We start from the raw sequence: 70870 nt of genomic DNA, 5'->3' as shown, positions 1-70870 counted from the left end.
CAAGGAGAACCAAGCCATATAGGGTTAGCGTCTGAGAAGAGGTCTGAGACCCTGCCTGAGACTGAAGAGAGAGACAAAGGACCCAATGGATTCGACTTCCTCGATCTCTAGCAGCTGGTGAGAACTGGGGCTGAAGACTTCCCATAACATCTTGGCCACAGTGCAGGCAAGTGTGATGCTACCGCATGGCTCATGTTAGCCAAAAGGCACCTAAGGAATGTTTTTAAAAGCCTTGTGTGATGGGTGTTGGCTCTTCAATCAACTGCTCGAACAGGACTTGTGAGGAAGGATGGTGGCTTTGATGGTTAATATTGATTGTCAGCTTCATAGGATCTAGAATCCCAAGGGAGGCCAGCTTCCAGGCACACCTGTAAAGGATTATCTAGACTGGGTCTCTGAGCAGGCCTATGAGATATTATCTCGGTTGGGTTACTTGAGGAGGGAAGACCTACCACAAGTGTGGTCAGCACCATTTCCTAGGCTGGAGTCCTGAACTAAATAAAAAGGAGAAATGAGCTGAACACGAGCATTCATCTCTGCCTCCCAACTGTGGATGTTAGTTTTCTAGCCATGACATCTAGCCATCTCAAGCTCCTGCCACCATGAACCCCCTGCCATGATAACTTTTAACTCTACTATTGCCTTGCCTATGACTCTACCACCTTGGCCTTGCCTTGCTCTTGACTCAGAAGGCCACACTATATAGCCTTTCTTGCCAGCAGCAACCATATACAAAGACGAGGCATGGGAGTACCAGGTTTGCTGAGTCTAGGTACCTATCAGGGATGTTCCAGGCTAGACAACTGTGTCAGCCCCAAGGAAGACTGTATTCTAGGCACTGCTCCGGTAAGAGTTGCCTTCTCACATGACACCCCCTTTCTTCCCCATCTCCAGTGGTTGTCGTGTTACAAGCCACCCCCACAACTCACTGGTAGACCCACCTGGTTGGTGAGTTAGCTCCTCTCCAAGAGGCAGCCTGTGGGGTCCAGATGGCATGGAAAGCCATGGCAACTGGTTTCCCCAACTGCTTATCCAGGAGACCAAAGAAGAAGCTGCAATTCCTCTAGGCCTGGCTGTAGCAGTCACACATTACCCTGTTCACTGCATCTCTTGTCCCCATGCCTCAGCCCTGATTCAGCATGGGAAAGAGCTATACAAGGAGAGAATGCCATCAGCAAGGATCAACCCCATCAACCCCAGGGCTCCTCCTTCTCTTTCCAAAGCACTGATGTGGGGACCTGGGATTTAGTTCAGTCATGCTTGCCCAGCATGCATGAAGCCCTGAGTTCAGTCTCCAGCGCCAAAGAAAAGCAGACAGATGTGATGGTACATTCCTGTAATTCCAGTACGGGCAGAAAAATCAGAAGTTCAAGGTCGGCCAGGAATGGTGTCATAGGCCTTTAGTCCTAGCACGTGAGAGAAAGAGACAGGTGGATCTCTTGGAGTCCCGGGGCCAGCCTGACTTACTATTTAGCAAGTTCCAGGCCAGACAGAGCTGCACATCTGACAGATGTGAGACCCCATCGACAAACAAACAAACAAAAAGTTCAAGGTCATCCTCAGCTACATAGCAAGTTCAAGGCCAGCCTGGAGTATCTGAGAGCCTGTACAAAAACAAAACAAAAACAAACAAAACCCTAGTATGATACTTATCACATATTCTCTCCCTCCTTCTTGTTTGCTTGCTTGCTTGCTTGTTTGTTTGTTTGTTTGTTTGTTTGTTTGTTTGTTTGTTTTTTGAGACAGGATCTCACATGGGACCCAAATCAAATAGTAATGTAGACAATAAACTTGGAAATCAGTTGGTGCTCTGCCTAAGGGTCTCCATGACCTTATGTTTTTCTGTGTTTTTGTGTTTTGCTGTCTGTAAATCCACATTTCCTTTTTTTTTCCCCCTCACCCCAGACAGGAAGCTAAACCTTTATGGTATTTTTCTTTTCTATATGTAGACCAGGCTGGCCTTGAACTCACAGAGATCCACCTGGCTCTGCCTCCTGAGTGCTGGGATTAAAGGCACAACTATCCCTGACTCACTGTTTCTTAGTGTTAAATTTTATTATTGTGCATGCGTGTGTGTGTGTGTGTGTGTGTGTGTGTGTGTGTGTGTGTGTGTGTGCTGCACATGTGTTCACAGTGCATATATGGAAGTCAGAGAACAAGTTTGTGGGTTGTTTTCCCCTTCCACCTTTACGTGGGTTCTGAGGAGAGGGGTGGACATGTAAATAGAGTCACACCAGACTTGGTGTGACTTGGGTTCCGGGGACCCAAGGCTTGCACACCAAGCACCTTTAGTATCAAACCATTTCACCAGCCCTAACTTCTTATACCAGCAGCTGATTGTAGTTTGTATCTTTCCCAGCTGGGAAAGTGCACGATGTCTTTAGCCAAAAAAAAAAAAAAGTCCTCTTGTGCTTTTTCTGTCTTCTGCACCTAGCAGGATGCCTGGGAACGAATCGGAGTTTGCAAAATACTGTTATACTGACAGCACAGGACTCTGCTGCAGGCCCTGGTCACCAACACCCAGAATGCCACAGATGGGGAGGGGGGCGGGAGACAGTGAAAAGCTGGGTTACCTCTCAGGACTAGGGCAAGTGACTGAGAAAGGCAGTTGACAGATAGGGGGACACACCAGCCTACCACAGCCCAAATGTCTTTCCCAGGTCAAGAAGGCAGAGCCCAGGCCTAAGACACCAAGCACAGCCCCAGCTTGTCTGTGGTACTGAAGTCTGGTGCTGTCTCCACAGACACTGCAGGCCCCTGGAGCCAGGTCTCGGGTTACAGGGCTTCTTTCTCTGCTCAGCCTTCGATGGGAGGAGCTGCTTCAGTGCACAGCGGTTACAGCCACCCCTTTAGTGTGGGAAATAGTTGCCAGAGAGCGTCACCTTCCAGGAGGAGCAAGGTCTACATTTCATTTGTTCCAAGACTCTTTTAGCTTCACAGGGTTCCTTAATCCTCCCTCCCTCCCTCCCTTCCGTCAGCTCAAAAGTCTGCAAACCTTCCACACACATCCAGTGTCCCTTTCAAGTTTAGCAATTGACCTAACAATAGTGCCTCCTTGCAATGTCCTTGCAAGTGCCGCAGTGTCTACCTCCTGGTTTATCCAGTGTCAACACTGTGAGGTAGGACAGGAAAGGCTGGGTTTAGATAGCTACCGGGTACTTAGCGATAGAAAGGCAACAGCAGCCAGCCGGCACTGTGCTTAACACTGTGTAAGTAAACCACAGGAGGGAGCGAGCACTGGTTTCCCGGTGAGTGAATGGAGGCTCGGGGGGATGAAAATGTGCTCGGGCCGGGGAGATGTTCAGGTCAAAGTGCTCGCCACACAGGCCTGATGATAACACAAGAGAACCAACCCCCTCAAGTCCTCCAGCCTCCACAGGCTCGCTGTGTGGCTCACACACATGCCCATACAACACACGTGCACACGATAAGAAGAACTTAAAAAGACTTTTCAGGAAGTATTTAGAGACTTTCCAAGTCACACGTGTTGTAGAACATGCCTGTCATCCTAGGAGCTGGAGAAAGTGGGAGGATCCGTACATCAAAGCCAGCCTGGACAGCACAGTGAGACCCTGCCCCAAAAACTTCAAAAGAAAAGGAACATCTAACCCCCAAACTGGGAAGGGATAAGAATAAGGATTTAAACTCTCGGTGTCTACCTGGCCCAGTGATGCAAGCCTGGGAGTCCCAGCTCCTCAGAAGGGTTGCAAGTTCGAAGATAGCCTGAGACATTTAGTGAGAGCCTGTCTCTAAACAAAAGTGAAAATAGGGCTAATGTGTGTGTGTGGGGGGGGAGCTTGACTAGCCTACAAGAGACCCTGGGTTCAGTTCTCAAAACTACGCAAATTCATAAACAGAGCCAGCAAAATGGTTCAGTGGGTAAAGGTGCCTGCTGCCCAGCCTGACGACCCAAGTTCTATCCCCAGGACCCACCTGGTAGGAAAAGAGAACCTAAGACTTTCCCAAGTTGTCCTCTGACCTCCACACACAGACAATACACACAGAGGGAGACAAAAGTAAATAAGAGAGTTCAAAGAATAAAATAAAAATGGAACCATTCCCTTAACGCTATCCAGCTGCTTCTGCCTGTTTCCCTAACATCTACGAGATGTCAGCGGTTGAGCTAAATGCTGGAGGTGGAAGACACCACATCACTAGAGAATCTGCTCTAAGGAATTAGATTAACCCATTTTCATATAGAGGATATTTTTAGGGTTAATTTTATTCATTTTCATGTGTGGGGGTGCTTTGCTGCATGTATTTATGTACACCAGCTGCATTCCTGGTGCCCTCAGAGGTCAGAAGAGGGCATTAGATGCCCCAAAAATGGAGTTGCACATGGCCGTGAGCCACCATCGGGTGTTAGGAACTGAATCTAGGTCCTCCACAAGAACAAGGGCTCTTTACCCATCGAGCCACCTCCTCAGCCCCACAGTGCGGTTGGTAATAATAAAAACAGATGGGTCCTGGAGAAATGGCTGAGAGGTTGAGAGTGCTGGCTGCTCCTGCAGAGGCCCTGCGTCTGATTCCCAGTGCCCATGCTGAATGACTCACAACTGCCTGTAACTCTAGTTCCAGGGGATCTGATGTCCACACACACCTGTACGTATATGGTGCACTTATAGACAAGCAGACACACACATGTGCACAAATAAAATTAAAGTGTGTGTGTGTGTGTGTGTGTGTGTGTGTGTGTGTGTGTGTGTGTGTAGGAGTGCACCAGCGAATGATGATTAATTCTGTCAATAAAGGAGGAAGGATTAGAGACAGCTTCACAGAGAAACACTCCAACGACTGGAGCTTTATCTGTGACTCGACTCCTTTTCTATTTTGAGTGTGTAATCTTTAGTGTCTCTTGGATGAGTCACCCACCGTCTGGTCGAGCTCCAGCAAAGGGGCCCTTTCTCTGAACCTGTGCTTTCACAGATTCGTACATCACAGACACAAAATAAATAAAGGTGTTAGAGATCAGGAGAGCACTCCCGCCTCTCAGGATGAGAACACGGCACTAGGGGTGTGCATCTGTTAAACACCCACCCTTGTGAGTAACCGCAGTCAGGCCCCAGGGAAACACTTCTCCACATCTCTTGTCCTGTGTCTATGGATCAAAAAGAAATGCGTCCGAAAGCCCCAGAGGTTTGTGGTTTGTGATGTTGCTGTGTTACAGATGGACTCCCCTTTACAAGCCGGATAACATTGGAAGAGATGGTTTAACAGTTAAGAGCTTGTACTGCACTTCCAGAGGACTGGGGTTCGATGGCCAGCATGCATAGTGGGTGACTGACAGCCATCTGTGACTCCAGCTCCAGAAGTGCAGCCTCTTCTTCTGGTCTCCAGGAGTAGCAGCACTCACCTCCCACATACCCCACATACACAGTTCAAAATTCCAACTGAATCTTTAGAAGGAGATTTGAGCAAAGAGAGGCTATACTTAAATCAGAATAAAAGCTAATTAATCAGCTTATTTAGTCTTCCCTACCTATGAAGTAGAGTGCCATTCCCTACTAAGAACGACTCTGTTTCTTGTTTCTCTCTGTCTTCTGAAAAGTAATTCTGGAGGTACTCAAAATTGAGGTAGTAGTCACAATAGTTACACATGGTGGCTGGGAAATGGCCTGCAATATAAAATAAGTGCACGCCTTTAATCCCAGCACTTGGGAGGCAAAGGTAAGTGAACCTCTGTGAGTTTGAGGCCAGCCTGGTCTACAAAGCTAGTTCCAGGACAACCATGGCTAGCTATACAGAGAAACCCTGTCTCGGACAAAAAAAAAAAAAAAGTCATAATATTTACAGGTTTTGTATTCATAGGTCTATTCATGACATATGGGGTAAATTGTACTAATTATTGTTTATATTTTTACTAGCTTTATTCATTTTATTTTATGTGTGTTTTGCTTGCATGTAAGTATGTGCACCATGTATGTGCATGCCTGGTGCTCTCAGAGGTCAGAAGAGAGCATTGGATCCCCTGAAATTGGAGTTATGGATGGTTGTAAGCTTCCTTATGGGTGGTGAGAACAGAAATCAAATCCTCTGTAAGAGCAACAAGTGCTCTTAACCTCTGAGCTATCTCTCTAGTCCAAATACTAATTCTTTATATTGGCATAGCAGACCTCAAAGCTAGTTTTTAATCTCATAATACTATTTTAAATATTTAATTACATTTTCAAAACATTAGTTTTTAATCTAAGCTAATTTTCAAAGTTTGATATATTATAATTTATATTAGATCTTTAAGTTTCAATAGATTGCTTTACATATTTATTCATATAAATATTACCATATGAAAACATGAAAGCAATGAGCTGAAGGGTAAAGATTACCAAAGGACATTACATTTATGTATGGAATGTTATTATGAGAATATTATTTTATCCAATTAATATATACTAAAAACTCAAAATTTATATGTCTTTAATATAATTCACATTTTACCTTTTAATTTCATCAGATTGTTCTGCACATTTTAGTCAAATATTGTATCATGAAAACATTAGCTGATGTAATAACTGAAATGTTTGTGGTTAGCCAAAATTCAGATGTGGACTCTCTAGGGCTGTGGGATCTGAATATGGGCTTTCCAGAAGTAACTAAATGAGGAAAGCAGAGTCCTTGTGAGTGGGGCTGGTACCCCACAAGAAAGCAGCAGCGTTAGCTAGCTCTTTTAGCACTTCTCTTTTTTTAATGCTTTTTTTTTTTCTTAGATAGGGTCTCTTGCACTACCACTCAGGCTAACCTAGAATGAACCATGCAACCCAGACTAGCCTCAAATTCTCTGCAGTCCTCTTGTCTTGGCCTCCAGAGTTCTGGGATTAAAGGCAGAACCTGTCATGCCCCACTCCTTCTGCCTTCAGAAGCTACAACCAAAAGTCAGTAGTCTGCAACCTGCATGCATGGAGGCACCCTGCATGAGCCCTTGCATGGAGGCACCCTGTATGAACCCTTGCATGGAGGTCTCGGACTTCAGCTTCCAGACTTGTGAGAAGAAACTTCGGATGTCTTTAAGCCGTGAGTCTACAGGACTTTGTTGTAGCCGTCCAACCTAAGATTAGGCATTCACTCTCACTCTGGTCCCCTCCACTCCCCTCTCTAGGATTCTTCCTGGGCCAGCAAACAGTAGGATGCTGGGGTATGGAGCCTCATCTCCAGCACCTCATTCAGCAGGAAGTCATGAAGGGCTCCCTGGCTGGGGCAGGAGGGGAGAGGCTGCTATTCTAGATTCTGTGTGTACACTGCTCAGGCCCTCACTGTGTTTTATTTTGACCTTGGCCTTTGGACGATTCACCTAGCTTCCTGGTCTGGCCTGACTGATAGCATCAGTCACAGTCCTCCTGGGTCAGGTCACTGTCAGCCTTCTTAGGTCATCACTGCTAACTTCCCACCAAATACCTTCACGATAGCCATTGGCCTGGCTGCTTCAGTTCCCTAGTATGAATATTCTTCAAAAACCAAGCCTTGCCTGGAGCAGTAGCTCAGTGGTAAAGAGTGTTAACGGCAAGCAGAAGACCAGAGTTCAATCCCCAACGCCCACTAACATTAACCTTATCCCCTAACTCCACCCCTCAAAATACAGACTGACCTTCCTCACTCAGTTCATGTTTTTATATATATAATACTTTTATTATGAGTATGATGGCTAAAAGTGATCATCAACTCCACAGTATCTAGACTATTCTAGGAGACAGACCTCTGAGCATGTCTATGAGGGAGTTTCTAGACTGGGTTAAATGATATGGGAAGACCCATCCAAACTGTGGGTGGCAAAACCCCATTGGGCTGGGACCCCCAAGGGCATAAAAGAGAAATCATTCTCTCTCTCCTTCCTCACCACACACTACCCACTGCTTCTGGTTTAGCCGCCTTGCTCTCACACTGCCATGCCTTCCCAGCCATGGAGTTAGAACACCCCGGCCTGTAAAACAAAGCAAACCCTTCTTTTCTGAAGTGACTTTCCCCAGTCCCTTGTCACAGCAGTGAGAAACATCCACAAGCTAGGTGGTGGCGGCAGTGCACGCCTTCAATACAGAGGTTCTCAACCTATGGGTCGTGACCCCCTCGACCGCATATTGGATGTTTACATTGTGATTCATAACAATAGCAAAATTACAGCTATGAAGTAGCAACGAAAATAGTTTTTTGGTTGTGGGGTTACCACATGAGGAACTGTACTAAAGGGTCACAGCATTAGGAAGGTTGAGAACCAAGGCTTTAATCCCAGCACTTCGGAGGCAGAGGCAGGGAGATCTCTGTGAGTTTGAGGCCAGCCTGGGCTACAGAGTGAATTCCAGGACAGCCCAGGGCTACACAGAGAAACCCTGTCTCTAAAAACCAAGAAAAAAGAAAGAGAGAGAGAGAGAGAGGAAGGAAGGAAGGAAGGAAGGAAGGAAGGAAGGAAGGAAGGAAGGAAGGAAGGAAGGAAGGAAGGAAGAAGGGAGGGAGGGAGGGAGGGAGGGAGGGAGGGAGGGAGGGAGGGAGAGAGAGAGAGAGAGAGAGAGAGAGAGAGAGAGAGATTGAGAGAGAGAAAGAGAGAGAGAAAAAGCAAAGCTAACTAATGCAATAAGCTCGCCCTTCATTGCAGGGTAACATGTAAATCATTAAACTAGAAAGGAGGGGCAGACAAGATGGCTCGACCGATAAAGGCCTTTGCTAACAAACCTGAACACCTGAGTTCAATCCTGAAAGCCATGTGATAGGAGAGAGCCAAGTCCTGCAAGTTTTCCTCTGATACACACACACATACACACACACACACGTACACACACACTGTGGCATACACATGATACATATATGTACACAAAGTAAATAGATAAAATGTGATTGAAAGAATTTTCAACATAGAAAGGAGGTTATCTAGTTTGATACACTCTTTTGGCAACTAGGGAAACTGAGGCAAATGGAAAAAAAAAAGCAAATGACTGACCTCCATCAGCCAGCAAGAAAAGTGAGCCAAGCTGCAGGCCCCAGGCTCCAAGCTCAGCGTCCACTCATTGGCTCCACATCACCCGCTGGGATAACTACAGGACATTCTCTGCAGCATCCCACCCCAGTAAGTGTCTCCTAGCATCCCAAAGAACATTTGTCATGAATTATGGGGTCATACACCGAGTGCTAGTATAACAGGGAAAAGCAGGAGAGAATGTTTCCTATGTAAAGTTGAGCCACAGGGCTGACGCTGCCAACTCTGCACGCCTTTCTGGAGACTAAACATTTTCATGGTTCCTTTGGCCCAAGAGCTATTTTCTTGTTGAAAAAGTGGGGGGAATTCCCCCATACAGATGGTAAGAAAAATAACTTCAGCTGGGCTAGTCCAAAGACAAAGGCTTTTTCTGAAACAGAAGATGGACAGAAGGGTGGGAGGGGAGGAGACGGGAGAACAGCCGTTAATTTTAAATAAACACAGAATGTCTCTTCTGGGTTTCACTCTATTTGCTCATGCCTAAGAGCGCCTACCTGAATGGGGGTAGGGCTGGGTGATCTGGGGCCCTGGAGTCGATGGGTGGCCTTGAGCCTACAGGAACAGCTCCAGCTCCCTGAGTCCCCTCCCTGTTCTTCTAGGCTGCTGGGAGTCGTGTATCACAGGGGACATTTGTCTTCTAGTGTCAGCCTTGTCTGGGAGAGATGCTTCTCCTAGCGATGAAGTCCACTGGCAGTCTGACCCTGTTTCTTATCTTCACAATGCACCTTCCTCTTAATGAATTGATGCTTCCTGGCACTGGTATTTCTTCTGTTACAACTGTTTCTTGATTTCAAAATAATTTGTTAGCTAGGCATGGTAGTACGTGTTTTTAATCCCACAACTTGAAAGGCAGAGGTAGAAATCCCTATGCGTTAGAGGCCAGCCAGGGCTTCAGAGACTGTGTTTCAAATAATAATAATAATGTGTTGATTTCATCCATTCATAATATATAAATTTTTATCTGAATTTTCACTTAGTTCTGGAGCTAAAAGAAATTCCAGGTTAGAATGGGATGGTACAAGCCTGATGACCAGAGAAAGGGAGATAACTGACTCCTGAAAATTAGCCTCTGACCTCCACATGCACTTAAGTACACACACACACACACACACACACACACACACACACACACACACACACAAATAAATGTAATTAAAATTTTTTAGACTACCTTAGTAATAATCTTCATAATATTCACCCAGGAGGCAAACTTAAAAAGAAAAAACAATGTAACTTGAAAATATCCATACGCTTTTCTCCTTTGAGGAGAAGGGAACCAGCTGCATGTCCAGGGCATCCCCACTGAGACCCTGTGTTGTCTTTAACAAATGCCTGACACTGCACCATCCTGAGAGACTCTGTTAGCCAGCAGCTTATGGTTCTAGAACTTGATTCACTCAGATGGATTAAGTCACAAATAGGTTGTTTCACTTGGCAAAAAAAAAGTTAGGAATTGGGCTGTGGATATAGCTCAGCTGGTAGAGTGCTCACCTACGATGTGTGAGGCTTTGAGTTCAATCCCTGGCCCTGGAATGGTGACACATGCCTGTCTTTCATCTCAGCACTGGGGAGGCAGAAACAGAAGGATCAGAAGTTCAAGGTCATTCTCTACTACATAATGAATTGTGGCTATCCTGGGCTACATGAGAGCTTGTGTCAATAAATAAATAAATAATAAGGAATTTCTCTGGAAGGCCTTGGGGTTTCATAACAAGACTGGCCTGTAAACCATATGAGAGGGTTGGCTCAGCCTCCCAAGCATCCCTTCCAGATAGCCGATGCTCGGCCAATGAATGTGGGCAACAGCCTGTGAACTGAGGCCCCGGCATGATCACGTGATAGATCATAATGCACAAAGTGAAGATGTCAGAGGTGGGCTGTGTGACCTTGAGCCAGACTTTGCTGAAGGCATGTGTGTGTCCATGCTGTGTTGGGAATATTCTGAGTTGAGCTGGGCTGGGAGAGGAAGCAAACACCTTAAATCCCCAGCCCTCCGGAGCTAGAAGCAGGGGCATCTCTGTAAGTTCAAGGCCAGCTTGGTCTACATGATGAGTTCCAGATCAGCCAGAGCTACATAGCGAGAGCTGTCTTCAAAATAAGTAAGTAAGTAAATAAATAAATAAATGAATGAATGAATAAATAAATAAGTGACAGAAAAAATAAAGGAGTGCTCTAAGTAGGTGTTGACTTTCTATAAGGCAGTAACCCTACAGCTTAAACAACATCAAATCCTTCCTGAAAGCATATTTGTTCACACAATCATATACCCACTAGATATTTATTAAGCCGCTATGTGTGAATCACCATTCTAGCACTGAACTAAGTCTTAACATGGGGGCTTTTGGGATAATCAAACAATCATAAAAGAGCTAGGATAAGACCCTCACTTCCCACACATATCCTTGCCTTCTGCAAAAACTAGATACTCTCACAGAAAGTATTATAGAAAGTGAAACACCATGACAGGAGACAAGCTCCTCCCTAATGGTGCAGACTACCTGTAGGTTTGTATTAACTACTTTGTGTGTGTGTGTGTGTGTGTGTGTGTGTGTGTGTGTGTGTGTGTGTTTATGGGTGTTTTGCCTGCGAGTATATATGTGTATCATCTGCATGAAGTGTTCACAAAGGTTGGATCCCCTGCAACTATAGTTACCCATGGCTGTGAACTACCATGTGGGTGTTAGGAATTGAACTCAGGACCTCTGAAAGAGCAACCACTGCTCTTTACTACTGAGCCATCTCTCCAGCCCCTGTATTATTTGATTTTTAAAATAAGTCAAAGACCTCAATTACCCAGACATTCATTCCAAAAGTAAATTCTTCAAGAAAAAGTTAGTCAGCTACAGACCATGCAAGCTGGCCCTGATCTCTCCCCGATAATCTCCACCATCTCCTCTGAGGGTCACCACCCATTGCTCAGGTACTAGGCATAAAACGTAATGTTCGAACCTCAAGCCTCCTCCCACCGATACTGACAGGCGCCCAACTAGGTCATTATGTCTGAGTCCCAAGCCATCAGACTAGCTGATGCCATGACATCTCTCACCTGAGAAGTGAGTTTACATCAGTGGGATTTCACCTCCGGCTCCCCACTTCCTGCTGGACTGCAGGCTCCTGCTGTGGACATCCCCCATCCTCAAAGGTGATGAAGAGCCTATGTCTCCTGCTACAGGGGCCCTTCAGAGATGCTGCCACGCTGTCTGTCACTGGTGCTAGGGTCTGAACTCTCCTCCAGAGCCTCTGCCATACTGTTGTCCCCTCTGTTTCTCTGTCCATGGTGTCAATAACTTTTAATAAACTCTCCAGTCCCAATAATCCTCTGGAACCACTGGAGCTATCCAAAACCTGACCCTCGCATAGCATTTCCATAGCACTGGTGTGAATCTTTCCATTTCGCCTGAGCTATAAGAATAGGTAGTATTGTAAAAATTTCTGAATTAAATCAAGTCAGACTGCAATCCCTCATTCACCTAGCTCAGCAAGAAGTCCATGGTGTCCGTGCGTGTGTGCACGCGTGCATGCGTGCCTGTCTGTCTGTCTGTCCCCAGCTGTCAAAGCCTTTGTGATCCATGACAGAATGATGACAAGACCTGCGGCCATCCTTGTGTTCTGATGCCCCACCTTGTGGAGTGCACTCACAAATGGGCTGCTCTACAAACACAACTACAAGCTCAGCCCAGGCTGGAGCCCGCTCCACAGTGGGGTCCTGGAGTCTGGCCCTTCAACAGCCATTCCACCCAAGTGTCCCCCCACCCCCTGCCACTTCAGGAAGGAAGGTCTCCCACCCCATCCTCTTTCCAACCCTACACTGCCATCCCTTGACCTCTTCTGCAGGACAGTCAGACCTCTTCATAGCTGAGATTCACCTTCCAGGAAAGCTCGGGAGCTTGTCCCCCTGCGTCTGGAGTCACACGCTCAAAGCCTTTACCGTCAGCCCTTGCGTCCCATGAGCCAGGGGAAGGTGTGCAGGGCTAGCTGCCACATCCAGCTGCCCTGGTCCCTGTGTCCTTGGCCCTGTCTGCTCCTTGTGCACCGCTGCTTTGCTGCTGAGGCTGCAGCAACAGCCGGAAAAACAAGCCCTCCATTTTTTTTTTTTCAATAAAAAGATCCTTTAGGTTACCATAGCATAGTTCATGATCTAGATTCTAAAGTCGCTATTTCTTATAGAGCGGAAAGATGGACTAGAACTCACTCGTATCCAGGACTCCTGGAGCCAGACACACCGGAAACTTCATGCTGTCCAATGAAGCTTGATATTTTTACCTCAGCTCCTGCTGAGGGGCAAATGTACCTCACTAGAATTTCTATTTTTTTTTTTTTTTTTTTTAGTTTTTTCGAGACAGGGTTTCTCTGTGTAGCTTTGCGCCTTTCCTGGAGCTCACTTGGTAGCCCAGGCTGGCCTCGAACTCACAGAGATCCGCCTGGCTCTGCCTCCCGAGTGCTGGGATTAAAGGCGTGTGCCACCACCGCCCGGCTTAGAATTTCTTTATGTTGTTTGTTAAAACAGTGCATTATGTGTATGTTAGGCATCGAGAGATACTGAAAGAGGGGTGGAGGTGAGGGTGCCGGAGAGAAAGCTCAGTCAAGTGCTTGCCACACAAGCCTGAGGATCTGAGTTCGATCCCTAGGACCCCTGTAAGCAAAAGCTGGCACGTGACACAAATTTGCAATGTCAGTGCTGGGCAGCTGTGGATAGGGAGGTCCTAGGACTTGCTAGACAGACAGCCTAGCTGCATCGATGAGCTGCAAATAAAACAGAGAGACTCTGCCTCAAAACAAAGGGGAGAGTGACTGAGGAAGACACCTGAAGTTGGTTTCTGGCCTCTACATGCACACAGAAAGGAAGACAAGGGAGGGGGCTCCTGCTTGTACACACAAAGACTCCCAAAATAGTTAAATCACTGTTAAACTAACTAATTGTAAAGATTACAAAAAGCAGATGATATGGTCCCTATTGCTAAAGACATCTTTCATTTTCTGGGTGAGATAGCATGCACTCCTGAGGCAACTTAAGTTTAATGATAGATAGTAAGGGGCAGGGCTTGCTTGGTAGAGTGCTTGCCAAAATTGCCAAACTGCACAGAGCCCATAAAACCAGTGTGGTGGCACAGGGCTGTTATCTCAGCACTCAGAAGGTGAAGACGGGAGAATCAGAAGTTCAAGATCATCCTAAGCTACATAGTTGGTGGTCAGCCTGGGCTACATGAGACGCTATCTAAAAAAAAAAAGTTGACTCTGGAAAATTGGCACATCACTCCAGATTCTTAAAGCAGTCTTGAGTGGTAGATCTTATGATCTCCCATTTGCTAGATGAGGACACCGAGGCCCCAGAAAAGAGATGGTAGACTCTGACAAGCCTTGCCTCTGGAAGCGAGAAAATAACTTTGAGTCAAAGATATTCTTGCTCAACTGTCACCCTCTGGCTGCCTCATTTCCTCCCCTCCCTGACCTGCAAAGACCATAGTACATGTGGATGGACAGACAGACAGACAGACGGACAGACAGACAGACACACACACACACACACACACACACACACACACACACACACAAATCTGACCCTACATTAGTGGAACATCTGACTCTTTAATGGTCTGTAAAGGTTTTATTGTTCCTTCTTTTAGAAGCTGGCTAGATCTTCCCAGCTCTCATAAAGGATATGGCTCCAGCCGCTGCCTCCACCTGTCATGACCGTAGGCACTCAGTGAGCTAAGGAAGCCCACAGGATGGTTCTCCTCCAGCCACAGGCCTCTCTATGGTGGCTTGTTGAGCTATCACTCCACCTGCCCCAACTGTGCAGGATGAAGTTGCCCACGGAGCTGTCCAGTGTCTTTTCAGACTCATCTTCTGTTCGGTCTGTGAGTCTCCTCAGTGTATCAAATGACCTTTGACCAGTCCCCAGCACACGCTGTCTCCCGGTTTGGGGGTCATATTGTTCTTCCATCTGGAGTGTCCTCCTTATTTGTCTAATTTCTCCTCCAAGCCTTTCTCGGTTTTTCTCCTGAGAGTATGACCCCCACTTTCTCTGAAACGCCACAGCATCTCACCTGTCCACGCAATGGCGTTACCATTCTGTGCTTCTATGTGCTATTTGCAACTGGGCCTTGGAAGTTAGGGGTCAGGAGCTTGAGTCCATGTCTCATCTCCGGAAAAATTGGGAAAGTGAGTCTTGAGAAAACCATCTGTGAAACAGTTTCGTGAGGGTGAAATGGGACGATAGAGAGGCAAGTGCAAGCATTACTTATGTTACACTGGCCCTCTTTCTGCCTCAGTTTGAAGACCGTATATGGTGTTCCTAATAGTGAGTTCTTCCTTTTGGAGTAGCCGTGAAGATTAAGCAAGTTCCTGTGCACAAATCACTAAGCACGCTCCCTCACCCACCTCTGCCCCCCCCCAGAGTCTGGGGCTGGGGGTGGGGCTCGGTGGTAAAGTGCTTCCCTAGCGTGTACCAAGCTCTGGGTTTCATCCCTAGCACCACATAAACCTGTCACACTGGGACATGCCTATAATCCTAGCATTGGCGAGGTGGAGGCAGGAGGATCAGAGGTATAAGGTCTTTGGCTTCATAGCAAGTTTGAGGCCACCCTGGGCTACTTGAGACTCTCAGAAACAAAGACAAAAATAAACAGAGCCTGGACTGGATGAGTATTCTATTCTTTACACAACATTGCACGGGCTTCAGGATGAGGCTGCAAACCGTCCTCCTCAGGGGTGGCTTCTGGAACCTGGGCAGAAATTCCATTGCTCTGCAATAATCATCATCATCGTCATCATAAACAGTTGGAGTCTCTGCGTCCAGGAAATTAGTTTTCAGGGCCCAGGTCTGTGCTGGGACTGAACAGTGGGAGACTGCAGACCACGTGCACGAAAAAAAAAAAAAAATCACAGCTAATCCCCAGAAGGAAAAGAAAAGGCCACTGGCTGCTGTTGCCACAGAGCCGGAGGTGGCCACAAAGCAGCATGGGGTGCAGCAGCCATGGACCTCCAGGACCTGTGTTACCTGGCCGTTCTGGGTCAAGTGGACGGTTTCGATCACTACATGGGCTGAGATGTCCACTTGGGAATTTGCATTTGTAATGACAAAGACACCATAAACCACCCAAGGAAGGAACCTACACAGACCCAAATCCCTCGTGCAAATCTCCAAGCCCCACCTTTCCCCTTCCTAAGCAGCATTCTTCCATTTCAGGGTTAGGTCTCCAGGCCTTTCCCATCACCTATGTATAAACCCTAAGGTCATGGACAATGACCATGTGTGAAGCAAGCAGATCTGTGAACTCTTTCCTGGAGTTCTGGAACTAGACACAGGAAACACTGGCCTCTGTTGTGATCAGGAAGTCCCACTTTCAGAGACAGGATGGAATTCCTAGACAGAAAAATGAAGAGTCTGGAAACTTCTGCCTTGTTTCAGAGAGACTCAGCTCGGGGGGATATGGGAGAAAAAAACCACATACAGAAAACATCCCACCAAAGACACCGACTTTCTTTTGCCTCATTGTTTTGGTAACTTACAGGGTGCTTTGTACCATGAGTGAGTTTGTTGACACTTAAACTAGTCATCCAGGACAGATAGAGACCTAATCACAAGATAAATTTTAGAGAGAAATGCATAACCGCTTAGTTGTTCAAAACCAAGTGTGAGACTTCCTACCGTTCAAAAACACGAGAAAGCTATTGGGAGTAATGATTACTTCTAGCAGAGATAGAATAAGGAGAGCTTCTGGAATGTTCTGATTCTTGATCCGGGTGTTGGTTTTACTAGTCTGTTGAATCTAGTAGAGAATCAATGATCTACATGTATTTGACACACATTTCTTATGTATGCTATATGTTTCCAAAGGATTCAAAAGTATGAGGCTGGAGAGTGTTTTCTGCTCCTGCAGAGGACCTGAGTTCTGACCTCAGCATCCATGTCAGGTGACTCAAAACTGCCTATAACCCTAGCTCCAATTGATCAGACACCCTCCTCTGCCTTGGAACTCATCATGTAGACAAGGCTGGCCTCTAACTCATAGAGATCCACATGCCTCTGCCTCCCTACTTCTGGGGTTAGAGGTGTATGGGACCATGCTTGGTTAAAAAACAATATTTTTAAGGTTCAAAGGTGAAACAGTAAATCGGTGTTCCTAGAAACCACCTGACTCTGTCCTAGAAAGAATTAAACATTCTATTTCCCTAACTTCTGCATACAGGTGAGATCTGACTAAAATAAATGACCAAAACTGGCCTGGGGATATAATTCATTGCTAGAATGCTTCTCTGGGATCCGCAAGATCCTGAGTTCTGTCCCCAGAACAATCAATAAATCAACAAAGAAAAGTGGGAGTCTGAAGACACAGCACAACAGCATACTGACGGGGATGTTATTATCATCTCTATTTCAGATGAGGAAGCAGAGACCCAGAGCCTTGGCTAATGTCACACAACTAATAACTATCAAACCTAACACTTCACAAAGGTACAAAGGTAGGTGCCCTTGAGTCCTCTGTGTGAAGGGTAAAGCAGGAACTTTTGGTTTTGTTAACCAGTGGTTTTTACTACAGAAACATTGTGTCAAAGCAAGGGAGCACGTTTACTTAAAAGAGTGAATATTCAGCTTGCTGATGATCACTTTCCCACCTAGGAACAATGGAAGGGAAACAACAGAAGTGGGTTCTATACCACACTTACTATAGTACACAACTGTATACAAAATGTATTCTTTTTTATAATTTATTTATCTTTATTTTATGTGCACTGGAGTTTTGCCTGCATGTATGTCTGTGTGAGGGTGCCGGATCCCTGGAACTGCAGTTAACAGACAGTTGTGAGTTGCCATGTGGGTACTGAGAATTGAACCTGGGTCCTCTGGAAGAACAGCCAGTGCTCTTAACCACTTGAGCCATCTCCCCAGCCCCACAAAATATATTCTTATCTGTAGTTTCAGGAGATGCTGAGGTTGGGGAGCATGTGAAGTCCTTCATCAGACTTTTGCCTAGGTGACTCCAAATGTCATCTATGCCCAAGAATGTCATCTGTGCCCCAAGTTAACCCCTGAACTGTCCTCAATGGGTCAACAAGTTAACCTGGAAGGGCTTATGTGTAAGTTGGCCCAGCACTAGGTCAGGTGTGCCCAGGGACAGGGCTCTTAATGTCTCTTCTGCTTGTCTCCAGTCCTTGCAAGGTGGTAAGATCCAGCAGCTTAGCAAGCAATGATCATATCATCAAGAAAACCCACCTTGAGCTCCCTGGTGGAGGAAGCCAGGAACCGAGAGTAGCCAGGACTACATAGTGAGACCCCCCCACTTCTCTCTCCACCTCACCCCTTCCCCATGAGAAGTGAATTCAGTCACCAGATTGTTCTGTGAACTTCCAAACATGTTTTTATTCTGTGTGAAGCACATTGCATGTCCATCATGTACACTATTTTAAACTAAATTTTACCAGTGTGTGTATGATTTGTTGATTACAGTTTTCATGCACCAAAATGAAACTGACAACTTGAAAGGGGATAAGCCCATTTCAATGTTTAACTTCTAGTTCACTTGTTTTAAGGGGGAAAAAAAAGAAAAGAAAATCTGGGCATGGTGAAGCACACCTTTAATTCTAACACCCTGGAGGCAGAGGCAGGAGGATCTCTGAGTTCAAGGACAGCCTGCTCTACAGTACAAGTGCCAAGATAGCCAGGCCTAGGCAGAGAAACCTTGTCTTGTCGGGGAAAAGCAAGCTATTGACTTCATACTCGTGGCATTTTACATAATAGCATTTGGAAGCATTGAAGATAGCCAGAGAAGAGATTGTGTATGCAGTTCAGTTGGTGGGGTGCTTGCCTAGCATGTCTCGTGCATGGCTTCAATCTCTTGCATCAAATTAAACTGGCTGTGATGGTATATGCCTTTCAATCCCAGAATTTGGGAGGTGGGGGGAGGGGAGTATCCCTGGCCACATAGTGAGTCGAGGCAAGTCTGGTCTCCACAGGCCCACACTGGGTCAGCCTGAGAATTTATCACCCCTCGTTGTACTGACTGTGACATTGAGGAATGCTGTGGATGGTATGGGCTGATGATGTCAACCTCCAAGATTAGAGCTAAGTGACCCACGACCCATCTGTCCTCCACAAATGTGTTGGGCTTCGTGAAAACACGTTTCCAATTCCAGCTTGTACCATCTTTAGAAGGCAGTGAATTAAATGTCATGGGAAGGAGGCTGATGCCCTTGGCCATTGCCTGGGCTTCGTCTCATTTTCAGGGCTATCAAAAAAATATTTTGCTCTAGGGAAATATGCAGATACTCTATTGTTGGTGTGAACGGTAGAGGAGAAAATTGAAGTTAGGAGCAAATGGTGGCACCTCTAGCCACTATTCTCAACCAGGAGCTGTGACGGCCCTGTGGTTCAGGAAGAAATGAATACGAAATGGCTCCCATTGGAAAACCGTCTCCTGGGTGGTATTTTAGGACATTAGCTCAGGCTGCCTTGTCCTCAGTCATCTCCCTGGCATTTAAGCAGCCCCTTGGGTTACAGGGCATGGCAGGTGCTGGGAAGTGAAGAAGGCCATGCTAAAAATACTGGCCTCTTCTGGAACTCGGCCTACCAACAACCCTGAGAATGGAGTTCTCTCCTTCGGCAGCGGGGCCTCAGGAAAGGAATGGACGGTTTCCTCTGCCTCAAGCCCTAAGGAAGGTCCCTGGCTGGAGTTGCCAAGGTAGAACAGCTCTCAGGAGAAAACTCTGAAGGAGGCATTTCTCTGGAGGAATAGCAAGTTCCACAAAAGCAAAAAAACAAAACAAACAAACAAACAAACAAACAAACAAACAAAAAACCCCACAGGCTCTCTTAAGGAAAATGCAGGAGCCCACTGGAAAGTCTTAGGAAAATGTCTTACCTATCACCAGAATGAAATCTTTGCAAAAGCAAAAAGCAAGTGCACTACTCACTCTCAGTTACCCAGTTCTACCCACATGTTTCCAACCAAACCACCTCTGCTGAAAAAATAAGCTGTTGGCCCTGGGTCTGACAGAGACCCAGAAGCAGGATGCCAGACATCTGAATTTGAACTTGATACTGGGTCTGGGTCAAGACTGGTAGTTCCTGAGTTCTTGGCTTCTCATTCAGGGAATTAAAATACAAACCCATACATATTTGCAAAAGTAGCAAGGAAAGTTTATTTAAAAGAAAGCAATAGAATAGGATCCGAGCTCCCCCCCCCCCCCCCCCCCCCCCGCCTCCGCGACATCTTAGGGAGGCTGCAGTGGTCGTCGCCACTCTCCAAGCTTCATCATGCCGCCGGAGGATGACAAGAAGAAGAAGAAACATGCCAGAAAGTCGGCCAAAAAAAGACAATGACCCAGTAAATAAGTCTGGTGGCAAGGCCACAAAGCAGAAGTGGTCCAAAGGCAGAGTTCGGGACAAGCTCGACAATCTGGTCCTGTTTCACAAACTCTGTAAGGAGGTTCCCAACTACAAGCTCATCACTCCAGCTGTGGTCTCTGAGAGACTGAAGATTCACCGTTCTCTGGCCAGGGCAGCCCTTCAGGAGCCACTCAGCAAAGGACTTATCAAGCTGGTTTCAAAGCTCAGAAACACAAAGGATGGAGATGCCCCGGCTGCTGGCGAAGATGCAGGAGCAGGTTCAATCAGCTGTACATGTGGAAAAATAAAACTTTATTAAATCAAAAAAAAGAATAGATTTGAATACACGTCAGAAAAACAGTGGGCCCCATAAGCCAACAGAGTAGAGAGTGGGTTACTACATGGGATCTCGTTGTATGAGGTTCAAAGAAAGGAAGAGCTGGTTACTAAGGGACATAGTTTGGGTGGTTTTCTATTTTGATGGATAGGTTAGGGCATATGATCATTTTTCTACTGCACATGTCCCTTCCCATACGTATTTGATTTTAGCCGTGTGCACACTCTTTTATACACAGGCATAAGATGGCAAATAGTGGGGCTGGACAATTGGCTCAGCCATTGAGAACACTTGCTGCTCTTGCAGAGGACCCAGGTTTGATTCCCAGTACCCACACAGTGGCTCACAGCTACCTGTAACTCCAGTCCTAGGGAATCTAATGCCCTCTTTTGACCTTCGTGGATATCAGGCACACATGGAGCTCACAGACATACAGGCAAAAAGCTCATAGACATAAAATGTTAAAATTTTAAAAATCAAAAAAAAAATCTAAGATGGTAAATAGAAGATTCTCCCTAGAAATTCACCTGGAGAACACAGTCTGCCTCACTGCACATGCATCCCAAGCCAGTTCAGGTTGGATTAACCTTTCCGTTCTCGGTAGCTGGATATGTGAAACAGGTTTGAACAGAAACTGTTAAGTTTGATTGTTGTTCAGGGAGGAGAAAACTATTTCATTTTTCAGGAAAGGACAGTTTCCTCTGCCTCAGCCCTGAGGAAGGTCTGATTGTAGGGGTCAGTTCAAGCAGGTGGGTTGCCCAGTGCATTGTTCAAAGAGGGATGTGTGTGCACAGTCCATGTAAATGGAGGAGCTGGGCTGCCAAGCGCAATATCAGATCGGGAATGTATGAATAACCTGCCAAGCGCAATATCAGAGCGGGAATGTATGAGTCTCAGGTTTCTCCAGCTGTGCCCTGAGCTTGTCTGCCTCAAACTTACTCAACATGGAGGCCCTTCTTGAGCCTCAGTGAAGGGTAGTTATTACACACACAGTCCTTTAACAAGTGCCTGGTCTGCCCTCCTTCACCTATATGAGTTGTAGCTGGATGACTAGTACAGTGCATAGGCCAGCCACCCTGAGATGTGTGTGTGTGTGTGTGTGTGTGTGTGTGTGTGTGTTCACATACAGGTGTGGAGGCTCTGTCAATCTTGAGGATTATTCCTCAGGAAGTTTTATTAAGCCAGGGTTGGGGAGGGCCACACATCTTTATTCTCAGCACTTGGGAGGCAAAGGTAGGTGGATCTCTGTGAGTCTGAGGCCAGCCTGGGCTACAAAGTGAAACCCTGTCTCAATAAACAAAAGCAAACAAACAAAAATGGGTAGGGATAATCTCCTACTGGTCCCAGAACTCTATTCTGGGCGGGCTGGCCAGCAAAATGCAGGAATCTACCTGTCTGCATCTCCCTGGCACTGGGATTACAAGCATAAGGTACCACACCAGCTTTTTAAAACACAGGTTCTAAGAATTGAACCCAGGTTCTCATTCTTGCAAGGCAAGCACTTTACCGACTGAACCATCTCCCCCATAACCTTCTCCCCCTGTTTGAGACAGAGTTTCACGTATACCAAGCTGGCCTTGAATCTACTGTGTAGCCAAGGATCATCTGGAACGTCTAATTTTTCTGCTTCCTCCTGAGCACTACTGGGATTACAAGCCTCTGGACACACCCTGTTTACACTGTGCTGGGAACTCAACCTAGGGCTTCCTGAATCTAGGTGAACACTTTACCGACTGAGCCACATTTCCTGCCCACCAAGGTCATTCTGCCCTGGATTTTATAACTCTGCGGAGTAAGTGAGCTCTGCAGAGGTCTCGTCCACATGTGTTACTGTGAAGTACCTCAGTGGAAATTTGAGAACCAAGTATAAAAATATATAAATGAACAGGTGGCTTTCAATATGAAAAGAATGCAGAGTTCACCGGGAAGTAGTGATTGAAACCATCTCCAAGCTCAGATGTGAGCCCTGCAGCTGGCTGGAGTCTCTGGTCTACAAGGTCTAGAGGTACTTTCTGCGTGGGTCTCTCTGAAGAAGCCCTGAATGCTGTCTCCCACTGTGAGTTTTTCAATTCCCTCCCCTGTGCCCTCCGCCCACCCCCCCCACCCCCCCACCCCACCCCCCGAACACACACACTACCTGGATGGGTTGGCAGCTCAGGCTTGACCAGACTAAGAATTTGGGGAAAAGGAAGCCCTAATGCTTAATCTTCAAGGACAATTTGACTGGACTCAGAATCCATTAGGACATGGTGAAGCTCACTTCCGGGTGTTTCTGGGAAGGCCTCTCCAGGGAGGACTAACTGACAGCAGAAGGCAATCCTGGGTGTGAGCAGTGGCTTCCCATGAGCTCAGGCTGAGGCAGTACAAAAGCCAGCAGAGAAAAAGCCAGCATTTTCTGTCTCTTTGCTTCCTAGCCTGCCATGATCGGACTACTCAATTCCACCACACCTTCCTAGCCGTGATGAGCCCTCTGAAACTGTGAGCCCAAGCAAATCTTTCATCCCAAGTTGCTTCAGTTAGATATTTGGTCACAGTGGAAAGAAGAAAAACAAAGAAACAAAAAAACCAAAAAGCCCTCTGTTGGCTCCTTCTCTCCTGATCTTTACCTCATAGTGTTTTAAAGCATGAAATGAAACATGAAAATTAAAATAGGCTTGGGAATGAACAGAGTGGAGCTTTCCTGTTGGGAGGGAGCGGAACCATTTATGTCCTTTTCCTGAACTGTCACCTCCCAGGGAGGTGGACTCAGACATCCCACCGCTCTTGGTTTTCTGATCTACAGTGTGGTCATTACACCACTCACCCTAAAGTTGTCAGAAGAGGTTGTAAGGAGGGAAGGAACTTGAGAGTGCTTTTTAAAAGGGGAGGGCTGGAGAGATGACTCAGCAGTCCAGAGCACTTGCTGCTCTTCCAGAGGACCTGGGTGAAGTTCCAGCACCCACAGTGGTATCTCTCAATGCCTGCAACTCCAGCTTCAGGAGACCTTCTGGCTTCTGCAGAAACTCACAGCACACACATGCATACATAAGTAAAATAAAGTAAATCTTTGAAAAAAAAAAAAAGAGATCGTTCTTGAGATGGCTAAATTCCATCACTAATTGGGCTTGATTAACCCGATTAGACTCATACATCGATACTTCTGTTGAGAGGCAGAAAACATAAACCAGGAAAATCCTTGTGCTTTTTTTTCTCTTTTTTTTTCTTTAATGTATTGGGAAAATGATTTTGCCCATGCCATCTTTCCAGAGGGTTAGCACACTCTGGGGTCTCAGCAGAATCAAGGCCAGCTGTGGTCACTACCCATGAAGACAGGCACCCAAGATGGCCCAAAGACTCCAAAGTGTTCTCAGGGCTCCACCCCAACCCCTGCTCCGGGCAGAAGCTGTTTTCCATGGGCCCTCAATGACCCTTGGGAAACAACACTCTCCAGTGTTGATGAGAACGTGCTGAATCTTGTTCCGAAGGACAATGAGCCACGAATATATCACGCTGCATTCCAAAACCTAGTGGAAGGAGCATTGTTTCTGGATTTAATTATAGATGCTTCACTTTCTCTTCAGTGCGTGAGTCAGTGCGGCTGGCTCTGGGGGAGTCACAATGCACAGGTAGCTCTTGCTGTTAAACAAGGTGTGACTATCGGGTAATGAGAGTTTTTGTTTTGCTTTGTTGTTTTTTGAAACAAGCCGTCCCTCATGTCCACATTCACGTGAGCATTCCCGTTGAGGGTGTCAGTCAGAGAGCTCTGCTCCTGGTGACTTTCTTTTGTAATTAAATATTGGGGAATGTAGTATGGTAGGTCCAGAGGCCTTCCCGGAGGGGAAGGGGCAGTGTATTTAATAGTGAAACTCTCTTAGGAAAACTGAACTATCCAGGTGTGAGGGTACACGCCTGTAGTCTCTACCCTTGGGGAGGCTGAGGCAGAGGGATGGCCTGTATGGGCTACATATCAAGTTCAGAGACAGCTTAGACAGTTTAGCAAGACCCTGGCCCAGAAAGAAAGATGGGATAGAGGAAGGAAGGAAAGGGAGACAGACTGGAGAGAATGAGGGGTGGGGGAGGAGAAAGGGGAGGGGAGGGGAGAAGGGAAAGAGAGGGAAAGCTGGCCTACCTGTGCTATCCTCTGAGCGATAAGAGATCTCAAGCAGTCGGCTGGGGCAATGGTAACATAACTGGATATGTTTATAATTTGATATAAATATCAAAGAGAGCGTTTTACCCAACATTACACAGATACTTTTCCTAAAGGAAAATATCCATGTCTTTCCTCTGTAGCATGGACCTTGGATGTCCCCTAAAATCACGTGTTGAAGGCTTGGTGGTCATTTGGAAATGGAGGAAGCGTTAGTTGGTGAGGCCTAGTAGAAGGAAGTTAGAGTATTGGGGAATACCCTGGGAGGGGATGGGGTCATGGCTCCTTCCCATCTCTTCACTTCCTGCCTGCATGGAGGTGAACATCCTTCTTCTATCTCACTTTCCCATTGGGGCTTGCTAACTGGTCCCAGGCCCAAGGCAACAGGCCAACTAACCATGAACTAAACCCTCCAAACTCTGAGCCAAAATGAATCTTTGCTCCTTATGTGAGTCGACTGTCTCCGGTATTTTGTGACCTGGTGGCTCATACCTGTAATCTCAGCACTTAGGATGCTGAGGTAGGAGGATTGCCCTGACTTTGAGTCCAGCCTGGACTACAGAATGAGACTTTATCTCAAAAATAAAGGAAGTGGGGGCATAGCCCAATGGTAGCGTACTCACCTAGCATGTACAAGGTCCTAAGTTCGATTCTCACAAATGATTTTGTTTTTAAGGTGCCCAATGCTCGTGAGACATGTGTCAGACCTTACTAGATCTCTTGTATTCCTTCTTCTGAAAACGGATGTCCCATGACACAGGGCAGCCACAGGATATCCAGGAAGAGTCTGGGTAGTGAGGGCCCAGTCAGTGTTCATGGTATAGCAGAGACCAGGAGCCTTGAACCAGACCATTGATTCTTTGCAATGAACACCTGCATGTAAAAATGTATGGGATAAAGGGTTTACTTCATGATTCACTGTGTCACACTGCAGCTTCCATGACGAGATTATTTTTTCCTTTTTTTCTTTTTTCCCCCTTTTTTCTTTTAAATTTTATTTTGTTTAGTTGGGTGGGGTGGGTGTTGGAATTCCTAGCCACTCCCCCAGCTACATGACCGGACATGCACTGTCCAGTAGCCAGGCAAGATGTTTAGTCATTCCAGGGCTTTACGTCCTATGTCATCCCTGTGCTGCGTGATCACATGATTTGCACGCAGCGTGCTCATGTAATCTATGTGCATGTGTGTCGTAGCTATGTAAGCCCATTTGAGCATGTGTGGAGGTGGGGGTGGGGAGGGTAGGGGGTGGGTATCCATAAAAAGCAGTCACAGACTCCTGCCCCCTCTTCTTCCTCTTTCTCTCTGCAGTCTTCCATAGGCCTAAGCACATTACCCTCTGTTCCTTCTCTTAATAAACACTTAGAGTGGGTTTTGTCGTACCTCTTGGCTTTTCTCATATGGTAAACAGGCAAACAGTGCTGCTAAATGAATAACACAGTACTGCATAATAATAACTAAAAGTGGGGGTGGGGGAAATGGATGGGATCGGGAGGCATGATGTGAAAGACAAAGAATAAATAAAAAGAAAGTTAAAAAAAAAAGAAGTCCCTATCTTGGGTGGAAATGAGATCCTTTGATGTTGTTTTGATGCCTTACCATCTCTGGTGGTTAATGATGATTGTCAACTTGCTGGGGTTTAGAATTGTCATGGGGGGGGGGGAATCTCTGGGCCTGCAAGTGAGACATTATCTTGATAAAGTTAGTTGAGGTGGTAAGACTCATCCTAGGGGACACCATTCCAAGAACGGGGGTCCTAGACTGAGTAACAGGAGAAGGCCAGCTGAGCACAGACGTTCCTGTGCCTTGCTTCCTGGTCGTGAACACAATGCGACCAGCCACCTCAAATTCCACATGCCGTGACTTCCCCTCCACGGTGAACTGTGTCGCCTCACACTGTAAGCCAAAATAAACCTTCCCTTCCTTAAGTGTGCTTCTCGTCAGGTATTTGGTCACAACAGTGAAAAATGTCACTAATATGTCTCCCCAGATACTAGCTCCCCATTACTGCCATTAAAAAGCCATTCAACAAATACTTGTGGAGAAATGACTGAGTGCCGGCTCATGATTAAGGGTCGACATCCAGTGCTCACACAGAAACTCTGAGCCAAGTGAGCCAAGGATGTTGTTCATGTCCCCACTCCACCATTACTTGGTGACTTGCTTTTTTGTTTTTTAATTAAAAAAAAAAAGTCAGGTTTTTTTTGTTTGTTTGTTTGTTTTGCTGTCAAGAAACACTGGCCTTGTCCTATGCCCTTGGGAAATGAGAAATATAAGCCGTTACTCTCTCTCTCTCTGAGTTATATTTCTGTTCATCTCGACATGGCTGCTGCATTCTCCTACCTCTATGATCAGAGTTCTCTGCTTCCCCCTATCAGAAACAGCCTTTAGTGTGTATTAGTCAGGTAAAACTAGCTCTGTTTCAGTAACAAATAAGCCCCAGATTTCAGTGACCTAAAATTGCAAAATAGAAATGTAGCATGAATCTTAAAAGTTCTTATTAATAAAATCAAACCTGAGGCCAGTTATTGGGGTCCATGCTGGAAGATCAGAGAGACAGAACAAGCCACAGTTATCTCACCTCACCGGATCCTCAGTTGGTCTTGTCTCCTCAGACTGGAGGCCTCTGAGTCCTCATCCAGAATGGGTCTCAGCTGAACTGCTGCTCAAAAGCCTGAATGCTTAGCTTAACCAGGCCAAATGCTTAACCAGGCCAAATGCTTCTAGTTTCTGGTCCTCACGCCATATACCTTTCTGCTTTCTACCACCATTCCCTGGGATTAAAGGCTTGCTTTCTGGGATTAAAGGCGTGATGAGTCATCATGCCTGTCTGTATCCTTGAACACATGGATTTCTGCCTCTGGAATCCATGGATTAAAGCCCATGGATTAAAGGCGTGTGCTACCACTGCCTATCCTTTATGTTTAATATTGTGGCTGCTCTGTCTCTGACCCCAGATAAGTTTATTAGCATGCACAATATTTGGGGGAATACAATACCACATAGAAATGCAAAGATTTCTTCTAAATTGGTCTCATTACATGTCCACCAAGAGTTAGTCATGGGGGAGGAGGTCACATGAGAACCCAGAATGGCAGAGAAATGACAATCTTAAAAAATAAATACTGTGAGGCATAGACCAGCTCTTAAAGTATCCATCACAGGTCTCTTATACTCACATTTCCTTGACCAAAGCATTCTCACTTTGGTGAGGATATATAACTCTGCCAAGGCACTGGCTGGACAGAGAGAGCCCAAGCACCATTAAATAACCATAACCACTTCTGCACATGGCCTCTTCAGCTCAAACTCCAAGGCCTTTTCATTTCAGCAGTTATGACTCCTATTTTCTGTGTTCCTTAGTGTGAGCTATGGTGCGAGAGAGTCTGAGTAGCCCAGTTCACCTTGCCTGACAGGCCATATTAGCTCCTTGGTTCATCTTTCTACCTGTCCCTGTTCATGGTCAAACGCTAGGGAACAAAGATATACCATATAGCAAGTGGCTATCCAGCTCTCTCTTTATGGTCCACTTCGAGAATCAGAAGACCTGCCCAGCACAGAATTTGTTGTTGAAATCATGGTATTTGGCTTGTCATATCCCTTGATGGAAGGAAGGCCGTGGGTAGAACAATCCATGAAGTTGGGTGGGACCTGTCCAGCTGTCAGGCTATTAATCAGAGAACAGAAGTCCACAGGAATGAAATGGCAATGGCTGAATTCAGGGACCCACCATGTCAACCCACCAGTGGAGATAATACTGGAACTGGAAAGCTAGCTTAGTGAGCACTTGAGTTCACTCCCCAGAATCTATGCTGAAAATCCAGGTATGGTGGTGTACATTTGCCATCCAGGCGCTAGAGCAGAGGACCCCTGGGGATCTCCACCCAGCAAGCCTAGCCTACAAGGCAAGTTCCAGGCCATTGAGAGGCCTTGTCTCAAAACCAAAGTAGATGGCATCCTGAGGAGCAACATCAAGGTTGACCACACACACACACACACACACACACACACACACACACATACACACACACGTTAGCTCACTGTAACTCCATTTCCACACTTGAGCTCCATTGGCTCCAGCCTTTGAGTAAAGCTGTAGGTGAGACACAAGCCAGGGCTAAGGAGAGGTAGGAAGAAATCTATAACTTCTACCCACACAAGAGTCATGTATTATGTAACCCCAGGACGCAGGAGGCAGAGGAAAGAGAACGGGAGTTCAAGGACCACCTAGAATCCCAAGTCCTCTGCCATGTGGCCTCACCTTGCCTTTCCAGTCTGATGTCCCAGAAAACCTGCCACCCATCCACCGTCAATGGCTTCTCACTCCCTGTTGTTACCCTTCTCTAAAAGACCCTTTCTGAGGTCTTACACCCCTGTTCATTCTCAACATCCGGATGAGAAAGATGAATGTCACCCAATTTTGAGTCCGGAGTCCAGTTGTGTATGTAGCAGGTAGCCAACTGTGCCGTGTTTGATGAACTGTAGCATTAGTTCATTTTAAAAGGCTGTAGTGACCCTTCAGGTCTTCAGCTCCGCCCAGCACGCTGAGGAAGTCAGTGTCTCCTCCAGCACCCCATTCAGAGAACAGAGAATGGAGGAAGGCTTACCCTGGCTAAGGCTACATTAAAAAGAAGTGGCCACATTCATTTTGGATCTCAACTTCTAACCCCCCCCCCCCCCCGAGTCCCTATTCTCCCCCCTTTGTTAAGTCCAGGCTGGAGTCAGCTTCCTACAGCCCACACATCTGAACACTGCCCACAGCCTGTGTCCAGGGTGTCAGCGCTCCGAGTCACTCAGCATGTGGCAAGCAAGGGCTCCGGTGAATTTTCTGTACCACAAAAGCCCTGTGCACCCGGCTCCCATGTTCTGGTCATTGCAAGAGGTTCTGCTTTCCCTCCTGGGCAGTCAGAAACCTGATAAAATCCTAAAGAGGAATTTGATCATTCTCTTGAAGGACTTAACAAGTCGTTTGGCCTGCCTAATCTGCTCGGACACCGTCTGGGGAATATTTGATATCCATGTAGTACAGGCTGTAAATTATTCTGTAGGGACTGGTCACAAGACCCTCACAACCCTGTCTCAGCTGGTCATCAGTAAGGTTTGGGGACAGCCTTCCTCTCTTGAAGCCTCATTGAAACTGAAAAGATCAGGCTTCTCCTCCTTGGGGTATGTTTAAAGAGATAGAGGGGGAAATCCTGCCTTCACAAACTTCTCCCACAATGCAGAGCTGGTCCCTTCCCTCTGCGGAGTTCAGGCGATGTAAAGAGTCTTTTTGTTAGACTAATTTGTACCATGTTCTCAGCACCCTGGCACCCAAGTGCTTAACACACACACACACACAGAGAGAGAGAGAGAGAGAGAGAGAGAGAGAGAGAGAGAGAGAGAGAGATGGATTCTCTGTATGGATCAGTGCAAGGAAAAGATGAAAAGCAAAATCTGAAGGGTCTCTGGGACTCCTCTACCCTCTGATCTTAGATATGAGGAAACCGGACCAGCAAGACAGCTCAGCAGGTAAAGGAGTCAAATCCAAAAACCTGTGTTGGATCCCAAGCCCCACAGGGTGGAAAGAGAACTGACTCCTAAAAGTTGTCCTCTGACTGCCACAGCCCACCATGAGAGAGTGCTCCTCTGTGAGCCCCCCTCCCCATAAGTAAATGAGTATAATAAAGTATTCAAATAAATAAATAGAGGGAGCTACAGAATTGAGGCTGTTACTAATCATGGCTACACAGCTGATCGTGACTAAAAACCAGACGCCAAGCTGCACCTCCCCCAGTTCCCACAGGGGAAAAAAAAAAACAAAAACTCTACACACTAACACACTCCCTCTCTACCCTTTCCAAAGCACCACATACGCACATAACTCCGCCAACTGGGCCCTAAGTCCCTAAAGTATTTTATTACCCACCCTCATCTTGGTGAAAAGACTCAAGAGACCTATTCGTTGTCATTGTGTCCACCAGCAAGGGCAGAGAGTCAGGAATGACCCCCACACCTTCCTCCAGCTCTATTTCTCTGCTCTGGTTGAAACTTCCAGACCATAAGAGCCAGGGTCTACCCCTGGTAGGCCAAGAGCTGCCAGGAGAGCGCCGCTGGGTACTGAGAGCTCCCAGGCCCAGATTCGAGGTGCAGTGGCTGTGACAGGTGGCCCCCAGGTCTTAGGCTGAGCACCCCAGAATCTGGACGCCAAGTGAGACCCGGTGCGCACACACCACCTGCCCTGCTCCCAGGATCCCGAGTGGCTCCAAGCGGGCTCTTCTGGGGATCCTCATGACTAGGCGATGGCTCTGGGAGGTGGCTAGAGACTCTCGCTCAGCGCCGGGCTCCGCTCCAGCGAGGTCCGGGCGCTCTTTCCCAGGCGCACAGGTTTAGAAATAGGACGGCCTCGCCCGGCCGCCGCCTCGGAGGCTCGGGTCCCCATATATAGTCATATCCACCGTCAACTGGGAGGCCGGCAGGCGGCAGCGAATGGGCGTGCGGCCCCCGCGGGAGGAGCGAGGAGGGGGCACGGGGCGGAGGCAGGAGACTGGGAAAGGGGGCAGGAGGAACAAGCTTTTCCAAAAAAGTATTGGCTGTCCTGAGGAATGCGGTCGCCCCCCTGGGAAAGTACATATCAGAGAGCAGCAGGCAGCTCCGCGCTCGCACTCCGTCTCGGCCACCCCACAGCGCTCGTGTCTTCGCTCCTTACACTGCCTAAGGGCCCCTCGCCACCGCCACCATGGACGCCATCAAGAAGAAGATGCAGATGCTGAAGCTCGACAAAGAGAACGCCTTGGATCGAGCTGAGCAGGCGGAGGCTGACAAGAAGGCGGCGGAAGACCGGAGCAAGCAGGTCTGCGCCTACCCCCCCTCTCACTCCCCCCCCATCACCCCGACTCAGAGTCGGCGGGTCGCCCCCGATACCCGAGCTGGCACCCTTTCCCCATCCCATCCCAAGCCCACGGTGTCCAGGAGCGCGCGTCTAAAAAAATAATAAAAGAAGAAGAAGCGCGAGTTAGGCTACTTTTAACTTTTCTGTCTCCTCCAAGGACGCTTGTGGCCCTTCTCTGGATCCCACGGTCCGCGAGGTCCACGAACTCCCTAGAGAGGTTCTTGACTCTCGGGACTGGGAATCAATTTTGAAAGAGGAAGGGAGAAAGGAGACCAATTCTCGGTGTAGCCGGAGGGAAGGGCGGGGGAGCGGGGCAAGGCAAAAGTCCTAGAGTGTCCGGAGTTCTTTGGACTTTTTGGTTGGGGAGAAAGAGCCCTTGACCATGGGATGGAGACTTTGGAGGGAAGAGGGGAATCGCTGAATTATTTCCTAAGAACAAAGATGGGACAGAATGGAAGACACAGATGGAAAGCTAGCCAGACAGGGGCGTGTTTCTGCAACCCCTCAAGTCGGGGACCTGAGCTCTCGGCAGGAGAGTGTGGTCCCGGGAGGGGCGCGGGGCGGTGCGAGATGAGTCACTGAGAGGTTCCAGCTCCCGGAGAGAGATTATCTAGGGTCCCTTGAGCCCCAAAGCAGCGATCCCTCAGCCCCAGGGCCCCAGCCAACCTGGCACCCATTTGTTGTGTGTCTCACACCCGGTCCATACCGGCCGTCCGCGCCCGCTCGCTGCTGCCCCCAGCTCGAGGAGGACATCGCAGCGAAAGAGAAGCTGCTGCGGGCGTCGGAGGACGAGCGGGACCGGGTGCTGGAGGAGCTGCACAAGGCAGAGGACAGCCTCCTGGCTGCCGACGAGACCGCCGCCAAGGTACCCGGGCGCGCGGCGTGGCACGGCGCACGAATGGCTAACTTTCTCTTCTCTCTCCCTCCCTGTCTTTCCCTCTCTCTCTCTCTCTCCCGCTGTCCCTGTCCTTTACGGTCTGTGCACCCTCACCCCGCACCTTGCGGGATCACGCTGCCTGCCGCACCCCACCCCCCTCTCCCCTTCCCCGTACCCCACCGCCAACTCCCAGCTGGAAGATGAGCTGGTGTCCCTGCAAAAGAAACTCAAAGGCACTGAAGATGAACTGGACAAATACTCCGAGGCTCTCAAAGATGCCCAGGAGAAGCTGGAGCTGGCGGAGAAAAAGGCCACAGATGTAAGTGCACGCTCACACTGCCTCCCTCACCTCCTGTCCGCGTGGCCACTCTGAGGGTCACCACAGGGACTGCAGAGCAAAGGAAGGAGGTAAACCTCCTCCTGCCGGACACCTGCACACAGCCTGGCCGTGGCCCAGAGCACTGGATGCCGCCTCTGACTGCCGCTGCGCACATTCATTTATATTTCCTCCGTTCCTTTTTCTCTTTTTTCCTCTTCTTTACCTCCTCCCCTTTGGTTGGAGGTGGGTGGGTGAGAAGCTGGGAGAACACAGCCTCTGAAACGGGGGCTTTTGGAGGTGAACTTCGCCTCCTGCTGGTATAAAACCTCTGAAGTGTGTGTGTCATCGCCAAGGTTTGTGCAAAACAGAATACCTAGTTGTCTTGTTTGCCACCCCCCACCCCCGTGGTTTCGATGATGGGCCCAGTCTGGATACAGAGAGCCTGGCCTTTACATGCACTCATACTTTTACTCCCAAGGCTAAGCCTGAAAGACTATAGGGACACTTTGAGGCTCTCTTTCTCACTCAGGCCAGCCTTAAGACCTGCCCAGGGAAGATGATACTTGCTCGGGTCTGCAGCCTGAGGCACTAGATCCAGAAAGTACGCAGGGAGTTATATATAGCTCAGTGCTTTATATGGCATAGTGAGCTGACTGCCCCCTGCCCGCCCCACCCCCACCTGTCAGGCCTCCGACAACCACGGCATACTTCCAGGGGGTGATAGACACAGCTCCAACTCTGCTAAGCACCCTCTCCCTGCCCTTTGGAATCTTAACTACGGGGCTAGTCTCTTCTGTGTAGAAAGTCAAGCTGAGGGTCAGTTTTCCAAAGGGCTGACTTCTTTTCTCACCACTACATTCCACCGGAGAAGCCAATTAAGCCTAGAGGCCCAATTAGAAAAGAATTCCTTGGGAAGCTGATAACAATTCCAAGAATGTGTGAGTAGCAAAGAAAGCTACACCCAGAAGTCGAACCCCCAAGTTTGACAGCAGTTTGTAATTTTCTGGTTTTGTGTTTTGGATAATGTGTAATGCGGATTTCCCAAGGGTTTTTGAAACCTGCAAGGCCTTTTGTGTCCTCAAAGGCTTGAGGTTTATCTAGTGTTCTTGGTAAATGGGTGGTCTAGACCAGCCAACAACTGGGATCGGACAAAAGAAAACTTTCAGTGACGATTAAGTTTCCTGGGAAGGAGGCTTCGGGAAGCACTGCTTGGCTAAAACTCATACAAAACCTACCTGACTTTAGAGAAAGAACAACAAAACAGCCTTCAGGACTGAGCCAGTTTTGTATAATGTGGATCAGATGTCTGCTTTGTACATGTTAAATGGAGGATGCCCATCTCCCCCAAATCCTCCTGCAGGACATTTATTTAGGTTTTTCAAAAGAGCCGCTGATAGATCTAGGAGAGATATTCCTTATAAGGAAAGGAATTCGGAGAATTTGCAAATAGCCCAGTGCGGAAAGAAAGCAGAAAGAAAAATGTTACTATAATTCTTAAGGAAGTGAGGGGATGATAATTGTTGTAACTATGGAGTGGTAATCATGTCTTTAATGAGAAATCGTGTTGGGGGGGGCTAGTGGAATGGGGTGGGTCAGAAGTAGAAAGGAGGCTATTTAAAGTCAGCTGTGGGGGCGGGGCCAGGAGGAGAGGGAGGTTCTTAAAGCCAGTTTTGGTTCTCTCTATGTGCTGGAAAACTGTCTCTAAATATGGTGTGAGCGTGCACTTCTCAGTTTCTTTTGGTTGGTGTATTGATCATCTACCTCTGTAAAACACTGTTAGCTCTTTGGAGACAAGGAATGTTGAAGGAGGTTCATGAGGAGTCGTTATATTTAGAGAGATCTTGACTCACTTGAAATAGCTACGGCTTGAAGAGGAAAAGACATGTGTCACTAAAGTGAAGAGGTGGAAGAGAAGTCATCCTCCTGAAGTACTGCAGTGAGGACATTTTACTCTCTAGTGTTAAAAAAATACATTTTTTATTATTATTGCTAAAAACATTTTCCCAATTTACCAACCTACTTTACAAACTATAGTCATCCAGAAACAGGTTTTCCTCAGTTTAAAAGGCTGTCACTCAGGAGCTAGCATTCCCAGCAATCTGCTTTGGATTTTTACTCCATTATCTGGCTCCTTCCCCCCAGTAACTGATGGAGCTGATATTTGCGGGACATGAGTCTTTCTCCCTCTAGGTTTTCTTCCTAATGTACTGACTCAGGTTTGTCTAAACTCAGGTTTTCCCCTGGGATCTCTGGGGATGGGACCCAGCCACAGTATAACCAAGGGATTGCATCCTGGAGCTAAACCTAACAACTAACTGCCCATAGCTCTTCAGTAGTGACATCAACTTGAAAATAAACTCCCGAAACTGACTTCCTAGTGCTTGAAAAGCAAGACATTAAATCACTAGGGTGGCTGCTTACTGCATTGGCAAATGGCCAGTTTTTTCCCTGGCTGCCCTTGGATGGTTGCAGATGCCCTGTCTGGTCATCCTCAAGGTTGGAGGCAGACGGTCTGTGAGCTTTGGGGAGGAGCTGTACCAACCACTGCTCAGCCAACCCAGGGCTTGGAAACCAAGCAAGAGGCTCCACCTACAGGACTTGAGGGCTCTAGCCAGAGTTGGAGGCTTTTTTTTCTGCAACAGAGGCCAGAGGGGACTAGGAATGCCAGAGGTGTTCTGGTTTTAGAAGACAGCCTTGACAAGAGTGTTTTGTTTTTATTATTATTATTATTATTAGCCGGGTGGTGGTGGCGCACACCTTTAATCCCAGCACTTGGCAGGCAGAGCCAGGTGGGTCTCTGTGAGTTCGAGGCCAGCCTGGGCTACAGCAAAGCTACACATAGAAACCGTGTCTCAAAAAACAAAAAAAACAAAACAAAAAAAAAAAAGTTTTCTTTTTCTACCTTTGTTTACACACACACACACACACACACACACACACACACACACAAGTCCAGGACTGTAAGAGCTCTCTTTGACAAAGGTGCAGGAGGATATAAAGCCCAGAGACTTGACAGATGGCTTCTTCCAGATTATATCCGTGTGGCTTTGCAGCTGGTAACCAGCGGTTCTGTCACACAGGCTTCTGTAGTTTTGCTGCTTGGGTTTGTCGGATTCCAGATATCAGACTGAATTGAAGCCAGGGAAGGTTAGGATGCTTGCCTTGACTGAGATTGCCCAGAGGGATATGGGGCCCCGCCAAACTCTTAAGGTAGTGCCTGCGTTTGTTTAATTATATCGTTTGAGTTCTTAACTATATGAAAGACATTGTTAAGTGTTTTATATTATCTGATAATTCTCAGCAGCCCCGTGAAGAGCCCTGTACTATTATACTCGTTTTTAAGAGATGAAGCCCTGAGAAGTCATTTGTCCAAAGCCAGCAGAGACCTAAGAGCTAGATTCAAATCTAGAAAAGCTGTATTTCGAACAGTCTAAACACTGCGCATTGTCAGATAGTAATTTGCACTTGGTGAGATAATTCGGGTATTGGGGTTCTTGTAGTCAGGAGCTTGTGTTCTAGGATTCTTTACAAGAACCACTTCCCTTAAGATAGTCATGCTATAGGCTTCAAGTTCCTTGTTCGGATTCTGGGAAGTCGGGATTACTGAGCGCTCAGGACCTCCAGCAGGAGTCGCCATGGCCTTTAGCATTTAGAATGATGGCATTCCTTATGACCAAAACAGTTCCTTTAGGGAACATTCAGGGTCCAGACTCCCAGCCTGGCTGGGCTTCAGTAATCGGGATTCCGGAGCGCTCCAAGCGACCAGCAGGAGTCGCCATAGGCTTTAGCATCCAGACCCTCTACTTGTGGCCACCCAGGCGCGGCGGAGTGGAAGCAAACGCCCTCCTGCGGTGGCCTCGCTCTAGGCGAAGCAGCCCAGAGCTAGGCGTCCCCGCGCGCACGCGCAGTGGTTCCACCGGCAGCCTGTTCCCGGGGTCTGCCGTGCCCCGCCCGCCTGCCAGCCGCGCCCGTCCTCTGCGCTCGCGCACCCGCCTGCGGCTCTCTGGTGCGGCCCCGGGGCCGCGACTTCCGGGCTGCTTCTGGGCCGCAGGGGGCGCCGGTGTTGCAAAGCCGGCCTGGGCGGAACGCGCCGGACTTGGGCTCGGTAGCGGCGGCAGCAGCAGCAGCAGTAGAGCGCGGAGGCAGAGCGCAGCCTCAGCCACCGCCTCGCCATGGCGGGTAGCAGCTCGCTGGAGGCGGTGCGGAGAAAGATCCGGAGCCTGCAAGAGCAGGCGGACGCCGCAGAGGAGCGTGCGGGCAGCCTGCAGCGCGAACTGGATCAGGAGCGGAAGCTGCGGGAGACCGTAAGGGACCCACCCATCACCCCGAGGCCCCACGCCGCACCTGGCGCACCTAGGCCAACTGGCACCCGGCTGCTCGGTCCTGCCTATGTATCTCCCTAGTCTAAAGTCAAAACCCCCAGTGGGGAGCAAGAGTGCTCTTGGGAAGGTTCTGGGAGCGGCATTTTTCCTGAGAGAGGACTACATATCTGGGGTGATCATGAATTGTGTCCCAGGGATGCGCACTTTGGGCTGCTGGCATTTATTTACTCATACTGGGGTTGGAAGGAGGCGTCCCTCCTTTTAAAGATCAGTCTCTGGGGAGAAGCACTGTGGGACTTCGAGGCCTGTGGATGCTGGACTTTTGTCTCTGTTGATCCTGTCCTTCCTAGAGGCTGTTTCTCTATGGAGGTTAAAGACACCGACAGTACCAGGTTCTGAGCTAGCTTGATAGCTTGCAAACTATAGCCTTAGGTTTCTTAGCCCTCCCATCTCCCAAGTAGGTGTCCCTCTACAATAGATACCCCTTTGTTACGAGTTTTGGAAAAGTTGGCCAGATGTCAACGGTTACTGGTTATACCTTTTGCCGGCCTCCCCTCCTCCTTGTCTAATGTAGTACCTGGCTTCCTTTCTTCCTAAGGAAATGTATCCAGCAAACAGAAACGGGGTTCCAAAGGGAGTTTAGGTATTAGATATTTATCAGTCGTGTGTGTGTGTGTGTGTGTGTGTGTGTGTATTACACGCCTGTGTTTTAAATCAAGGTACTCAAACACCTTGGGAATTTTATGACAAACAATAATATGGTGTCCAGCTGTGCTTAATATACACAGAACTATTCTGAATTGAGTCATTCCTCCTGGCTAAGTGTTTGTAATGGTTGCATGGCGTCTTGCAGAAACTCCACAACATGTTTTGTATAAAATACAGAGAACCAAGCGAGTCTTCCTCAGAGGAAGTTTAAGATAAAAATGCAGATAAAGATTTTTAAAAATTAATAGGCAAAAGATAACTTGCAGGATTTGCTTGAGAGGACTAGTTAGCAGAAGTCCCACTGTAGAGGTCTCAAGGTGGCTGGTGATGTGGGAATTCTGATCCGTGCCTGGCTAACCACTGTGAACTAGTGAGCTAAAAAAACTAGTGAGGCAGAACACTGGGCCCAGTTTGTCAGGATTTGAATCCTGGCCTCTCCTCTCTAGCTGGGGACAAGTGTTAGCGCTTTGGTTGCCTGTGAGTCAAACGTGGTGAGTAGAGATGTAGAGGTCACGTCGGGGCTCCACAGATGAACCTAGTACTGCTTCAACCACCCTTGATCCACAGTGTCCAGCACCGCCCTGCCTAGCATTCTTGACCGTAATTGCTTGGCAGGCACTCCTGAAAATGGCCTTGCTCACTTCATTAACCATAAAATTCCCCCACTTAATGCTTTCAATCAACAATTCTTTTCCTCAGTTTTAGGAAGGGAATCGGGCAGGCTGGAAGGACTGTGGTGATGGAGCCTTACTGGACTCCTGGCCTCCCACGACTGGTGGTACACACCAAAGACACACCTGTTATTTTGTACATTTTTGTTTTGTTTGTTTGTTTTTGTGACAGCCTTCCCAGGCTAGCTCGCTAAGGACAGAACTTTCATTCTTTTCAAAACGTCACGCCTTTATTTGAGCAGCTCAAAATCCTTTGTAAAGAAATTTTAAAATCATTTTTTTCAGGAGTCCTCTAGTAGGATGATTGAGTCAGGATTCCCAGTAGAGACTGAGTATGAGCAACTGGTGAGACAATCGCAAATTGCTGGCTACACCTGACTCTTACACTGGAACTTACCTATGGATGGAGCTAATTTAAGCAGTTATGAGGCGTAACTTAGGCAGTGAGTTAAGCTAGCAGTCACGGTTTCTCTTGGCAGCCGAGATTAAGGTTTGGTGACAAAGCCATGAACTGCTGCAAAAAATATTTCAGTGTGGCGTTGGCCTGGGTTCAGGTGCTCCAAGAGTCAGGCAGAGACTTAATGGGCCCTCTTAAACTGGTGTGTGCCCTGGAAGAAGCAGATATCACCCACTCCCTGTTTGTTTTCCCAAGGTGTGGGGGCCCTTCAGAATCCTGGAATGAAATGACCTTTCTTGATGTAATGCTTGACTCTAGGTCTTGTGCCTTAAGGGTTTTGTGGGGGCGGCGAGATGTGTGTTTAAAGTAGAAAAAAAAGTCACGTCTTTCTCCAGCTTTCTGGGCAGAACCTAGCAGATGAGGAGACTGAGAAGTGTGGGCAGGTTCCTAATGAATAACTTTATTAATCATGGGAAATAACTGATTTCCAGAAGTCCCCAGCCCTTTCCTGGCTCTTCAGCATGGGCAGCTCCTTCTGGAACCAGGAAACTGAGTGTGCTCTGGGCTTGCCCTGGCACTTCCAGAGGGGCTGTGACTGACAATACTCGAGGCTCTTGCTTCCCCTGTGCAGTCACAGCAAGGCACCTCAGTACCTCGCTCGCTCCTCTCTTGCTACACAAACATGCCTCACAAATTACAGGCTTTGGCCCAGATAGAGGAGGTTGTGTTTATCTGCTATCCATGGGAGTGCCCCTAATGTGGTCCTTGTGTTTTCCCCCCTTTCTTGACCATATAAGGGCAGAAGTCTAGCTTGGCCCTAGTCACTTTGGTCTCACACAGCAAGCTGGGTGAATCCCTCTCTGTAACTACAGCTTACGTGAAATAAAAAATCTGACCTTTGATCATTCCAGGCTCCGCTCGGATTCAGTCAGGACTTGGGAAATATATTCCAGAGCATTGGCTTTCAGAGTAAAGGATTTTCTTCTTTTTGTATTGGCTAAAACATGTGAATTTCATGTCAATCTTGGGCTTTATTCAATTCTGGTTTGGAATCACATTTCGCTGGGTTGGAGTGGAAACACTTGATTTCTACATATTACAGTTATTACATCTGGGGTAGGGCAGTGGTGTGTGCCTGTGTTTTTCCGAAGGTCGCCACTTCCTTGTTTGGGGGCAGGGCGAAGGGGTGGGAATGGTGAGCTTGCAGGACTTCCTTGGTGGGAGCTGTGCTTACAGGGGCAGGGAGCATGTAGATAGAGCACTAAGGATCTCACATGTGTGAGCACTGGGTGGTGGTTTAACCAGGGCTCATAATCTCCCCAATACAACAGTCCCCTTTTTGAGTAACTCATTACATGTTGGGATCCAGTAGTACTTTTGAAAGAAAAAGAAACTAGCAACACAACTGGAAAGGCTTTGCTGGCAGTGTTGATGTGTGGGGCCACTGTCAGAAGAAACCTAATTCAGTGCACTAAGAGTGATTTACATGCCTAGGAATAATTGCATCTGGGGTCTTGACGCTCCCCAAATGCCTTGTTATTTCTATCCACTTTTCACAGATAGGCATAGGGCAGTAGGCTCATTCTGACAGACAGCAACAGATACTTAAGATGACCTGGGTGCTGTGATCCCAAGGCCCTCAGGAAATATCTAGGAAAGCCTCAACTCTGAGGGAAAACCCAAACCAGAAACAAAAGCTGGCAAAGTTGACAGGTGTGGGCCTATGAAACACAGAACATAATAAATCAGGGTAACTCATGCATGTAATCTCTGCCCTTGAGATGACTGAGGCAGGAGCATCACCAGTCAGCCTAGACACCAGAGTCTCAAAATGAGGGGAAGAGAATAAGAGATGGTGCTTTTATTAGGAAATTAAACTTGTCTTGGATTCTGAGGAGATCTTCAAAACTATTAGACCAGCATAAGAGAGCCCATGGAGCCAGAATGCAGGGTTCCCCACCCCCACCCCTCAGGAAGGTGGTCTGTTAGTGAATCCCAGGCACTAAATCTCAAGTTCCCATCCTTGAGAGTTAGAGAGCAGTGTCCTTGGGTGAGCCTCTGGTTACCCACTGGGACATTCTGCCTTCAAAAAAGAATTGAGGTGCCTTGCTGATTTTCTTGCAGTAACTGCTCTGCTTATGTTAACCATGATCTGTCCAGACAATCTCTTAAATTACTCGGGGTGCTGCTGGTCCAGGGATGATAGAGAACCTTCCACTCTGGTGCCTAAGAGAGCAAGACTCCAGGGATGAGAACCACCCCTCCCAAAGGGTCCTTAATCTCATATTTGAGAAGGCCAAAGCTTTGGCTTGGGTTCCAGGCCTGCCTCGCATTGCACTGACGGGGTTCTCCCGAGCTCGCCTTAGCACTCTGCTTCAGAGGGCCTTCCCTTGGTCTGCGTAGACGGCTTGCTGGGCAGCTCCCGCATGACTTCCCAGCTTCTTTGGGTGGCGATGGAAGAGGAGAAGGACTTCCATTTACATCGTGGTCCCAGCCCCTTCTCACTGTCCTAATCTGTAGGCATGGGACCTGGGAGTCTCTGTTTCTATTACTCGGCTCCCAGTGGGGTGCATCGCCCAGTGGGGTGCTGTGTGCAGCTAGTGGTGGCCCCTGTGTGATGCCCAGGTTCTATTCCAGTTCAAACAATGGGGCTTTGTTAGGTACACTTAAAGTGCCTCTTCCAGATGTGGTCCCCAAACACTGCCCTGTGTGCCAGTCGCCTCTACCAAAACAGGCCTGAAGGAACCAGTCCGTAAGCCCGGCCACTGCCTAGGCGCCCTGTGTTGAGCCCCTTGGCTGGTCTTGTTGGAGGACATGAAATAACCTGAGTGTCAGGGAGTTTGGAGTTGTAAAAGAACGTGCTGGGGGAAGGGTGTGGGGGATGTTTACAAAGCAGCATTCAGCTGAGCAGTATCAGTAGCCAACGGGAAGAGTGTATAGAGGGGTGGGGGCAGAGAGAAGGAAGCGGACCCAGTGTGGTGGGCCCGTGTGTGCAGAGAGGCTAGAGTGAATGTGGGGTGTCATGGCCTTCTCTGGTGCTCTACCTGCCCCAGTTCATTCCCACCTCTGCACATCAGCAGTCATCATCCTGTGAGTGAGTAGGGTCCTCGTCAGCAGGCATCCTGTGAGTGCGTAGGGTCCTCTAGGGTCCTCTCATCCTGTGAGTGTGTAGGGTCCTTGAGGTTTGCTTCCGATGGAGGGAACTTAGAATTTGATGCTGCACAAGTGTTTTTAAAATCCTGCCCACACTTCTCTGATTCACCAAAAGCTGATATAGCGAGGGTATTTGCTCTTATATTAAATAATAATGATCTCATTACATAGCATTATAATAAGGGTACCTTTGAACATAACCTAGGCATTCTAGAGAAATCCATACCAGCATTTCTTGGCCTTTTAAACAATGATTTACATGACTTGTCTAATGGCTGATTTTCTTGTAGTGACTAATGCTGGTCAGGATCTGTCCATATATGTTAGACTTACTTGGGGCACTGGGTACTAGGAGGTAGCCCAGAACCTTCCACTCTGGTGTCAGAAAAGAAAGAACAGGGGGAGCTGCCCGAAGCCACTAATCCCAATCAATTTTCTGTTTTTGTTTTTGTTTTCTGTCTCCACCCCACCTGCCTCTTTGTAAAAGGAGTAGAATTTTTCCTAGAAATGTAATACATGCAAGATGAAGAAATTTAACCTGACCCAAAACTATAGCCTCAATGTGTATATATTTCCAATTATAGAGGCTGAGGGAGATGGCTCAGAGATTGAAAGCACTTGCTGTTCTTGTGGAGAACTTGGGTTCTTGGGTTCTGTTCCCGGTACCCACGTGGCAGCTCACAACCATCTATAATGCCTGACTTCAATTCCAGGGCACCTGGAACTAACCTCCATGGGCACTGCAAGCTCACATGTGGTATATATGCACACATGTAGGCAAAACACTAATAACACATAAAATGAAAAAATAAAGGAATGGTCGTTCAAAGGCAATTCTCTGCCATTAAGAAATGGGTTATTCCAATCCCCTTACTCTTCAAGGAAAAACTCAGACATTCAGGACATTCCCAGCTTGGCCCAGTTCCAAGCTGTTCTTTGATAAGGATTGACCTTGTGGGATGGTTCAGTTGTAGCTGTTCCTCCCATTCATTTTACACTGGCCCTGCTTCCTGCCTCTGGCAGCCGGTTACTACATAGTAGTTTTTCTTCTTTGAGATAAGTGAGTCTAAAGTGTTTATATATTAAAAAAAAAAAAAAGTCAGCAGTCATTCATGGTGGTGGGAGATTCACTGTTCACTGCCATTCTCCAGATAAAAACCTGTACAGAATTAAATGGTCTCATTTCCTGTGACTCAAGGCCACGATCCCCGCCTCTCTCTAACTACACATACTTTTCCAGTTCCCTCATGAGCTTTGAAAGCTGCCGTTGTTTAAATTAGGGTGCTTCTACCTACTCAGTTCAGCAGATAATGGAGCCCAGGTCTGTGGAGAGCAGATGCCTTGGACTTAGACAGATATGCAGAAAGCTAGGAGCCTGGACTCTCTAGTGTGTATTGCGATTGTTCGAAAACTGGCTCCTGAATATCCTAAGGGCTCATCAGCCTTTGAACACAGGTTCAAAATGGATGAGGATTAATAATTGCTACCCAATTAGCAAGTCCTACCTTCTCTACCAGGTAGATAGTCTAGGATCAGCTCCTATCACAGTGAGGCAAGTATTCCCAGGCTCAGAGCAAAAGTACTTAGAACAGGAAGCGGTCATTGCCCGCCCAAGAAAGAAAATCTTTAATTCAAAGCTAAATTCCAAATAAAAACAGTATCTACGTTGCTTTTCTCCTTAGGCCTGTGAAACTTTTCTTGTAGCAACCTTGACTTTTAAGAAATTCCAGTAAGCTTAGGTAAAAAGCCCCTGGGAAGTTTATCTTGGCCCTGTTCCAGTGGGGCCAGCTATTCCTAAGAGGTTACTGAAAAGGTGGGGCAAAGGGGAAGTTTCTAGATGTCATTAGATCTCCATTGGTATGGTTTTTGTTGTTTTGATTTAGGGCTTCTGTTTTTTTAATTTTCCTGGTATGTGCTTTTAAAACCACTGGATTTTAAAACATTCAGCTTCATTATAAGGCTCTTTTGAGAAGTCTTGTCAGAGAAAGGATACCTGGATGAAACATGGCATCCCGCCTTCTGATCATACTGAGCCTGCCATCAGCCGTGAGGAAGCTTTCCTTCAGCCAATGGTGAGAGGCAAGGCACTGGACGCTGGAGCAGGACAGAGCCCTGCAAGCGCGAGAGCCTGCGAGTTGCTGATGACCCTCTCTCTGCTGAGAGTTGTTTCTAGGTCTGTGTACTTCCAAGCATGACGATCCTGTGTGAGGACTTGAGCTGGTTAGGGCTTGCAATACCCTGGAAGCATTCAGTCATTGGAAGCTAGCTCACATCAGGCCCCAGACCTCCTGTCTGGAGCCAGCACTTTAGTCCTGGCCTGTTTCTGAAGGTACCACCCTCACTTGCTCCCAGCTCTGAAGCGTTTCCCTCTCTGCCCAGGCTGAAGCTGATGTAGCTTCTCTGAACAGACGCATCCAGCTGGTGGAGGAGGAGTTGGATCGCGCTCAGGAGCGTCTGGCCACAGCTCTGCAGAAGCTGGAGGAGGCTGAGAAGGCCGCAGACGAGAGTGAGAGGTAAGACCACACCATCCGGCTCCTATGTGTGTGTGTGTGTGTGTGTGCGCGCGCGCGCACACACACACACACACACACACCACACGAGAAGAAATGGCTTAGCAATTAAGAGCATTGGCTGCTCTTTTGAGGACCCTGGTCTGAGTCCCAGCACCCACATGGCAGTTAACAACTTTCTGTAACCCTGGCCTAGAGTGTCTGATGCCCTCTTCTGGCCTCTGCAGGCAACCAGGCATGCATATGATGCACAGACATACATGCAAGCAAAATACCCAAATACATAAAAATAATAATATATATACCAAGCAGTCTCAGACCTAAGGAAAGGAGCCATGGTAGCCAAACAGGTAGGAGAGAAAGCATAGGTAAAGCAGATATGATCTATAGGCTCTGCATAAGTGAAATGTTTTGGATTTAATACATATGTACACACAGACACAGGTGCAATTATGTTTTGCACCTACTCCTGCTGTAACCTGACTTATATGTAAAGACCCAGCCTTGTCATAGCAAAGGGGATCATGGTTCACACAGGCCGGCTTTATGACTTTCTTTGTCGTTAGTGTGATGGAACACCTGACCAGAAGCAACTTAAGAAAGGAAGAGTTTGTTTTGGTTTGTGATTCAAAGGGATACCACCTGTCCTGGTGGGGAAGTTATGGTGACAGGAACATGAGGCAGCTGGTCACACGCTAGGTCCACAGTCTGGAATCAGATAGCAATGAATGCTGTGCTCGGCCAGCTTTCTCCTTTTTATTTAGTCAGGGACTCTTGCCTGTGGGTCTCCCCACCCTCACTAGCTCCATCTAGGAACTCCCTCACAGGTAGGCCCGGAGGTTTGTCTACTAGATGATTCTAGATCCTGTTAAGTTAACAGTCTGTTTTAACCATCACACTACATGCTAACTTCGTGCATTCTGAAAGGCTTTTAAAATCTGTACTCTGCTGTACAAGCCACAGAGTGTGGGGGTACTTCATAAGAGTAGAGTGTTCTGTTGGTTGAAGGGTGGCAGAGCAGTGTGAGCTCAGAACAGTGCAGGCATGCCTTACCCCAGCTGGAAAGTGGGCAGGTGAAGGTCCGTTTCTCCACCACTACTTTGAAGTGAACCCCTGCTGTCGGGCACCAGGTATAAAGAGCCCCTGCAGATGTTAGGGCTAAGGAAGCTTGTCAGCTAAAGTTTTCAGCTTATTTACCACCACTCAGTTTTCCTTTGCTAGCCAGGAGTAGTCTTGTGCATACCTTCTTCCTGGTACTGAACTTTAAAGGCAATCTGGCAGTACAAGACTGGAGGAAAAGGGATATAGAACTCATTTATTTTTACACCTTCTTCTGGCATCTGAGGGTACTGCACACACATGGTGCATATACAAACATGTAGATAAACACTCATAGACATCAAATAAAAATCAATGCCTTTTAAAAAACAATGCTTTACTTAAACTTGCTCAAATTTTTTTCTAAGTGAAACCCATTTATGGTTTGCTTATGGCATAAATCTGTAAAATCTAGATCAGTTAACATTTTCTGAACTATACCACCATGCTATAACATCCAGTGTCAGTCTTACCTCCCAACGCCTGTTCATCCATTTTCTTTCTCTCTTCCTTCCTTCCTTCCTTCCTTCCTTCCTTCCTTCCTTCCTTCCTTCCTTCCTTCCTTCCTTTCTTTCTTTTTCTTTCTTCCACCCCCTAGACAGGGTTTCTCTGTATAGCCCTGGCTGTCCTGGAACTCTCTATGTAGACGAGGGTGGCCTCTAACTCAGAGTTCCACCTGCCTCTGCCTCCAGAGTTAATTCCTCCAGGAATTAAAGGCACGCACCACCATACCTGGCTATGCATCCATTTTTAATCTGAGACTTCCCTCAGGAAAAGGGAGAAGGGGAAGAATCTCTACATTTAACAAATAAAGCCTGGTGGCTTCCCTTGTCTCCATGCTGCCCAGAGTCAGCTAGGATCCTGACATAGCACCTTCCACTTAGGAATAGGTGACTTAGAAGTTTCACCAGTACCCCAAAGTGCACCGGAAGATCTCATTCACAACGAGAAGAGAGAAATATGTGTCTTTTCTGGAAAGTTTTGCTCCGTGCTTGGGAAAAGAAATGGCTCTCTGTTCAGTTTCGGCCGGCCGTGTGCATACAGCCTCATATTCCACAGTGGCAGTGGTCATCTCTCCATCGTGGGTCTTCCTGTTTGTCTGTCTTTCCAGAGGCATGAAAGTCATTGAAAGCCGAGCCCAAAAGGATGAAGAGAAGATGGAAATTCAGGAGATCCAGCTGAAAGAGGCCAAGCACATTGCTGAGGATGCTGACCGCAAGTATGAAGAGGTCAGTTTCTGGGGCCCAGAGCCTTACAGACTCACAGCCGTGACCTCGGGGGAGCAGGATGCTGTCTGGATCCCTGGGTATAGGAGTCAGCTTCCCTGATAGAAGTGGGTGGTTCTGAGAGGCAGGATTCCTTTACCTGCAGAAACTGGTTCTTACCGCGATGAAGCCAGCCAGTCATCTGCACTGGGAGGACAGATCAGTACTTCCCACACCCTGAAAGCTGGGACAAAAACTTCTTTAGCCAGGAAAAGGGAGAGCTGGGGATGGGGTCGGGGGGTGGGGATTTAGCTCAGTGGTAGAGCGCTTGCCTAGCAAGTGCAAGGCCCTGGGTTCAGTCCTCAGCTCCAGGGAAGAAAAAAAGAAAAAAAGAAGGGGAGAGCTGGGCCCTTAGGAAAGAAGCTGGCCTGTTGTCATGGTTCAGATGTTTCAGTTCAGACATTGTAGAGAACACAGACCACAGACAGAGCTCCCTGGGAGATTCATAGAGGCTTCTCCGGGGAAATAATAATCATTTGTTAGCACAGGCTCTGTCTGCAGTGAAGTAGTCCCTGGTGATTGTCCCTATGAAACGACATGTGATGAGGACAGCCAGAGTGACTGTAGATTCCAGTTTTTCTTTCTGGATTTCATCATGGCTGAAGCTGCCCCATGGTGTTGAGCTGCCTCGGAGGAACCCTTTCTCTGGGGTGGCATTTCTGGCTGCAGATTTGACCTTGCAGCCGTCACCTCGCTGGCTCTCGTCTTCTGCGCAGATCTCTGTGTGGTAGAGTCCTTGGGTTTATTTTTGACGCTCTCTCAGCAGCCCCTTTTTAGTCTAAAATGCCTCCTCATGTCTCATCATCCTGCTATTTTTAAGATTGCAGATTTCATATTTCTCTCATTCCGAGAATTGCTCTGGGTGCCATGTAATTATCTAGTCTCCACCTGGGAAGAGCTAACCATTCTGGTCTCTGAGCGGGGGCCTCGGCCTCTGCTGAGTGAGAGTTGCTTGTCTCTAGTCTGCGGAAAGATGAGCGTTCCATTTGTAGAGAAGAATCCCTAGGGTCAGTGGATGTAATCTACCCTATAACCACCCCCTACACAAAGTCCGTAAGACCACAGTGTGTGTGTGTGTGTGTGTTATTTGCCCTGCTGTAGGTGGCCCGTAAGCTGGTCATCATTGAAAGTGACCTGGAACGTGCAGAGGAGCGGGCTGAGCTCTCGGAAGGGTAAGCGGGCCCATGGCCACCCCATGTGGGGATGCTGCAGAGCAGTGACTAAAAACAGCATGACCTTCTGGCAGCTGCACATTTACCCACCTCGGCTCCAGGCTCCTCGTGTGCTCAGAGTCCTGCGGATGAGCCACGGGCGTGGAACACGGAGGAACCATGCGGGGTGTCTGTGAATGCGTGTGGCACTGCATGCCTTACCTGCACTGATTTTGTGAATGGCCTTGTGCATTTCCTGTGTCCACTAACAGCCAAGTTCGACAGCTGGAGGAACAATTAAGAATAATGGATCAGACCTTGAAAGCATTAATGGCTGCCGAGGATAAGGTACTGATGGCTCACGTGTGGTTTTTAGGTTTAACTGCATCCCAGGCAGCTTTGAGCTTCCAATGCCTACTGGTTGGTTTGGTGTAATGACTGTACCTTCACTACACCCTCTGCTGTTTATATCTCGCTTCAAGTGCTTTCTCTTGGTCCTTTATGCTCTTTGTTTTTCCCCCTCATAAATACTCTGAGGGGCGGCCAATAAGAAGCCAAATGATCACACCTCGGATGGAGATGCTGGCTTTTGTCCCTCTGTCCCTCCGCTGTTGCAGTGGAAGGCAGAGCCCACGGCAAAACCGAGCTTCGTGCCTCGTGCTTTGGCTACTTAAGGCAGCCCCCCCGCCCCCCATCTCTAGGACTCGGTTTTCATTTGTTTCCCATCCCTCTCCTTTTTTTTCTCTCCTCGCTCCTTGGGCTTGTCTCCCACCCTTTCTGCTTCTGATCGAAAACCTTAGCAAATGTGCCGAGCTTGAAGAAGAGTTGAAAACGGTGACGAACAACTTGAAGTCACTGGAGGCTCAGGCTGAGAAGGTAGGCCAGGAGCAGGGAGTGGGGAGACACCTTTGTACGAGCTGCTCCAAAGAAGCCTGCTGGTGAAAATAGCGGCCGGAGGCATTTTAGCAAGGGACAGTATTTTGAGATGATTTCCTAATGGCTATTGGAGAGTAGGATTTGTTTGTGTTGTTTGCTTTTGTTGGTTTTGTTTTGTTTTAAAGAAGATTCACAGAGAATGTATCTTATGTTGGGTAAATCATCAATTTAATTTACCCAAAGTGCCAAGTGGATAAGTTATCTCATTCTTATCCCATGTAAAGCAATAGGCAAGAGAGCAGAGAATGTATTGTAGTGTGCCATGCGATACCCGAGGTTCTGTTACCTGCTAGGAGATCCCCAACATCTGTTGGTTGGGCTGGCACGCTCCTCGTGTGAGAAGGCGTGAGTGTGAGAGAGCTGCAGCCTGACATCTGGAACGCTCTTTCTAATTACAGTACTCACAGAAGGAGGACAAGTACGAGGAGGAGATCAAGGTTCTTTCTGACAAGCTGAAGGAGGTAATGTTGAGAGCCTGGAGGAAACTGACTGGATTGTGGTTAAGGTTCTGTGGCGGGGGTCAAGGCACTGTCGTTTGGAGATGGGTGGTCCAAGGCAGGCACGTTCGGAGGTTTTCTTGGAGTTCATGTCCTGTGTTAGCTAGCTGCCATAGCGCACAGTAGGGACTGAACCTGACATTTCCCAGGTGATAGACACTTGACGTCTGTCTGTCTGGTTCCCCTGTATCTGTAGCTACTGGACTGAATCTCCCTGACCTTGACTCAAATGAATTAAATCATTACAGGCTGAGACCCGGGCTGAGTTTGCAGAGAGATCAGTAACTAAATTGGAGAAAAGCATCGATGACTTAGAAGGTAAGGTCTTTAACATTTTAAATTTAGTTCTTGTTGAACAACTGTCCTCCGATCCGAGGGCTTCCACCCTGGCGCTCCATTTTGCTCTCACACTTCCTGTCTGGCTCTCCTCTGGGTTTTTCACCTGTGACACTGAAACTCTCGGACCCAAGTCCTCAGCTCTTGGGGTGACTAGTCAGCCACCAGACAGTTTACATCTAACTTCTTGGACTTCAGAAACGGGTCTGAGCTATTTTTCACTGACTGAAGTAATTATAGATGAATGTGACTCTGGTATATTCTGTGTCTCTAGTGGTATTTCCTAATTGTCAGAACAATGTGGATTTGTTTTAGACACACCCATCTTCCAAGTATGCCCAGAAGAAGGGCTTGGTTTTGTTTTCTTTTTTTTTAAGCCATTCATTAACAAAATATTCTATATCCTGAAAGGACAGAGGGCAGAGATCAATAGAGCACTGAGTCTCAAGGTTACACTTAAGCACTTTTAAAAGCAAAAACAAAAAATGCCATACATCACAGGCAGAAGGGGTTGAAGGAGGGACTGGAGGGTGGTGCAGTTAATTATCAAGATAGCAGCCAGGCCTGGTAATACTCACCTTCGATCCCAACGCTCAGGAGGCAAAGGCAGGTGGAGCTCTGTGAGTTTGAGGCCAGCCTGGGCTATATAGCAAATCCCAAGCCAGCTAACGAGACCCTATCTGGAAAAGAAATAGAAAAGTAAACAAGCAAACAAATAACAACAACGAAAAGGAAGGTAGCAGAGAGAAGAGAGAACTGAGTGTGGGTGCAGGCCTGCTAGGACTGTGGCAAGGCACAGACCTATCACCATTGCCAAAATTAAACCGCAGACAAGCCCCTGACTGTGGCTGCTTTTCAGACTTCTGTTACTAGCAACAGCAGGGGGGAGGGAGGCGGGGGGGGGGGGGGGGAGGGAGGGGAGAGAGAGAGAACACCATGGGAATAATTTAAGTGTCACCAAAAAAATCAATATCCCATGGTCTGGCTTGGGCGGGAAGTGAGTGGTTTGAAGGTAGCATTGTAGACTGTCAATTGGAAATTGAACTTGCAGCCTTTGGATAGCTACCCACCCCCTCCACCCGCCTGCCCCGGGCCCGTGCAGCCCCCTCCCATAGCTTAGAGCTGCAGGTGGCTGACTACGCCAGTGTAAATAGACAGCTCTGTGAAAAGAAAGATGTTCCATTACCCACCAGGGGAAATGGTCTTCTGTGGGTGTCTTTAGGATTTAATGGTTCATTGGTATATTCATCGGTATTACCTACCCTCGGTGTTGTGTTTTTCATATTGGGTCTTTCTCATTTCATTTTCTAATGGGTTTTTGTTCTCTTTGTTTTTTGTTTCAATTTCTTTAAAAAAACCAATCGCACGCCTCCTGCATTGGCCATCTGCTGCGGCACCAACCCCTCCATGCATTGCCTTTCCTTGCTGGCGTGTCGGGATGGCGTCCTCGCCACCCTTGCTCACCCTCCATCTCTTGACCATTCTCCATGCCCTTGCACCTCTGCCTTCCACTTCCTGCTCCTAGATGAGCTGTATGCTCAGAAACTGAAGTACAAAGCCATCAGCGAGGAGCTGGACCACGCTCTCAACGATATGACTTCCATGTAAATGTTCATGCACCCCGCCTGCTTGCACCCTCACCCTCATGCTTGTGTGATGAACTCACCACGGCTCCCTTCTCAATCTGTGGTCTCCATATTTGCATCTTTGGTTGGCTCTCTTGCATAGCCTAGGATAGCCATGGTCTTTTTCACATTGTACTAACAAAAGGCCAAGTGGATTCAGTCCATGCAAACCATTTCAGAATCCTTTCATTTCATAAATGCAGATCTGGCCTCTTTCTGCCGAGAGATGAACTGGACTCTGAGTGGCCCTGAGTACTATCCTTCTAAAACCTTAAACCAGACTCAGATATAACTAACTAGAACGCTGTGATGCAGTGGTGCAGGAAGTTAGGAAGAAATACCAGGTTGTTTCCTGAGATTCTGGGAAGGACAATATGGTCATTTTCACTTCACACTGTTAGGTTTAAAGTATCAGATAATTGAAAACCTGAGGAAAAGAAAATAAATGGTCATGACCCAGTGCATATCCCTCCCTGTAGTGAATTCTGGAGCACAGCCAGGCATGGTGGTACATGGCTTTTATCTCAGTATGTGGGAGGAAGAGGCAGGTATATCTCTGAGTTTGAGGCCAGCCTGGTCTATAGCAAGTTCCAGGCCAACTAGGCCTGTATAGTGAGACCCTGTCTTTAAAAAAGAGAGAGAGGGAGAGAATTCCAGAGCAAAATTGAACGGTCTCCCGAGGAACCAAGTCTTTTATTTGTTGTGTTTATTATATTGAATGGAATTAAAATACCCCACAGTAAATGCTTGCCACAACTGACATCAGAGAAGCAAGAAATAAAACATTTATACAATATGAGTTTGGAAGTTAATGGTCCATATTTTACCCATGTGAGTAATAGTCGGCCTTGCTTGAGGACCCTCAGACATACACAGCTAATTTACATATTACTAACCACACTTGTGCCCCTTGCAATTCTAACCCCTGGAGTGTTTCCATTCTAATACTGCTGGGTTCCATCAAAGCTGGGAGTGGCCTTTCTTTAACCATTCAGAAATATGGTAGCTTCCGGAGCGTGACCTGTGCCTGCTGCCTTGGAGGTTCCAGAATATCCTTTAGAGACCTGGCTATCACCAGGGCTTAGAAACATGGGCATGCCTCTTCTCCACCATTAGTAAATGAAGAGTGGAACCAGGTCATCTGTAGCCACCAATCCACCAGTGCTAAAACGTGGTGCCCCAGGGGGAGGGAGGGGGAACGACTCTTGAGTGTGATGAAATGTCCCCAAAGGCAGGTTTAGTTTAAGTTCTGTTTTTAAAGTAAAGTTTTGACGATCTTCCTTGAGGTTGGCCCATGGGTTCAGGCAGTGGTTGCCAAGGATGACCTCCCCCAAGGGCAGCTGGCAGTGGGTTTTGCACGCCTGATACTTGCTTGCATTTCAGCTGCTCCTGTCCGTGTGGTTTTCCTCTTCCTTTTCCACTGCTCCACTTTTCTTCTTTCTCTTACCTTTTGTTTCACACAGATAAGTTTCTTTGCTTCACTCCTCCCAAGAGTCCTTCATCAAGCTGGATGTCCCACCTCTCTGAGCTCTGCGTCTGTCTGTTCTCCAGCTGACCCAGCTTTTCATTAGCGCCCACCTTAGGGCCAGGCACATGCTGTGCTTTCTATTGTACAGGAGCCATTCACCCAGTGTAAAATAAACACTGTAAGCTATTCCTGTTCGCTCTTCTTTTACTCCTTATTTACTGACGTTTTCATCTCCACACTGAATAAAACGACAGCTCTGCTTCGTGGATCTAAGGGAACATTTTTTTTTTTTCTGAACACTATATACTGACATCAGGAGTTTTTAAAGTAGTAGTTCCCTGTGCAACTTTTAAAAAGAATACCTGGTTTTCAGGTACTGGCGTGAGGCCCAGGTAGCTATGGTTTTAGGAATATTGTGATGGTTCTGACAGTTGGGGTTCAGAACCTCCACACAGTAGATAGTGGGAATCAAATTCTGGCCTGAGCAGCGTTTTCTCTGCCAAAAGTTTAGTTGGGGGTGTGGCACCCTCTCGGTGCTGATATGGAGATGGCGCTGCCTGGCTACGTAATGGAAGTCTGTGTAGCCATCCTGTGCTCTGTAGCTAGGAGGTTTGCATCTTGTGAAGAACTGGGATTCTAGCATTGTAAGTCATGGTTATTATTTATTGTCCTATTGCAGAAGTGAGTTGGAGCTTTTTTTGTTAAATATATTCATTATGCAGATACCTTCATATTGAACACAAAAACCACATTATAGGATTTAAATAGTAATTATATTTGGGTCATGGTTTATTTTTGCGTTCTGAAGCACATCCTATATTCTGCAGAAGGTGTATTTATATGAGAGGAGTTTCCCCCCTTGTTTATGAACCATTGCCTTTGATTCATGACAGACACACCCCCAAGAAACAATGCTTGACTTCAGTCACAAACAGCAGCTTGGTAACCTTTATATCAGAAGTAGGACTTTAAAACAATGTGATCTCTAGCTTCTTAGCTCTCAACATAAGCCTGGCTCCGTTCTTGTGTTTTAAGTGTGAATAACCCTCGTCTGTCTCATGTGTGGTACTTGTTAGCCTAATAGGGCTGGCATACCACTCTCCTCAAATAAATCTGGGCAAACTCTGAAAGTAGTCATTTACTCTGAAATCTTCAGAGCAGGAAATATTAAAAAAAAAAACAAGGGTCTGAATTAAAATATTTTAGTTAATGGCATGGTAGACTAATTTTAGGATCCAGGCAGTGTCTCTCCATAGAAGGGTGCAAAGGCTTCTGCAGTTTTCTAGTGTTTGGGTTTTTTTTTTTTGTTTTGTTTTGTTTGTTTCTTTCCCTGAGGCTCCTTGGGCCTACTTCTCAATGACTTCAGAAAAATTCAAAGTAACAGCGATGCACTTTCTCTGAGCTTTCTGCCACAGAGGAAACAAGACTCTTGGAGCTCTGCCAAGCTGACATTAAATGCATCTTGGGGTCCAAATTTCTTGGCTCTCCCAGAGAATTCTACATCTATGAGTGTTCACTGTGAGGGAAATAGGAACAAATGGACACCCAGGTAGCTTAGGTGTGTACGTCAGGAGCTGAGTTGATCAAGGATCTGCTCAGCAGGCTTCTAGTTGAGCAAGGACCAGCCTGTATCGGCAACTCTTTCAAGAGCCTCGGTTGAACCAAACCGACAGCACCACCAGCTCTGAGACCAGAGGCCTCAAGACAACTGGGGTCTGTGCAGAACAGGAGGGAGAGCACTTACGATGTGTCTGACCCCTGCCCTCAGGTCATCTCAGTCCCGGCTCCCTTGCAGCTAGAAGGAACAAGGCCCAAAGTGGGTTGAGATGGGGAGCACTGCCACGTAAGCCGTGGATTCTCTAGGGTTTCTCCAGTGTTCTAGTCTAGATGGCCCAACATTTGGGCTCAGCAAATGGGACAGTCTGCCTGCCGCTCGCTCGTGGTGACAGTTTCCCATGATGATACGGTGGATGTAGTCATGGGGTTTCTGTTTCGCAACTTCTCAGTAGATGGGAGACACTGGAAGGTAGCACAGTAACAGAAGAGCTGATCTGGGTGTGCTCTGCTCAGCTGGCCGCGTAGGAAGAGAGGAATGTGGTGAGTCTTCACCGGTAGACATGGTGTGTTTGGAGCCAAACAGAAAGTCTCACCTGGAGGAGGTGCCAGCTGACTGGAGTGTTGAATATTCAGAAAATTTAGATAAGCGGAAAGAGCATGGGTTGGACGTAGTTCTTCATACTACCCCACAAACAGAAGGAGCATAGCAAGTTCCCCCACCTCCTGCCATTTATGAGAGAACGTTGATACTCCGTTTCCCAGCGGTGAGTGTTGTGGTCGATCTCTAGGCGGTAGGATTGTTGGCTCTCCACATCATCGAGTAGGATGCCACGGTCCACAGAGCCACCATCCTTTAGTCGCAGACACCCCACTTCTAGTGTGGGCCAGCTTCTTTGTCAGCGATGTCCCCTGGATCATCAGGCACAGGCTGAGTCCTGTGCTGGACTGCTTTACCACCTGACTGGATTACATGGCACCACATAAAGCTTATACCACACTGGGCAAGTGTAGATGTTTGAGAGGGTTTTTTTTTGGGGGGGGGGGGCGGGGAGGTGGGGAGTCACATCCCACAATGTACATCTGAAAGTCAGAAGACAGCTCTTAGGAGTGGGTTTTTTCCCTTCCACTGTGTAGAACCTGGGGATCAAACTTTGTCATCAGGCTCTGAGGCTAGTACCTTACCCGCTGAGTCATCTTCCTGGCCCAGTTTTATTTAGTTTATGCATGCCGTCAGCACCCAGCATGAATGTCATCCTCTTGAGGCACACAGATAAGTTCTGAATCAGTGTGGAGTGGCGATAAATACTTGTTTGCTGGGGGTAGTACACTATCAAAGTCGGAGGAGAGTTCAGACTTTGTATGTGCCCCGGTGTCTAGGGAGAGAATGTGGGAAGGTTTCCAAAACATGTCCCCGGGGCAGAAATGGTAGTACCAGCTCAGCACCACTCTGCACCCTGAGCAGAATCTCTGTTGAATTCTAGCAAGGCATGAGTTGGCAGAGCCTGGCCTCTGTCCCCAAGTCTGTTGTCCCAGACTGCACATAGCTCAGTTCACAGGGTGGTTTTAATGAGGTGCAGAAGGGATGCTGCCTCGTTCTCACATCCTGTACCTCTTTACCTCTGCTCTACATCTCCATCAAGATCCCGGGTTTCTCCATTCCAACAGGCCCTGCCATGCACCCGCACAGGGCACAGGGCACAGGACCGTGGGGTCAGGGCACACCGTGGCTGTCCTTTGTATCTGTGTTTTCCAGTTTGTTAACTGCCTCTCGCTAACTCTAGCTAACCTCTTCTTTCTGTCTCCTCTTTTCTGCTAACCCTTGCTGACCTGTCCAGATCAACTCTACCATCAACTCGAGCAAAACCGCCGCCTAACTAACGAACTAAAGCTGGCCCTGAATGAGGATTAAAAACTTGGGCCAAGTTCTAGGAATGGAACCCATGTTCAGGAAATCGATGACTCACGGGGTTCAAAACGTCATTCCCTGCAGAAATGGGAAGGGAAGGAAGGCATTGGTTGGAAGGCCCGCCTTGCCTCGTTTTCCTCTGTATGTTTCAGTTAGATCCTCATCAACCCCCAAAAGTTTTTATGATATATTATGTATATGTGAAAGTATTTATACCAGTTCAGCCCTTCCTGCATCAACAGGTCCTCTTTGAACTGACTGATAATAAGGACCCTACCCCTACCCCCACCAAAAAAAAAAAAAAAAAACACCTTTTTTTCTATTTCCTCTAAATAGCTGAGTCCTGCTTTAAATATCGATTACAAATTTATATTCCTAACATCTTCATAACACGTCTGTGAGTCCTGCTTTAGGTATCTATTACAAAAATTTGTATTCCTAACATCTTCATAATGTGTCTGTGAGTCCTGCTTTAAATATCTATTACAAAGTTGTATTCCTAACATCTTCATGACATGTCTAATGTTTGAAATGCGATTCAATGTACCTATGCTTGGGCAAAATAGCTTTTGGAAACAGGAGTTCCTATCAGAAGCCCCTGGTCGAAAGGTAGGCTTTGTTCAGTTTAACGGTGTTTGAATCTGATGGGTGATATGCTAATAAGTAGGATACTAGAGAAATACTAAGGGAATGTCCTAATGAAGTGTGCATGAGATGTGTTAATAACCACTTGTGAGCAGTAGAAATAAACCACTTAAAAAGCGGTCAGAAACCTATTTTATGTCATCTTTGTTTCTGTGAGGTCGTACAGCTATCAGATCTTTAACTGCCTGTAACTCAGAATCCTGTGCTGGTATTAACTTGAGTTTGCGTAACAGTGCTGTACCTGTATTTGGTTCTGACCCCTCCCTTGTTCCCACAGCACGCAGTGGGTGGGCCTTCACCAAACACACCCTGCACGTGAAGTCAGGGTGGATCGATGGTGGAGGCGCACCCAGGGCCTTGTCTGGAGATGAGTGACGTCTTAAGCATGGGGAGTGCTGCTGCTTTTCTGTGTGTGATTGACGTTTGCTTCCTAAATGTACAAACCACTGCCGAGTCTGACATGCAGCTATTCATGACTTAATTTTCTAATCCCATCACAGAGAAAGTGGCCCATGCCAAAGAAGAAAACCTTAGTATGCACCAGATGCTGGACCAGACCTTACTGGAGCTAAACAACATGTGAAAACCTCCTTGGCCTCCGCGGCCACATTCTTTCATTTCCCTTTCATTGTTTTAGTTTGTTTTTAAACACCTGCTTACCAGGGAACTCCTTCGATGCATTTTTATATACCTTTAACCACTGTCACTGAAACATCTGCAGAGAACCAGCTAGTGCAGGGGGTGGGGAAAGACACACAGAAGGGCAAACCCACGCTGGGTCTCTGATCATTTAAACGTGCCATTTCCCAGGTTGACATTGCCACACTTCATAGCGGTTAGGCATGCGGTTTGCTTAGCCAGGTAGGAAGCCTCACAAGAGCAGAAAGCTTTCTAAGCCAGAGTGCCAAGGTGGAGCCACTGGGAAGATTGATGTTGGAGACAATCAGGTGTGGATCGGTGCTACTTTAAACAAAGGGACCCCTGGCGGTCTTTTGTTCAATATTATGCAATTTAGATTTCTGTCCAACACTAATTTATTTTGTTTTGAGTTTGACTGCAAGACAAGACTGTGGGTTTCTTACGCCTGTGTTCATTAAAGTCAAGGGTCTGGAAGCCACACTGGTCTTTGAAGAGTCCCATTCCTTCCCAGCTGACACACTTGCAGGCCCTTCCAGCTCAGCAGGGAGAGCATTCAATGAGGATTGCCCCTCTTTTCAGCTTTCCATGTCAGGGTAAAAGATCTAGGCACTACATACATAACTGGTAAAGAAATGGCATTTTCTTAAGAGTTATAACTATATGTAAACATTGTATAATGATATGGAATAAAATGCACATTGTAGGACATTTTCTAAATCTGGTGGTCCTGTCTTTTTTTTAAAAAACGTTGTGAATTTTAGACTGTGATTGACCTGCCTGGTTGCTTGCAGTGATGTTTCATCTAGATGCCCTGGTTATCCTCTCAGCAATGGCTCGAGTGTGTTGACATGGCAGAGGTCAGGAAAAGCCCTTTCCAAAAGACCTTTTCCGTGTTCCTGGCACAGCTCCGTGGACTAAGAGATCTTTTACAGTGAAATTACAGCTATGGATTTTCCCCTCAAACTGTAGCTAAGTCTGAAACAGTGAGGGGTCCACATTTCAGTGCAGCCAGTGGTGGGCTGAAGTACCAAATCTGTGGCTCTGCTTGGCTTTGGTGGGGCTTTGTGATTTTCTGTTTTCAAATTCGTGTGAGTTCTCCACTTCAATACATCTTCATTTTCTCAGCGTTAGAAACTGAAAATAATGTTTCTTAGCTCTTGAAGACACCAACAAACAAAAATATTATAAACAGAATCCACTGGCTCTGATTGGACAACAGCAGGATTTAAAGGGGCTGGAGGACGTTCTCACCAAAAGCAAACATCGTGCAGTATAAAACAAAAACTCAATTGCTTGCACAAATAACATTTTGGTTCACAAGCATTAGCTGTGCTGGTTGTATGGCAAATAACCTAAACAGGAGCCTGGAGATCTGGCCATCCCATCTATACAGAAAGCTGTTCCCTTACCCTAGGAAATCAGTTCTGTGAGTCTCAGCCTTCCCCTGTTCCACCATCCCCAGCTCCTGCTCTGCTGTAGGCATGGAAGTCCTCCCCCAAACACAGCACTCTCCCTTCGGATCTGGCTTCCCATCAGGAGCTGCTGCAAAGCGCTGAGGTATTCCACACAGATGAAGTGAACACAAGGTGCTGCTGTGGGGAGCTGACTGGAACCCAGGCTAGACAGCTAAGTGTGTTCTATACCACTGCTGCTGTCCTTGATCTGTCACGTCCAGAAGACCACCACCAGGGTATTTAAGGCCACCTTTGTGAAGCTAAGAGAACCCTCACTTTGTCCTGGATAAGGGTAACTGTTACTGTCCTTGGATAGCATTTTTTATGTGCTATATATAGTCTATGTTCACCTTACAAATAGCGAAAGAGCAAGTCAGATATGCATAGTTCCACAGCTCACAAGGGATGGCCAAGACCTCAGACTTTGGCCTGGAGACACCAAAGTTCAATTTGGCTTCTTACACCATTGCAAATGTCACAGCAACAGAAAATTGGGGGAAGTTGAAGCAACAGATGTATGTAGGAGAGGAGCCCTAGACGATGTGGGTATGGCCTACCATTTAGCAGCAGGTAAAACCACAGGGTGTGGCTTAACACCAGACCTCTCCAGGGTCCCTGAGATCAATTCTCTGAAGCATCAGGCCAACTCAGTAATTTCCACATCTTACAGATTAACATAAAAAGAACAGCCATGTCTCCCCATGGCACATGCCTTGGGTCTGACCCAGTATGATAGCCTCTGGGCAGGCCACCATGTGAAGTCAGGGTAAAGAGATTAGGACTCTGACATAGAGCCAGGCTGGAAGCTGACAGGGACACGTGACCTGAAGAGAGGATTCAAGACAGACTGTGAACCCCGTTGCTGAGGCTGCCAGCAGACGGCTGTAGTAGTTTGGAGTTAACTGTGAACTCCAAAGAGGAACGGTATGGGTGAGGATATAAGCATCTTTGAGACAAACTCACGTGAGAGTTCTGGAGTCTTTGAGGGGAAAAAAAAAGTACATTGTAGGTCCGTTGTGAACTTAAAGCTGGTAGTGAATAGAACAAGGCCCCTACTGACTGCTCCTGGAGACTGTAAGGAAAAAAAAATCGCCTGTTGTGAATGCTGGTGTGTGTCTTCAGGGAGCCTGGTTTTGTTCTGCTTTTCTCCATGAAAATATTTTTTACTTGAGCAAATATTTGAGTGTGTTAAGAGTTGTTTTAGCTTGTCAACACTATATATAGATGTACTTTTCCACAATCAGATGTACACAGAGGAAAAAAGATAATAATTCTCCAACCAAAACAACAGCAACAACAAAAACTAGTAGATTTGGGGAGGTGCCCTTTCCAGAATTATAGATGGGTTTTGAAAGTGATGTGAGATGCCAGGCGACACAAGAAGGGTCACGTATGCTTCTGACACTGAGGTTTTTCAGAGCTACGGTCCTCCAACAGATGACATGAATCTCGTGTGTCATACACTGAACGGGGCTATATTGAGCATTTTCTAGCATGAACATAACTTTGTCAAGTGTCTGACAGATGGGCACTGACCCAAAGGATAAGGCTAGTTCTTGCTTATGAGAGTTCGCTTCCATCTGCTGCCAAGCCTGAGAGAACAAAGAGTCGAGTCAGGGCCTTATCAGAGCCTGCCAAGGCTGGTCCCCTGTACACAGACGCTGAGACTGGCCACTGCCTCCTCAAGGCCACTTGGCCTGTTCACTTCTGCTCAGCAGAGGACCTGGCTGCTCCTGCTCCTCACATCACAGTGAGGCTTGGTTAATGTGACCATTACATGTCTTCATCCTTTTAAGGAAGTGGTTTCACCTCATTCTGTGCTGTGAATTTCTTCAGGACTTAGGGCACAATGACGTAATGAGTATACAATGCCACCCTCTCGGTCCCTTGTCTGTTCCTCAGCCCTGCACCTGTTTTGAGCCCTTATGGAAATGTTAAAATGACTCTTCTTAAATAGAAGTCCTGAGACGAGGAGATTGTCAGTGCAGTGCTTAAGGGTCATTAAAGAGGAGGGAGGGAGTAGATAGATGTCACTCTGTCCTTCCAGGGGACTCCTGTTCGATTCATGTCACCCACATGACAGCTTACAACCATCTATAACTGCAGCTCCATGAGATCCAGTGCCATCTTTTGGCCACTGTGGGTACCACGCACACAAGCGGTGCACAGACATTCATGCAGACGAAACACTCCTACATATAAAAAAAAAAAAAAAATTTAAAAAGCTGGGCACGGTGGTGCGCACTTGGAATCCCAGCACTGGGGAGGTGAAGACTGGAAAGTCCCTGGAAACTGCTGGCCGATCAACCCGCCTAGCCTACTTGGCAAGTAGGAGGCCAATGAACAATCCCGTCTCAAAAAAACAAAGTGGACAGTGGCTGAGGAGTGACAGCTGAGACTTATTCCTGGCCTCCACACATCCCTGCACTTGTCACCATGCATCTGCACACACACACACACACAAGACATAAGAGTCACTAGTGCCACTTTCATGGCTACCACCATTTGCGTGGCCATGGTGCCCCACAAAAGATAAAATTCATTTGTCGGTGAGACCAGAATGAAAACACAGGGAGTGATTAATTCTGTGACATACATTCAGATTTCACTTTTCAGCAAAGCACTGGCCTTTGAAAACATGATTCAGGGTCTCTGGTCTGTGCGTGTAGACCAGCTGCTCAGTGCAGGCAGACAGAATTCTGAATACTGCTTATGAGAGCTAAGCTGTTGTCCAGGTGGAAAGCAGGAGCCTCGATTGAGGAATTACCTCCATTAGACTGGCCTGTGGGCATGTCTGTTGGGGGCATTTTCTTGATGTTAGGATGGCCCATCCCACTGTGGGTGTTGCGGGTGGGTCTGGGCCTCGTAAGTAGCAGAATGATGAGCCCGGACGTACCTTGGTCTCTGCCTCTGTTTCCACCTACACGTTTCACCCTTGAGGGCCTGCCTTGGTTTCCCTTGATGATGGATATAACTCAAAAGCTGAAGTAAGCCTCAGAGGACCCAGGTTGCTTTGGGTCTGTGTTTATCACGGCAACAGGAAAACAAACTAGGACACTGTAGGCCCAGGTATCCACTGGAGCAGTTCAGTTCTACAGGAGCTGTAAGGCAAGGTGGATGTGTAGTCCACAGGTCCACTGGATCCAGATGAAAGCTGATGACAGGTAAGAACTGCTCGCCTCCCCTCTCGCCCCTACCCCAAATACACTTTTGGGCAGAAGAGCAACCCATGACAATGGCTTCTAATTTATTTTCAACTCAGTCTTGATTTAGAATGCTACCTTCCCAGTGGAACTCTTGTTCAGATTCTTAGATCAAGCATTGAAGCCCCAAGTGCCTTCAATAGAGTCATAGAGCCCCTCCACCTCCCAGTGGGCCTCGTTTTGATGCGCTGACCACAGCCCACACCAGCTTCATCTCCGGCTTACTACTTCTATGAAAGCTATAGTTCACAGTTAAACAATCCCCAAGGAGTTACTAGCTAAGGACATTGCTACCCAAAGTGAGCCCAACACGGAGCATAAAAGAATCAGCCTGTTGCTGAAGTCCAGAGTTGACCTTCCTAGATGTGGAAATCGGAAATCAGTACGGGGAGGCAGGAGTTTTGTTCTGAGGAACATGCTGGCTCCCCTGGGAGCTGGAGGGTCTACATCCTGGGAACCCCGAGTCAGGCAAATCTAACGAATGGCTGGCATGGCCAGTGTGGAAGCCACCATTGTGCTCTTTTCCTGATAGTTATGTAGACGTTTCCAGAGCACCCCACCGCTGTCAGCCTAACCCCTTCACAAGAGATTCCAAAGGATCGAGGAAGGGTCTGAGCAGAAACAGGAGTGCAGTAAGTGGGAAGAAGCTGCAGGGGAGATGACCAGTGGATGAAGTGTCTGGGTCCTCAGCACTCAGATAAAAAGCAGGGTGCAGTGTGTGCCTGTACCCAGCGCTAGGGAGGTGGGTGCAGAAGGGTCCACGGAGCTCGCTGGCCAGCCAGTCTGGCTAAATCAGTGAGCTCCAGGTTCAGTGGCAGAGCCTGTCTCATAAAAGTAAAGATGGGGGCTGGAGAGATGGCTCAGAGGTTAGGAGCACTGACTGGTCTTCCAGAGGTCCTGAGTTCAATTCCCAGCACCCACATGGTGGCTCACAACCATCTGTAATGAGATCTGGCTCCCTCTTCTGGCCTGCAGTGATACATGCAAACAGAACACTGTATACATAATACATAAATAAAAAAAAAAAAAAAAAAAAAAGTAAAGATGGAGAGTGGTAGAGAAGGGCATCCATGTGTGCACGCGCAAACACAGACACACATACCTTCGTTACTGCAATCTCTCATTCTGCTCACGTGGCCACAGAAAGGGCTCCAATGTGCTCTGCTATTAGACGGGGAGTATATATGGAATTAAGCTGCATAATTTAGCCTAAACAACTAAGAATCAAGTCCTGCTCCCGTTTAGCAATGGGATCCCCCATGTTAGACTAGAAACATAAGATGGTGCAGAAATAGGCTGGGGCGGTAATGGCGTGCACCTTTAATCCCAGCACTCAGGAGGATCCACTCGGGTGGATTTCTGTGAGTTTGAGGCCAGCCTGATCTACAGAGCAAGTTCGAGGACAGCCAGGGCTACACAGAGAAACCCTGTCTCAACACGGCCCCCCCCCAAAAAAAAAGATGATGCAGACGATGCAGAAAAAGTATAAGATGGACTTCTTCCCTCCTGAAGCCTGAGGAAGACAGAGGAAGCCACTGATGAACGCACACCGAGAGAGATCTGATTACACAGCAATTGAGAGTAAATGATGCAGGCATACATCAAAGACAGACATGTCCCCTTCCGGGAAGAGTTTACCTACCGAAAAGCAGTCAAAAGGGCTTTCTTGATCATGCTGTATAATTTTCTCAAAGGTGCTCTGGCCACGGGCGGGTCAGGACTCATCCTCAAATTCCAAACCTTCGAAGCAAGAGTTTTTCTAGCTCATAAGTGCTGTGGTACCGCTTGCTCCGTCTGCCAAGGGTTCCTTGTTTTGTCTTGTTGTTATTGTGGCTTTTTATCCCCTGCCGGACTCACTTAAAGTTTCCTCTCAGCCGGGCGGTGTTGGCGCACGCCTTTAATCCCAGCACTGGGGAGGCAGAGCTGGGTGGATCTCTGTGAGTTCGAGGCCAGCCTGGTCTACAGAGCAAGATCCAGGACAGGCACAAAAATTACACAGAGAAACCCTGTCTTGAAACCTCCCCCCGCCCAAAGAAAAAAGAAAAGAAAATTAAAAATAATAATAACATAAACTCGTGGATCCGTTTGTAGAGTGTTAGGCTACCCTGTGCAAGGCCCTGGGTTCAAGCTTCAGCATCATATAAACTAGATAGAGTAGCACACTCCTGTAATCACAGCACCTGGAGGTGGAGACAGGAAGATCATGAGTTCAAGATCATCCTCAACTGGATTGTGTTGTGGGATATTTGTACCCTGTGTGAAGATGTGTTGCTGTGATTGGTGTAATCAAAAGCTGAATGGCCAATAACTAGGCAGGAGAGTATAGGCAGGACTTCTGGGAAGAGAGAAAGATCTCTGGGAAAAGGAAAAGCAGAGTCACGAGCCAGCACAGAGATAGCCGGATGGGCAGTACAGAGAGATGAGGTATCGAGCCACACCAAGGAACAAAGATTTAAAAATATGGGTTAAGTTATAAGAACTAGTTAGGAACAAACCTAAGCTAAGGCTGAGCTTTCATAATTAATAATAAGACTCTGTCATTATTTGTGAGTTGGAAAAATCCATCTACAATATAGGGAGTTCAGGACCAGCCTAGGACACATAAGATCCTGGAATCCTTAGGGACTCTGAGGTTAGCTTTCAGATAGATTGGAAGTTCTGGAAGGAATAGGAAAGGTGAATGGTTGAGATGTCCATCAATGTTCATGGGTCCCAGGGAAGCTGCCAATGGTCCAGCATCGCTGCTCAGTGCTGAGTCTCATAGAGAATTCAGTGACGGGCTATGCTTGAGTTTCCTCAGCCAAGTTCAGAGCCTCCCTGACAGGTTAGCAGCTTTGGGCGTCTCCAGATAATCTATTTTCCACCCTTCCCTGAGAGATGAGAAGTAGGTCAGTGTGCAAGAGAGAATTGCATTTCATTCCTGTGTTTATGTGAGCTACTGAGATGGGGCAGGAGCTTGCCCCCCTTTTTTTTAGTTCTGATTCCCGCCCAAGGGAAAAAAAGCATTACTGATGTACACAAATACTTGACATTGGATGGAAAGGGGCTCAACCTGAAGAATTAATTCCAATTTGTATAACAGCAGTAGATGTGTATTGCATATGTAAAGAGATATGCAAATTTTAGGCAGCAATTTGCTAGTGCAAATATAAAGTTGTTTGCCGCAGATACACGGTTGCCAGGTAAATAAACCAAATGTGCACCGAAGGTAAAAGCCACCATTTCATTATAGTTCCCTGATTTTCTTTCTTTTACTCTTGTTCTTTTTATTTTTGTTACAAAGCATCATAAATCAACAGAGAAAAGTCTGTATAGGAAGAAATGTCTGTCTATAATCTCAACCCGTGTGTGTGTGTGTGTGTGTGTGTGTGTGTGTGTGTGTGTGTGTGTGTGAGAGAGAGAGAGAGAGAGAGAGAGGGAGAGAGAGAGAGGGAGAGAGAGAGAGAGAGAGAGAGAGAGAGAGAGAGAGAGAGAGAGAGAGAGAGAGAGAGAGAGAATCTCACTCTATAGCCCTGGCTGACCTGGAACTCTCAGCGGAGACCACAGAGACCTACCTGCCTCCACCTCCCACATGCTGGGTTTGAAGGTCTGTCCGGGCCTCTGCCTGCCTAAGCCAGCCCTCAGACTTGATTAGGTAGCCGCAGATGAGTGTGAACTCCTCACCCTCCTACTTCTGCTTCCTCAGTGCTTGTGGTTGTGTGGTTGTGTGGTTGTGTGTGTGTGTGTGTGTGTGTGTGTGTGTGTGTGTGTGTGTGTGTGTATTGCTCTCAACTAGGACTGATTTGAGATTCTTTGTAATGTGAATATTATCTGACTTGTGGAAAGTGAAAATATACACTTAAAAAGAAAGAAAGGAAGAAAAGAAAGCCTGGGGAGATGGCTCAGCTGTTAAAGCCTCGGCCACACAACTGTGAGGAGCCAAATTCAGATTCCCAAAACTCAAACCTGGGGAAAGGAACATGGAGCATTCCCAAAGCAAGGAAACTAACAACACAAGCCATATGGGGGACGGAATTAGTGTACATACACACGGTGAAGTACACATGAGCGTGCATACACACACATATATACACACATTTACACACATGGAAAGAGAAAAACTGTTACTTTTAAGTGTGGACACAGCCAAGATACAACATTAAGCATTTTCTTTGACTGTATAGTGATTCCTGCTCTGGTCTAGATTGAGCATCACAATTTTTATTGCCAAGCTTGGGGTCTTACAAAAGAAACAAAGCACTTTTTGCAAACTGGTCAGGATAGAGGCCTCTGAGAAGTGTAGTTCTGCAGACTGGAAATGTGGACATAGTTCTTGCCTAACTTGTCCAAGGCCCTGAATTTGATGCCTAGAATGGGGGGGGGGGGGGCTTACATCTACTACTATACATGAACTTTGAATGCAGAATGAGAAAGAATTTTTTGTTTATTTGTTTTTCGAGACAGGGTTTCTCTGTGCAGTTTTGGTGCCTGTCCTGGATCTCACTCTGTAGACCAGGCTGTCCTCGAACTCACAGAGATCTGCCTGGTTCTGCTGGGATTAAAGGCATGCGCCATCACCACCCGGCCCAAGAAAGAAAATAATTTTATAAAAATGACCAAATTTAAAAAAAAAAAAAAAAGATCTGTAGCTTCCCATGTTCTTTCCATTGCTCGCCTAGTCTCCTCTGCTCCATGCCCAACAAAACTTGATTTTTAAGCCATATGTCCACTGAGTCCACCCAGTCTATCCTGTATCTCTTGTCTAAACCCAGAGTTGATGAAAAGCTGTACTGGGCTGAGACAAGGGCCTTATTTGGGGGAGGACCCTTATTACCAGAGAACAAATAGAGACAGAGGGAGGAAGCAGCCACAAGGAATGCAAACCATGCTCCTAAAAAGATAGCACAGACTATAAGCAAAAACCCAGACCTTGAAGTAAGACCAGAATCTGAGTCATCTTTGTCCCTTACTGTGTGGCCTTCAGTAAGCGACTTCTCTAGGTATCTCCCCCACTGCAAAGTGGGGGAGAATAATAATAATAATATAACCATACTTGCCCCCTAAAGTTCTGGACATGGTTAAGTGCGTGCCCAACGCAACAGGCTCCGTGAGGGAAAGCCTTCCGGGGCTGTCACAGAAACAGAGTCACAACTTGCACTATCAGCCATCACAGTCATCCTCCCCAGGCCTCAGAGAAGAAGGTGCTCCTCACCTCTTTCCCTACTTACCTGCACAGCTGCCACCGACGGTCATCTCTGCAGGGCGATCCACCAGGTTGCGTCAGGGCAGAGGCCTGTCAGCCCTGCAGCTAATTTTTATCTTCCCCCTAAAATCACAAGGCAACAAAGGCTTCACTGCCCGCCCTTCGGGCCGCAAGGCCAGGTTAGTGAACGGTACAGACAGAGCCCCAGTGCAGGAGGGACAGGAGGAGCTTGAGTGACCGACCCCCGAGTGACTGGACGGTCAGCAGCTCCGCGGAAGAGCCACCCTTCCCCTGCAGCGTCCAAAGGACACGGCCTAGCTCCGGTGTCTCTCCCAGGGCATGATGGGGGTTTGCCTTCAGGGTTAGGTTTCCTTGCAAATTCCTAATGACTCTCCGGAAACCCAGCTCTCCCGCTTCCCCGGACACTAGAAGTTTTCCCCGGACACTAGAAGTTTACCTGAGGAACTAGTAGGCTGACTGAAGATAATGGTATCCTCTGCTTGCTCCTTTGCTGAAATCCTCAGCTGCCTGATGGTTCCAGGTCTGGCTGCAGCTTCTGCCTGGACGTCTTTAGCCTGTAAACGGTGGTTAACAGGAGGGCGCAGGCTGTTCTCAGTCTGAGCGGGTTATACTCAGGCAGGACCTTGAGCTTTGTAGCTAGTTGTGGCTTTTTTTGCCTGCAAAATATTTCTGGTATAGGGCAGGCTATAACCCCCTACCCCTGCCCCCCCAGCCAGCACAAGGCTTAAAGCCAAGTATCTGCATTGTACTTTTGGGTCTGTCTGGCCAGGCTATCCGACACCAGGGCACATCTTTCCTTTCACACTCTTATTGTCCTAAGGCTTCAATTACATCCTTGACTGAGAGCCCGAGCATGGGAGAGTAGGCACTTTAGAAATCCTTAGGACAATAACTACATGAGTGTACCGCCGCCCCGACCTCTTCTAACAACGGTGCACACCCCCGGCTGCCTACATGAAGAGTCGCTGCCTGTGCGGCTTGGTTTTTGTCCATTTGATAAATTAAAGTCACCCGGAAAGCGAGAACAGCTGAGGAGTGGCCTCCACCAGCTTGCGCTGCGGGCATGTCTGTGGGGAACTGGCTGGATTTTTTGGCTGATGTGGGAGGGCCCAGCCCACCAAGGGCAATGCCACCCCTGGGCAAGTGGCCATGGGTGGTATAAGAAAGCAAGCTGATGGGTGGTGGTGGCGGCGGCGGTGGCGGACACCTTTAATCCCAGCACTCAGGAGGCAGAGCCAGGCGGATCTCTGTGAGTTCAAGGCCAGCCTGGGCTACAAAGCGAGTTCCAGGAAAGGCACAAAGCTACACAGGGAAACCCTGTCTCGAAAAACAAACAAACAAATAAGAAAGCAAGCTGAGCAGACGATGGGAAGTGAGCCAGGAAAGCAGTGTTCTTCCCTGGTTTCTGCTCCTGTTCCTGCCCTGAGCACCTGCCCCGGCTTCTCCTGATGATGGCCGATAAAGGAACGCCAAATTGGTTTCCCAGGCAAGCTGCTTTGGGTCAGCGTTTTGTGACAGGAACAGCAAGCAAGCCAGGGTATCGCCGTTTCCAGAGAGCCAGAGGAACACAGACCTCAGCCTCGGCTGCCATTAAAGGGAGCAACAGATCGATTCACCACCCCAGAGCAGAATTATCTTATATGGCTTTGTAGTGAGTACACTGGCAAAAAAAAAAAAATCTCAAACAATGATTAAAAAAAAGATGGTGAACTAGGAGGTGACTCAGTAAAGTGCTTGTCATTCAAGCATGAGGCCCTGAGTTTGATCTCCAGAACCCACGTGAAAAAGTAAACAAATAAAGCTAGGCATGGCGATACGCACATGTCACCCAAGTACTGGGGGAAGTTTTGCTTCCTCCTCTGATTGTAGCCACACTTTGGTCATCTGGGCCATTCACCCACACTGTCTGTGCCTCGGTGTTAGCAAGTAAGTTCAGAGCAAAGTAATAGAAGGGACTTGCTAACCTAACCTTAAAGCATCCTTAGACTCCAATTACCTTAGAATGTTTAGAATTCAATGACCTTGGAATGCAGAACATCTAACCCATTTGCCTGAAGAACCCCGTTATTGCATGAAAAGGGCTGGCTACTGTTTGGATCTTGAGTGTCCTCCAAAGGCCCATGTTAAGGCGTGGTATTGTTGGGAGGTAGTAGACTGTTTAGGGGTGGGGCCTAGTGAGAGGTCTTTAGGTCACTGGAGCATGCCCTCAGTGAGCCCCTGGCTCCTTCTTATTCCCTCTTTTGCTTCCTGATGCTAAGATTTTATTCTGCCATCTGCTGCCACCATGATGTTACTACCTTGCCCCACAAGCCCAAAAGGAACAGAGCTAACCAGTCAAGGACAGAAAATCTCTAAAATCTTGAGCCCAAGTGAACCTTTGCTATTTATAACGTATGTGATTATCTTCAGCTCTCTGTAATATAGCAAAAGGAAGCTGACTACCACAGGATGGTCCTTTGTAACAGTTGCCCTCTCCGAGTGCAGGAGCTAGTGTTTTATCATCTGTGAACTCAGTGTGTGTCTGGAATGCAGTCAGAGCCAATGGAAGTCTGTTCAGTTTGATAAAGATGAACCATCCCCTACCTGAAGGAAAAGTTAGTGGTAATTTATGACATACCAAATGATAGCCAGGCCGCAGTGGCGCACACCTTTATCCCAGCACTAGGGAGGCAGAGGCAGGTGGATCTCTGTGAGTTCGAGGACAGCCTGATCCACAGAGTGAGTTTGAGGACAGCCAGGGCTACACAGAGAAACTCTGTCTTGGAAAAAAAAGAAAGGAAGGGAGAGAGAGAGAGAGAGAGAGAGAGAGAGAGAGAGAGAGAGAGAGAGAGAGAGAGAGAGAATGGAGGACTTGAACAAGATAGTTTTCCCTTACTCTCCTTTTTAAAAAGTTTTAAAATAATATTTATTTGATTCTCTCACTGTCCCTACCCCATCTCTATCTCTCTCTCTCCTGTGTGTGCATGTGTGCATGTGTGTATGTGTGCATGTGTGCATGTGCTCAATATGTAGATGGAGGCTGGAGGATAATTTGCTGGAACTGGCCCTGGAGGTGGTTCTCAGGTCATCAGGCCTGGTGGCAGGTGCCTTTACCCACTGATCTGTCTCTCATCAGCACCCCCCTTAATCTTGAGGGACCTCTATTAATAATTTGTTCCTTTGGCTCTCATTTTCCTTGCCCACTTGTCTTATTAAGATGCCAGTGTTACCAGGGAAAGGTTATCCGCATAAGAAACTAAATTTTACCCTTTTATCGTCTCTCCTCAGGGAACCATCTAAACCAAAGTTTGGTAGACTATGGGAAGTTTGGT

At 47.3% G+C, this 70870-nt stretch overlaps 1 protein-coding gene and 1 pseudogene across 29 annotated transcripts; both read left to right on the top strand.

Annotated features, from left to right (window-relative positions):
• Positions 1-20213: 20213 nt before the first annotated feature.
• LOC102909700 (small ribosomal subunit protein eS25 pseudogene) lies at positions 20214-21309 on the top strand (annotated as a pseudogene).
• Positions 21310-31346: 10037 nt separating this feature from the next.
• Positions 31347-58416, top strand: Tpm1 (tropomyosin 1). Of its 29 annotated transcripts, none has more exons than XM_076576575.1 (10): positions 31354-31580; positions 32359-32484; positions 32690-32815; positions 44446-44579; positions 46786-46903; positions 48041-48111; positions 48363-48438; positions 49425-49487; positions 49772-49841; positions 51385-51467. In XM_076576575.1, exons 1-10 carry the CDS (start codon positions 31467-31469, stop codon positions 51465-51467), a joined length of 981 nt encoding a protein of 326 aa, XP_076432690.1. In that variant the 5' UTR covers positions 31354-31466. The 29 variants fall into 29 exon arrangements, with proteins under 29 accessions (XP_076432687.1, XP_042137122.1, XP_076432684.1 ...); XM_042281191.2 differs by lacking the exons at positions 48363-48438; positions 51385-51467 and adding exons at positions 48891-48966; positions 57561-58407 and having other exon boundaries at positions 31365-31580; XM_042281185.2 differs by lacking the exons at positions 32690-32815; positions 48363-48438 and adding exons at positions 48891-48966; positions 52948-53140 and having other exon boundaries at positions 31365-31580; positions 51385-51463.
• Positions 58417-70870: the final 12454 nt, after the last annotated feature.

Source organism: Peromyscus maniculatus, chromosome 7 (genome assembly GCF_049852395.1).
Source record: "Peromyscus maniculatus bairdii isolate BWxNUB_F1_BW_parent chromosome 7, HU_Pman_BW_mat_3.1, whole genome shotgun sequence".
NCBI lineage: Eukaryota > Metazoa > Chordata > Mammalia > Rodentia > Cricetidae > Peromyscus > Peromyscus maniculatus.
The sequence above is the reverse complement of the archived record's forward strand: the minus strand, read 5'-3'. Positions and strand labels throughout refer to the sequence as shown.

Bases quoted from the DNA above. Each gene is read 5' to 3' on its own strand.
- Tpm1 (XM_042281191.2), top strand. From the start codon at position 31,467: ATGGACGCCATCAAGAAGAAGATGCAGATGCTGAAGCTCGACAAAGAG. The intron at 49,488-49,771 runs GTAATGTTGAGA...AAATCATTACAG, and splicing joins TTTCTGACAAGCTGAAGGAG to GCTGAGACCCGGGCTGAGTT. The intron at 49,842-57,560 runs GTAAGGTCTTTA...ATCCCATCACAG, and splicing joins AAGCATCGATGACTTAGAAG to AGAAAGTGGCCCATGCCAAA.